This window comes from Spinacia oleracea, chromosome 6 (assembly GCF_020520425.1).
Source record: "Spinacia oleracea cultivar Varoflay chromosome 6, BTI_SOV_V1, whole genome shotgun sequence".
Lineage (NCBI taxonomy): Eukaryota > Viridiplantae > Streptophyta > Magnoliopsida > Caryophyllales > Amaranthaceae > Spinacia > Spinacia oleracea.
Genome location: NC_079492.1, coordinates 42580209 through 42652297, shown reverse-complemented (window position 1 = coordinate 42652297; position 72089 = coordinate 42580209). Strand labels below are relative to the sequence as shown.

Genomic DNA, 72089 nt, shown 5'->3' with positions numbered 1-72089 from the left:
AATTTGAAATTTTCAGTTTACGTAATTTTAATTAATTTTAAAATTAATAATTTAAATTATTTTCTTGGATTTTAATTTTGAATATTATAATTATAATAAATTTTATTTATTCTAATTATTTTACTAAAATTTAAATCATGAATTAATTTAAATACGACTGAAATTAAATTAAATTTTGGATTCAATTATAAATTTATATGAGCTTTAAATTTTAATTAAATTTGTATGTTTCCGGTTAGACTAGAAATACATTTTTATGTTTAAAATTATTAAAGCATATGAATTTATTGGTTTAAGTGGGAGCGCTTTTAGTCATAAACTCTTGATTAGGTCTACAAAACCTTAAGGTTAAAACAACTTGATTATAATTAATAAGGACTGAATAATTGGTAGATTATTGGTGCCCTTGATTAATTGCTGCAAATGTTTACGTGATGCATAATGTGTTTTACTAACCAGCTATGTGGGCCATTCATGATAATGAATGGGTGAATGGTATATATTGTGTATGTACTGTTTTGCAGGTTATGAAGTGACTAATATGGCCCAAATAGGATAGAAAATATGGTCTGCGTACCATTAATTTGAATGTAATTGGTCTAAAGTACCAAAGTCATTTTTCAATTCAAATATGGTCTGCGTACCATCAAATAGTTGTAATTAGTTTTAATTATAGCTTATCCTATTTGAAGAAAATGGTGCCTCCCACGGAGATTTTCGAGACGGACTTTGAAGTTAAAGCTTCAAGATGAAGTCGGGCCATACTAGATCACATTTATCTTATGCATGCTTTAAGTTATTTATTGCTTTAAATATGTCTTAATTATGCATGAGATTGTGGCTTGATTATGTTGCATGATTAAGGATTTTAGTTCACTTAAAATCTAACCAACATAGTAAGAGCCTTAAGTTCCAAACTTAAAAATTGAGTTAAAAGGTGCCATGCCAAAATATACACTTGCTTGGATATCCTTTACATCAATCTAGTAATAGTTTTCGCTCAGCGAGGTGTTACTTATTGGTCCTAAAGGGGCAAGGTACACAAATAATTGTGAGTACATGTTAGTTTTGGTGAAACTCAACGATATAAGTAAGGAGTCCTTTTATGTCGTGGCAAAATCGATAGGTTTACCTAATAAGTTCTTAGACGTACCTATCAACCAAGAATAGTTTCTAGACTATTAGAAAAAGGCTTTTTCTTACCTAAGATGTTTTAGGATTAAGTCGACAAACTGTGCTTAGTTCTTCAATGATTTTAGGATCTTGGAATCATTTTATTCGCACCTGCCGGAACAATAAATTCGAATAAAATGCTAATAACTTGTTTAAATTGCATGATTGCTTTCATTTTCAAGTTATTATTCATGATAAATGTTTAGACTTTGCATGCTTCAATGAATGTTTTAATTATTGTTTATAATTAAATATCTTGCACTGCGGTAAATCCTTTTAGAAAGGTAACAGTAAATTTCCTCGATTGGTAATGAATCCAAGAACGATTCACGGAAATGAGAGAAAGTGAGCAATTTAAAATGTACGTTTCTTATATCGACTTTTATGGTTGTTTTCGAGTATCAAAGTCGAATGGAAAACCAATTGGTGCTTGTGAATTCAAAATACAATGTAGTTTTGAGATCATAAAGCATTGAGTTTAAACACTCAGCTTTACCAATGGTTAACAACCTAATATCTTTGTCCATTTAATTCTCGAATGAGTCTAGTCCCTAGACATCCGAATAGATCGATGCTTAGAGAACTTTAGAAGCTTCTGGTAAGATCATCTAGTTGAAACAGAATATTCAACATAAATTAAATGGTAAGAACTTTGTTGGAGTGACATTGGACATGTCTAACAAAGTATAAAAGTCAACACTAAAGAAATCAATTCTTAAGACTATAAGAAATGGTACAAGAAATAGGAAAACGAGGAACAAATGAAAGGAATTTACGATTCCGTTTCTACCTATAAGTTTATGTTTAAAGAGAAGTGACCTAGCAATCAAACTTCCTTGGTATCATATACCGTTTGAGGTTCTTACTTCGGTAATAACTCAAACAATGGAAGCTAGGATACACTAATGACCTACAAGTGGGAAATGAAGCATGGCAATGCTACATTAGTTGTAGGGTCATATAGTTTGTTTTAAGTCCTTTCAAGGCTGGAACTAAATGGCTATTTTGTTTCATAATCAGCATACCTAAATTTCTGCTTCAAACACAGAAAGACTCACATTCAGAAGAACAAAAACAATGCTTGTTTGTTTGTTTATTTGAATGAAATGGTCATTTACGGGTTAAGTCAATATGCTTGATTAAAAACAAACAACTCTTTAAATAAAAACTTTACTAGGTTCAAATCAACCCCTTGATTTGAGTTCCACTAATCTTTGGCATTGTTGCTTAGACCATATCAACAAGTTAACATTCAAAAGCTCTATTTTGATTGACTTTTGAAAGTTGATTGATTTCTAGATCATTTTAAGACAACTAGTCTTACTTGTTGAAAGTAACAAAAGATATGAACTATTGTTAGAACGCCTAGACAATAGAGTTCAAAGCTAAAGAAAGATTTTATGACTTTATTATTTCACATGGATTTGAGTGAATATAGGTTTATTTACTCAAATGTGATATAAGTTGAATCTGTTTGGCTAGTTCAAAGATTCAGAAGTATAAAATCCACTTGGCAAGAAGTCATAAAGATCTAGGTTAGATCATGTTGATGATTACTTGAGACCAAATATGATCATCAATGATTGTGTGTTGTAATTTCACAATCTAGGTCCATAAGATATGGCATATCTTAGTTGGAATAATCGAAGTCAATTGGTACTTGATTCGATTAATGATGAATCATAAAAACTTTTCCTATAATTTCTAAAACAAAATGCTCAACTACCACTAAACTAAACCAAATTCGTCAAAGCTATTGAAAAGTAATTTCAGAATAACTTTTTATAAAATATATCTAGAGAGTTGCAAAAACTCAGTGGGAGCTTAGTGTTTGTCATTCGACAAACTAAGGCCCAAGTATGGATATATGTTTCATTGTGTTTTATTCAAATGAGACACAAGGGTATTGTTTCTACCACGAATTTTTGAGAACATAATGTTTGTTTGCTCGAAATGATGTCCTTTTGGAGATTCGTTTCCAAAATGACAAGTGGGAGAAAATAGACCTCGAAAGTCTTCGAGGCGAACAACAAACATAAACGGACATTCCGGAGGCTTTTCAAAGTGCTTCAGAAAAACCGAACTTATTCTTTAAGGACTTTAGAAGTGGCTTTAAAGAATAGACATCTCTTAGAAGACTTTACAAGTGCTTCAAGGAGAACAAGATATTCAAAGGACTTTCAAGTGGCTATTGATATTCTATTGTTTGATGTTCTATACCCTAGTAGGCATAGAGTTCAAGTCACTGGAACTATGAGATTCTTCTATTAGATAGTGAAGAAACATGGAGTTCAGGTCACTGAAACTATGCAATTCTTCTATTAGATAGTAAAGAAACCTACAACTTGCAGTCAAACTAAAAGAAGTGACTTGTAAGAAAGCTATGACGAAACCCAGATTCCCTAAAATGGTTAGAGGCCATATATAGACTATATGTTTAATTGGTTAAAGGCCATAAAACATACTCAATGTTTTAATGACAAAATTGAAATTTTGTTGATTTGCAAGAATAGTTTCACACCTATTGGTTGCAAGTTTGTTTTAAGGATAAAAACCATCAAACATGGAATTGTGTTCACACACAAAGCTAGATTAGTTGCTAAAGGTTACAAGCAAATTCATGGCATGGATTGTGTTGAAACCTCATGCAAAATCGTAATGCTTAAATCTATAATTGAAGCAATGATTGCATATTGGTACATATGGCAATTGGATGACAAAACGTATTCCTCAATCAAATGTTGGAATATAATATGTACATGGTATGTCATAGAATTTGTGGATCCAAATAAATGCTTGAAAAGGAAAGCTAGCTTATAAAATCTAAGTACAGATTTAAGCAAGCAATTGGGAATTGGAACTGTATTTTAAGTGAAGCTAATAAGCATTTTAGTTTCATAAAATATACATGATTCTTATAGATATATAAGAAGTTTAGTGGGAGTACTTAAAACTTAATTGGTCCTATGTGTATTACACACATATCTCTCTATTGTGAAATAACATTCAAATGCTAATGACTTAGATTTGAAATTATTCATCAATGATGGACCATGGCGAAACTTAGTACATACTGGGTATTAAGATCTATTTACAAAGATCTTATGATATTGTTTTGGATTAAGTAATGGCATTTACTAAATCAAACACGAAAGTCTCCATTGGAGATATTCGACCCATGTGAATAAATCTAAGTAAAGGATGTTTGAACTATGTATAAGCATTTACTAAGTTAAACATCAAAGAGTCTAAATGAGATTCTTAACCTATATTATATGTCAAAGAATTTAGCTGAATTTAGTATCTACTGAAACTAGATAAGCTAAAGTTACATGAATAGAATTCAATTGGGAATTATTCTGCAAAAGAATTTATCATGTATGATATAATATGAGGATCGCCAAAAACGTATCGTATGACTTTGGGCATGACGAACATATACCAATCTCTATTGATCTAAGTGAAGATCAACTAGATTGAGATCAAGAAAAACTTATGGTACTTGAAAACGTACATAAGATTGGTTCTTGACTCAAGGAAATAAAGATATGCTAAATATTGATGCTTCACGCATAAACACTGGCAAGGGATCAAGCAAGACCCTTTGGAGTTAACCATTGACGAGGACGAGCTAAAAAGCATCGTGTTTCGAAATGGCAACATGGATTGGAGACCATGAGTTGTTGCGTGGGAAATTAAATATTAATTTCTATGTTCTAAGATACAACTGGAAAGTCTTCCACATATCTGTGAACTGCTTGGATAAGTAAATCCAAACAAAGCATCACTAACAACCTAAACAGTTGAAGTAAAAGTACTTATTGCCTAAGAAGCAATAAAACAGGGTTGTTTGTTTATGTTAAAGAGTTTCTTCATTGAACTTGGGTAGATCATATGTCTTCTGACTTGATGGTTCTTCATTGCAAGATGCGTAGAACTACTCTTGTAGCTAGAAGGAATAGATCACAAAATAAACACATTCAAAAGATCTTATCATCATATCTCGAAGAACATTCGATGAAAGGATATTAAGATTGGCAAAGCATGATAACTAAACCTATGCAACAAGTGAGAAACAACACTCACATTGTGGCACTGGAAATCAAGCATAGCTTTAAATTCCATGAACTGTTTTAAAGATGGGTTTGAGGCCCATGGTTGTAAAACATTGGGGTTGAACATTTATCATATATGAAATGTATTTTCATATTCCATTTAATCTTGGTTTAGTATTAAATGATGAGTCCCTTCAAATTTGACGAAATATTCAAGATAGACTGTCAGGACCAGTCCTGTGACTAAGAAATGTCTATCAAGTGAACTTGAATGTCAAAGGTTGAAAATGGTCCCTAGTCGGAGTTTTCTATAAAATTGGACGAATAGAAAACGTTAGACGACTAGAATGCAAGATGACTAGTAGTTCTGTTTCTTGAACTATGTGGACATGGCAATGTCATAATCATTTGCATAGATACTTACTTTGGGAAGACTAGTATCGGACAAGACCTATGAAACTTTACTGTAAGAGATGAAAATCTGTCATAAGTAAATTTCATTAAAATTATTAGACACTAAATCCTCAGTACCTGAGTGATTTGAGATTACTTGTTTGAGAACTGGTTGCTTTGACGTTGACCAACCGTCGCACCGTAAAAGGAGGCTATAAAGGCAACGCTCAGGTAATCACCTATCAAACGAAGTCTAATCTCAAGATCGCAAGATTGGGATTGTCCTCCCATAAATCGGGATGAGATGCTTAAAAGTTGTACAAGGCCACTCGGAGAGCTAGAAACTGTGAAATGCATGGCCGTGCTCGGATGAATCATAGGCTATGATTATCTGTTTATTTGATCAGTTGAACTCTGAAACCGAGGAACACCTCTGGACATAATAAGGATGACAACTCTTACCTTATGTTCAAGAGCAAGCATCGAGCGACAAAGCAATTAGGAAATGCACACTTGTCCCTAAGGACAAGTGGGAGACTGAAGGAAATAATGCCCTTGGTCCAAGTATGCATTCAATGTTAAGTCTAATAAATGCGGTTCAGTATTAATTAACAAGTTAATAATTCAGTGAGATCAAGTGAGCTGAATGCCTAGCTAGAGGCCGCTTCAGTTCAAGTGGAATTAATGATATTAATCCACAGCTTACTCTTGACTGAACCCGTAGGGTCACACAAATAGTACGTAAACGGATCAAGTATTTAATGGCATTAAATACTCCATCTATGGATATTCGGAATCGACGGATCTTGGTTCCAGTGGGAGCTGAGATCGTCAAAGGCAAGCAAATGAATACTCCGGAAACGATGATATTGCCGGAAACGGAAATATGGATCGTATCGGAAATATAAATATTATCCAAGTCGTAGATGTTGCCGGAAACGGAAACATACGTATCGGAAAATATTATCGGAAATAGAAATATTGCCGGAATCGGAAATATTGCCGGAAACGGAAATATTGTCTGAATCGGAAATATTATCGGAATCGGAAAATAATTCCGGAAACGGAAATATTAAATATTTGTTCGAAACGGAAATTAATTCCGGAATCGGAAATGTTAAATATTGTTCGTATCGGAAATGAATTCCGGAATCGGAAAATTAATCGGAAGCGCGTCGTACGAATTAGCATCGGACGAGATTGCTAGACGAAGGCCCAGCACGAAGCCAGGCCCACGTCCAGCAAGGGAAACGCGCGCCACAACACGCCAGCCCAAGGCTGCGCCAGGCCCACCGCAAGGCAGGCCCAGCGCGCGCCCAAGGCTGCGGCAGTCGTGGGCTGCGTTGCTCGGGCTGTGCGCGCGCGCATGGCGCCCCTCGTGGGCTGCTGTGCGTGCGTGTGTGTTTGTGTTCACATACGAAACCTAAAACGTACAGGATTCGTTTAATGATTAAATTCCTAATCCTAAAAGATAAATTAATTAAATAAGAGTTTCACTAGGATTCTAATTTAATTAATTCGTATCCTAGTAGGATTCCAATTCTCTTTCCATACCCCTATAAATATGTGGCCTGGGTTCACAATTTATAACGAGTTTTCAAGTATTCAAAGTGAGTTTTTGAGAGAAATATTCAGTCACATACCTTGCCTAAAAGTGCCGAAATTATTAGTACCTTAAGGGCGATTCTAGTTGGTCAATCTTAAGGCGGATCCGGACGTGCTGTGGACTATCTACGGAGGGACGACACTTGGAGTCCTAAAGACTTGTTCTTGTTCGGTTCGGGCGCAGCTAGGGAAGGCACGCAACAAAGAGTATGCATCTAAACTATGCTATATGATTATGTGTAAATAATATGTATTCCTGGCTAAATGGTTTTTCCGCATGATTTATGAATTGTCATATGTATCATAACCTAACATATCCTGTTGGTATACCCTTCCAGACCGAGTGAGATTGTCAACTTCGGGCTCTTGAGGGATGGTGTCAATGGGAGCATGCCTGGGCCAAGTTTCAGTAAAAATGTCCTGGCCCGATACTTGGGACAGGTAGATATCTTCAGCATCATCATCCCACACACCGCACACTTCTCTCTCGATTCGATCCATGGGGACCATGGCGAGTGGTGCACCTTGGGGCGTAATATACGCCGTAGGGTCAAAGTTCATATTTTTGGTTGATCGAGAGAGATGTGACAAGAGCCGAATGGGCTCTTGTTGTTGTTGGGTTTGCCAACGTTAGGGAGAGGTATTATTTCATCCTCTATCATATCCTGGATCGTATTTTTTAGATTCCAGCAGTTTTCAGTATCATGCCCATTTCCTTGATGGAACTCGCAGCGGGCGCCCTCGACCCAGTATTTATTTTTGAATGGAGGGTCGGGTGTGGGGCCTATGGGCCTTAGTTTTCCTTGTTTGGTTAGTCTTTGGAAGGCTTGTACTAGAGTCGACCCGAGTGCGGCAAACTTTCGGTCTCGGGTCCACCTTCCGGGGCTCCTTCGGGTTGGGGTTTCTTCTACTGCGTGGACCTCTTGGGCTTGAGGCGTGTGACCCCTGTTGTAGGTATTACTTTTGTATGCGCTTGCTTTGTAATGTTTTTGTGAGGTCATCCTCAATCTTTATTCCTACATCATAAACCCTCTTGAAGGTATCAAGGCCCAAGTATCTAAGATGTTGTTTATAAGCTGGGTCTAGGTTGTCAATGAATTTTTGGACCAATTCAGTTTCAGGAGGCCTATTGATTAGTTGGGCCGCTTTGTCCCTCCATCTAGCGAAGTAGGTTGTGAAACCTTCATTTTTCTTTTGGAAGAGGACTTCCAGCTCGCGCATGGTGACTTGAAAATCCATGTTCGACAAGTATTGCTTGATGAAGACATTGACAAAGTCCTCCCAAGTGGGGAAGAGCTTAGGGTTCTGGTGGTAGTACCATTTGAGTGGCACAGGTTCCAAGGACAAAGGAAAGGCAGGCAGATACATGGACTTGTCCACACCTTTCAAGTTCATGGCATTCACAAAGCTCAAGAGATGATCACGGGGATTGTCCGTGGCTTTGAACTTCGGTAAGTCGGATGAACTAAACTTTTCCAGTAGTTTGCCGGGAAAAGGTTCAGGATCGAGGGAGAAATACTTGCTCCCCATAGTTTGCTGCAAAACCATTTTTTCGATCTTCTTCTCGTTATCGAGGTCATGTTTGGCTTGCGCAGCCGCTAAGGATTCGTTTTCCATTTTCAGTTGATTCATAAGTAGGGTCATTTGGGCCATTTGGTCCCACAGCTCTTCCATGGACATGTTTGAGGGTGCGAATCGAGGTTGGGGAATCGGAGATCCTTGAAAGGGGGAGTCACGGATGGAGCTTGGAGTTGCTAAACCTTATGTTGGTGATGTATCTTCGAGACGTACTAACCTTTGATTTTCATATCGACACCAAGTGGCAGAACCAGCCCTATGCATAAGACAAGCTAAAGTTTAGGCCCAAAGTTAAGCATTAGTTAGTCTAGACTTTTGACTCTTCCTATCGGTTTTCTATTCTCACTCTTGTTGGTATATTTTGGCTTTTCTTTTGGTCATTCTTTAGATTTTCGAAACACTTGCCCGCGTGACATTCAGAGTTATATTAATTGGCATGCTTGGTTTTGGTGCCGAATATTGTCGTCATAGGAGGCCCAATGACGACGCAAGGAGTTATTTATTATTTTTTTATTGCAACGTATATTTTGTGCGCGGGCACCGAGGCTGCGGTGCCTGGCCCAAAGGCCAAGCAGCAACTTCAGCGCCCAGCAGGGGCGACGAAATAATTGGCCCCAGCCAAGGGCGCTGAAAATGCGTCCCTAACTGGTACTCGTATTCTGTTCGTCTATTTTTTTCGTACATACGACTTAATTTTGCGTGCTTGCCCAATAACGTCCTTTGCGCGTTATGCAGCGTCGTGGGCTCCATTACATGCAGTCCTGGGCGTCGCTTATTTTTGTGGCGATCGCCCGGGACTGCGGGACACGTATTTAGGTTTAACTCTTTGGCCAATTGGTGATTATGAATGTTTGGGCAATTTTTAGGGTCGTTGGTTTTCTAGCGTTATTTGTTACAAACAATCACAATACAATCACGCAATTCGCTACACATAACTAACATTACAACATGAAGCAAAAAAAAAAAGTCACGTAGTTTATGATAGGCTTCTATGGGTAATATTTGCGCCTGGCTTGGTACCGCTTCTATCGTAGATCCAACACATGCCCCGGTCGAGGTAGTGCATTCCACAGACGAATTTCCTCCCAAGAGGCCAATCACGATGTAAGCCAAGGGGGCATGCACCAATGAGAGGGACCTTAGTGGCGAGAGATTGGGTTTGGGACGGGTGTACTACTAGCGAAAAGTGCCGAGTGGCAACATTCGAAGCGTATGCACCCCCCGGTTGGCGATGGGTATCCTTAGTCCCAACTCCCGAGATGAAACATGCCAAGGGAGCCGAGATTCGTTATGCGGTTCTGTCCGTTCACATTAATATGCTGATTTTCAGGTCATCCCAACTTGATAAGGAAATAAACGCGGAGTAGGATCGTTTCACCCTTCGGCTATTTTGATTACCTACGAGCACGAGTATTTCATTAACGTTCCCCAGCAGAGTCGCCACTGTGAGGGGGTCGAAAAAGCACGAGGCTAATGCGTGACCTCGTCCCTCGTGGGCGTGACGTTGTCAGATCAAGTGTAGTTAGATTTCCTGTGAGTTTACACCCAATCGACTAGTAATATAGGAGTTGCCATTCAGTTTTTAACGACAATGAGAAAAACTGACAAAACCCGGTTATCGTGACATAAAGGGAGTGCAATTATGTTCGACCACAACGGCCATAGGTTCCCTTGTGATCCCTGGTGTGGGGATCGCTCAACGTACACCCACAGGGCAGAGATTGAGAGTTCGGGGGACTATAACTACCGAGAGGAGTGCTCATCGATAACTCCAGAGGCAGGTTATCCTTACTAGCTCAGCATAAATAATTGAAGGGACATGCGTTAAACTATTAAACTATTCTGAATTGATTTTAGCAATATGCAACACATAATACTAAATCGATCGTGATTATCTTATTTAGATTGATTTAAGGTACCTAGCATGATAATTCAATTGTCCAAGGTATTATCTTATTAGGCGTGATAGATCAATCAAGTTAATAGTTTGACAATTTTATAAAAGGGTGATGAAAGAGATTAAATCATATGAGGGACACATTACAACGCACCCTTGAGAGGTGCGTCACGGTTCTTAGAAAACTAACCACTTGGCTTTGCTATTTCTCCTTTTATTTAATGAATCTCGGGTTTCTAAGCAGTGTTCCAGTATTTAGGCTTAAATCATCAGCTACAAGGGGCAGGACGCGTTCTGTTCGACTTTTGGATCGATTGCGACAGAACGCCGGATCAATTTCGCAGCGTGAGGCTAGGCTTAAGGCTAGAGTCAATACTCAGGTTATGGAATTGTGTGTTCTGTTCACGTCGGTTTTTAAGCTATATTTATAGGGAAAGAGTTTGTGGAAAGATAGATCTTTAGAATTCGAATCCAAAAAGAATTCGGAGACGACACGGCCCCAGGTATTTTCATCGCCCAAGGCTGGGCACCGAAGATTTCGGCGCCCAGACCCAGGCGTTGAAAATAGGATATGGGCCGAGCCTTTTGTCAGATCTGGACTCTTAAACACGGAGCTTTTGAGACTTATCCGAATTTCTTAGTGTGTATTAAATTATGACGGAATACGTCTGGGCCCGTTACGAACTCTAGGTTCGTTAGGAATTTAATTAATACGTAACTCTTATTTTCGAATTATATCAGGAATATAATTCCTTTTGCCAATTCTATCTCTTTTACGACTTATATTGGAGTGCAACACCTAATTCTGATAGATTTCTATCTTTTATGACTTTGCCACTTTTAACAACTACTTCTTACGGCAGTTACTATTCTTAGCAGGTTTCTATAAATAGCAGTTTTGGCTGAAATGAAAAGGGTGATTGAGATTCGTTATTTTATAGGAGATGCGTTGTCAAGTGGAGATTTATGTTCTCATCATCGAACCTTCCCTTTCGGGAATGGGGACAAAAGTAGGTGTCTACAGGTAGGTGTAGTAGAATGGTTATAAATAAGGGCACATTAGGTTATGGGAGGCATGTTGAGAATTTGGTAAATCTTAGGCTTTGGAGTGTGGTGACCTCAAGTAACTAAACCTAGAGATTGGTGGCCTCAAGTCACTACCTTTTGTATCCCATTTTGTGTTCATCATCTTTTTAGCAAATTAATATAATTTCTACCATTAAATTTCTGCTCAAAATAGTCAGTACATCACACTTGGTATCAGAGTAGTACAATCCTAGGGGATCAAGTTGCTGATTTTCTGTTTAAACAAAAAAAAAGAAAAAAAAAAGAATGAAACTGTAATGGAGTTTTCCAGTGAGCGTGCAACACATCGCATGCAAGTATGGATTGAGGAGGATTATTCCTACGTCACACGCAAAAGAGGTCAAGGAATTCTAGATCTAGAAGAAGAGCGAAAAATCCGAAGAGAGCTTCAACTTCCAGAATTTGATGGAAGGAATTTTGATGGGTGGATTATGGAATTGGAGGATATCTTCACTTTTTTCCGGTTGAATGAGAGGCGAAGTTAAAGGCTGCCATCATAACACTTGATGGAGACGCGTTGTAACGCCCCGACCTCTAATTCATGGAATTAAGCATACTCAGTAGCGGAAACATCCTAATTCGGTCGGGGACATACTGTCGTAACTCCCTTTTGGGAATTACAAGGCAATCATCATATTAATTACCATTAAATCTCCAGATTAATATAATAATCCTTTTAATTCCTCAATAAAAGTACATAACTTATAAAGAGTCATACTTAAACTTGTTACAACTTAACACTAACTTGGGTGAACACTGTTATAGTGAAATCCTCACCACTACTCGTTTCCGTGGCCCCAGCAGTACCTAAAACAGAAAACAAAACGGTGAGCCGAAGACTCAGTAACGAGTTACCCTAGCATCGTAACATCATTTTAATTCATTTTATTTAATAAACAGGGAGAATAGAATACAGTAAAACATTTAACAAAACATCAACATCATTTCAGGAACATCATTTCAGAAACATCATTTCTTTAACCTTTTTCCTTTTAACAGTATTGTTCTGGTCGTCAGGACTTTACAGGAAAATATGGTAGGACGTCTCCTACGAACAGGGGAAGCCAGTGCTTTATAACAGGGGGATCCAGTGCTCCATAACAGGGGAAGCCAATGCTTCTTATCAGGGGGAACCTTGGTTCCATGTCAGGGGAATCCAGTGCTTCTTATCAGGGGGAACCTTGGTTCCATATTAGGGGAAGCCAATGCTTCTTATCAGGGGGAGCCTGTGCTCCATATCAGGGGAAATTGACCAGTTCTTACACTTTCATTTGTCATGTTTACATTTCTATTAATGGAACGTTAATCAGGAAAATCTCATTCATTCAGGATAGTTCAATAAAATCATTAAATCTCGTTATTTCATAAAATCATTTCTTTCAGGAATAATTCATTAAATCAATGCTTTGCATAAAGCTGCATTATCATAAAATAATTCAATCAAATCATGCTTGTAATCCCGCAATTCATAAAATAACATTATAAAACATCAATCGTTCATAACATCTTTCATACATAAATACATTTCGAAGGGATTGCGGGTACTAGCAATAACTGTTACCTCAATTCCACGATTTGCTAAGCCTTTCGTTGGTTCGTTCTTCTGAGTTTCGAGTCCGAATTCTTTCAGAATATTAAATTATTGAATTAGTATTAAAATGATAAATAATTTTAAATCAATAATTTTAAAATAATAAATTTATAATTTATAATTTCATAAGTAAACCTAAATGAAATATTATTAAATAAATTTAAGTCAAAATAATATATATATATATATATATATATATATATATATATATATATATATATATATATATATATATATATATATATATATATATATTACCTAGTACTTAAATTCTACAATTGGTTTCAAAATATAATAGCATTAGTATAAGTACATAGATCAAATAAGGAAATAATAGTGAAACTTACTCAAACTAGATGTTGGGCCAACAATGTGATAGAATGGGCTGACTTGGAGGTTATAAACCAAGACTCCAAGTTGGGTTGGGTTTGGTTTACTGCCTTCTTGGAAGGAAGTAACGTATAGCAAGGCAAGCAAAGTAGGGGAGCACGCAAGAAAGAAGGAAGGAAGGGGGAAGACAGGCGGTGGTTGGGCGGCGGTTTGCGACTGGAGGAGGGAGGTGCGCTGCAGCAACACGCCGGAATGGCGGCGCTGATGGTGGTGGGTGCGGCGCTACCGCGGAAAGAGAGGCAAGGGAGGAGGTAGGAAGACGAGAGGAAGAGGGGCGAGCAAGGAAACGGGAGTGGTGTTCGGTGGTCTGCAATTGAGGGTTTATGGTGATTTCCGACAGGGGAAGAAAAACAGTGGTGGTTCAATGGTGGTGGATTGTTGAGGGCGGCGAAAGTGGTGGTGTTTGAGATGCGATTATGCCGTGGACCGTGGTGGTGTTGCGATGTAAATGGTGGTTGTGGTGGCTTGGAACCGAAAAGGAGTTGATAAAAATGGTAAAAAGCTTCATGGTTTTCAATGGTGAAAACTTGAAATTTGATTTTGCAGATTCTGAACAACTAAGGAGTTATTTATAGTAATGGGATCGAACAATTTACGTAACTGATGATCTAATTTGTAAGAATTTTAGATGACAAATGTTAGAAAATAGGAAAAAGGAGGTGATGAGTAATGGAAGCTAGAAATTTTAGGGGAGTGAATCAGCAAGGCTAGAGGTTTTAGATGGAATAGATGGCAATCACCATGGCTGCTAGGTGCTGAAGTTTACACGCAGAGAAGAAGAGAAAGAAAGGTTGAATTGGTTTACAAGGGAGTCAAAGGGTGTTTTGGTAAATAAGAATAATTGACAGAATTTTTATTGCTATTTTTGGACATTAGATGAAAATATAATGACTTTAAGTAAAATTAATTTCCAAAATAATTCTTAAGTACTAAGAAAATAAATTTTGTTTTAAAATTTATTGTTAATATAAACGTTTTAAAATCTTTTATAAATTACTAAATAATCTATACTAATATATTAAAAGGCGTTCTTAAGAACGTATACGTGTCACGTATACCTCTCCTTATTACACCACGTTACCAGTAATCAGCATCATGACATGTCATTGACAACCAAAAAACATGTAAACAAGGATCGAACACCATACCTCTTTGTTAAAAGTTCAACATCCAACCATCTTAACCAACTACAACTTGTGTTATATATTCTATATAAACATTTATGATCTTTTTACAATAAATAACAATTGAATAGAAGTGAATGCAAAAAAAGAGAATGATTATTCTTTTCTTTTTTTTGTGGTGATTATGATTATTCAATTTATAAATGTACAGTTATTACTTTTCTAGATTAAGCCTTAAAAAAAACCTCAGGGTAATAGAACGTAATAACGAGTAAGTGGTTGAATAATTATAGAACATATTACATGCACTCGGGGTAATAGAGCGTGGAGTTTCAGCTTGGGAAGGTTGTTAATTGGTAGCTAATCTTGTGTGTAACCCCATACTTCTATGACGACCCATCATCTACATGGACACATATTTACAAAAAATAAATCCGAATAAAAGTCAAAACCCGGGGCAACGCCCGGGCCACACACTAGTTAAGATTTAAAAGGTAGTTAAGCTCGTAAATTTGAAATTAAATTAAAAAATCTGAAAAATAAATCGTGTAACGATATTAAAAATTCACACGAAATAAAACTTCGTTAATTAAAATAAATTTGAAATTAGGATTTGAAATGATTTTAAGCTAAATAAAAATAATTAAGCATAATTATCAAGTTTTAAAAATTCGGGGTATTACACGCGCTACAGTGGTTCGAATGGGAACACCAACGATGGTCGTTCAATGACTGGCATGAATTAAGGAGCCAGGTGAAGCGACGCTTTGGGTCTTCACCACAAACTCCGACGAAGCTCAACGGCAAGGTAGAGCACCAGAATTTCTCCTTCAAGTCTATGTGACTGCCTGTTTTTGTAGGAGGAGCTATCGTCGGAAGTCAATGAAACCTTCAGTCACTATTTGAGAACCATAAAAAATAGGCCGAGCCAGTAGATCTGGTGGAGGAAGAAAGAGAGGTGGTGAAAACGAGCGAGGTTCATTCAACAATCACCTTTCAAACTTCATGTGAGAAAGAGTACGGTAACCTTCTTATGACGGAGTCTTCGTCGTTGCCGGAGAAGGAGACACTAGCAACATCAGATCCGGAGGAAATAAGGTATGGAGGAACACATGGAGGGATTTTTTTTGGTGCGTTTACTGGTGGAGGTCGAGTTGTGTGCGAAGTTGTTGATAGTCTGGCAGATGAAGTGGTGGGAGGACATATTAATGGACGGAAAAATATTCTCATCGGCAACGACCATAGTGGTGGAGGAATGTTCGAGAAGGAGGAGCCGGCGGAAGTGGTTTCGGCGGTGGTCCAGGCCTTTGGCCGGAAATTGTAAGATTAGTGGTCGAATTGCAACCTACGGTGGACTGAATAGGGACAATTATGGATTTTTCAAAGGTGGATATGAAGCTAGTGGCTACGGTGGAGGTCCGAGCTTCGCTGGAAGAGTTGCGGGTGGTAGTTCTGGGGTTGTAACCGGCGGAGAAGAGGAGTTTGTTAATGGTCACTCCAATTCGAGCGCAACTGGCGATGGCCCGAGAAACAACGTAGAGCAACTGGTAGGTGGTGCTGTGCACCGGCACCTGTAATAAAATTTTCAGAAAATTCCAGAAATAGAGATTAAAAAAGAAGAGTATGGGAGAAGATTTGTTGAGTCATTAATAAGCTTGAAGAGGAAACTAAATGTAGTTGATGCAATCAGTAAGGGAAATATTGTAATTACCCAAGAAAGTCACTGCCACGCAGCAAGAAATCACATGCTGGCAACTACTATTATTTCACATGATGAATTCTCGTTAATTAATGAGACGGAGCCCATTTCTAAGGCCCAATTTTCTGAACTCACTTTCTCTCCTCTACATCCACCTTCTAACTTCATGTTTAGACCAACTAGTGTAGGACACGTTTCTGGGCCACCACACTTAAATCTTAGCCCAATCATCTTTACACCCATTCTCTTTCCCAACTTCTCCAGCCCACAAACTCCCAATTTTCTGATCTTTTCTTCTACATCTAAATTCACCTCTCTAGTACAAATTTCTACATCCATACCATTCAACACTTCTCGTTTTAATTTTCTCAACCCACAACCTTTCCATCCTACATCAGAAAATCCTAATTCAACCAATGTTTACTTCCACCCTATGACAACTCCAAGGCTAACTCTTTCTTAGCTATACCACCAAAGGAATTACAAGGATTCACTAATGAGGAGCTTAAGCGCCAGTGGAAGCTGAGCATCAATTCTCACACGGACAATGATAATTGTTGCCAAGGCCGGGAATTTCATGCTGATTACTATCCACCTTGAGGACAAGGTGGAAGTTTAGGGGGTCGGTATTATAATGAACCAAGTGTAAGGGAAGGGCACAATAGGTAGTGAGTAATATTAGGTAGGTGTAGTAGAATGGTAATAAATAAGGGCACATTAGGTTATGGGAGGCATATCGAGAATTTGGTAAAGCTTAGGCTTTGGAGAGTGGTGACCTCAAGTCACTAAACCTAGAGATTGGTGGCCTCAAGTCACTACCTTTTATATCCCATTTTGTGTTCATCATTTTTCTAGCAAATTAATATAATTTCTACCATTAAATTTTTGCTCAAAATAGTCAGTTCATCACAATGTCATACTTTATAAATCGGCACATCATCCCTTTTCCCTCTGTTGAAGAGGAGGACGAGGCTTCATGCATTGCAATTCACTGAGCACAACAAGACAAACAAGTCAATACATAAGAGAACAATCTTTATTATTAACTAGGGAAAATACTAATAAAGTAAAATTTGTTATAAATATAATGTATTGTGGATGCCCATTATACCCTCGGCATCCTTATCCTATATAATGTACGTATGTGTACATATGATGTGAATGAGAATAAGATAATAACCGTCTGTTTCTCTCTTCCTCTCTTTCCCTTTCTCCCTAATTTCATAACACGTTATCAGCGGAGATAGATAATATTGTGAGCGACAAACAAGGGAATTATCACCAGTATTGTAAGTTTACTCTAAATTGTTTGATGATTTAAATTTAATCGATATGTTCATGATAATATGGCTAACATCATGTAGCGTTAATATTATTTTCCGCATACAATATTTGCCACAGTTGCACGCATTTAATTACTCTATATCAGATTTATAACAGGTTATTAATTGTTCTTAATTTTACAATTAGTTGATCTCCAATGCCGTATGTTGATCTTTGCATAATGCATTATTTGCATGAATTTTGTGTAAAATTTGACGGTTACAACTTACAATTGATCTTTGCATTTGCATGAAATTTGTCATATTTTGTCATTTTGCGATTCTTATGATTTGTAATTTATCCCCGTTGATAATGCATACGTCAATGATGATGCATGCATGTATATATTTTTTTAATTTGTTTTTAATCCATTGATTGTTGATGATGAAGCCTGTATATGCATGCATACGTTGATGATAATGATGACGGTTATTGTCATCATTTATGTATTTGTTCATATATTTATCATTATTTCATTTTATTTTATTTTATTTATCTTCCGTTGTTTTTATCGTCATCATAGTCAAATGTTTTAATTGTGATAACACGCATTATTATGGTGGTATAAAAGTCTTTAATTGCGATCAAGTTTACTGGATCATGATTTATCAACCGCATAATTTGGTTTCTCTGACATTTTATTAATGAAATTTTAGTTTGTCTAATTCTCTTTATTTTACGAGTATATATATATGTTAGGATGGTGTCTGCTATGTGGTTTCTTGGTGATTTATGGTAGAGCCGCAGAGTGATAGTGTAATGTTGATTTACTAACTTATCACGATGTCAATGGCATGGTTGATATCGTAAAGGTTGTGGAGGTTATTTCAAGAATTTACATTTTAGAAGTGGGACTTTGAAAATGACGATAGTGATTTTTAATATGGTGATATAATTCAATTAGACGTTGTTGTTTTTTGAAATTCCTCCGAAGGGACTAATTAAGTCTAAGGTTGTCCTTCATACATCAATGAGAATATATTATAAAGAGATGTATTTAGTGGGTAGAAAAATTTCTCTTACAATAATTAAGAATAAAATATACGGTTTTTTCATGAAATGCCCCTGAGGTTTGCAATAATGCACCAAATACCCCTGCGCGTTTCAAAATTCATAATATACCCCTATATTTTCCATACTGTTCACCAAATACCCCTATTATGACTTTCCGTTAGTCCTCCGTTAAGTCATGTTTATAATTCACCAAATACACCTATTTGTAAACTTATTGCACAATATACCCCTATTTTAAACTTATTGTACCAAATACCCAAATTGTGGAGTTTGTGTAATTGTGTGTTTGTGGTGTGGAATTTCGTCTGTACTTGCATTTGAACTTATAAGTTTTTAGCGTTGTATTGGACTGATCTAGAATCTAGTAGCCAAAATCTGAACATAATGACATGGTAGTTATTTTTTGAAGGAGTAAACTATAAAGAACAAGGCCTACCTTTTTTTTTTGGTAGAAATTGGCAGAAGCTTAGATTAACTTAAAACAGGAAGTACCACATTGTATGTGTATCCTCCTGGTTTATGATCCCTACAACTTGTTTACAATCAGACACAATGTAAACTATCCTCCATGCCTATTCCTTAGCCACCATCAATCCCATTCTTATTGCCAAAATTTCAGCTACTAGAGGTGAAGGTAAGTAACGTTTTTGATAAGCCCCTAACATCCATTGTCCCTTGAAGTTTCTGACTACTATTGAAGTTCCTGTCATCCAAGACTCCTTCTCCCACGAGGCATCTACATTGATTTTAAGAATACCTTAGGGTGGGGGATGCCACTGGCCAACCACAGAACAAGGGCTACTTGAACAAAGAAAAACAAGGCCTACATCTAATATGCGTAGAATAGTTAGAAACATTTCCAAGGGGACTGCTTTCTTCTTTGTAAATACAACCGCAAGATATGCTGCGTTGTTTAACCTTGAAATCATCGAGCTCTATGTTCTTTGCAGGCATTCTCTCGGAGATTCGATATACTTCATCCACACTCCCACATTTGGAATACATGAGTTACATGACCCTGCATTTTCTCTCTGAGGCATATCATCAAACACCTTACATGCATCTATCATATAGCCCACACAGCGAATACAACTCCATCAAAGAAGTCATTAAAACACAATCTCTCACATATCCATCAACCAAAACCCTCCAATGAATATACATCCCCTCGATCAAGCCAAAATTCCCAGTACAACAATCAAGACAAAACGACAGAGTAAGACAATTTGACACTACTCCCTCCCGTCTCATCCTCCAATAAAATTCAACCCCATCAGCGGGAAAATTACTACGAGAAACTTCCCTAATCATGGTATTATAATGCGAAATTTATACATTGAAATCTGAGTGAAAAATCGATAAAGATAGATTATTATGAGGGTGAATTTAGGGTTGGCTGCCATGGATGACGTTCTTCAGAGCTAGGTTTTGCAGAAAAAAGTTGGAAGGAGTTTCAGATTCAAGGAGAGAGAAAGAAGATGATGCGGAGAAGAGACGATGATAGCAGAGGAAGGAGAAGAAATTTGGGGTGGAAGAAGAACGATGACGAAGGAGGGAAGTTGAATTCATAGGTGTCGCAGCAAAAGGTGGGATGGAGGACGGTAAGGGGTAAAAAGGTAAAATGATGCTAACGGTGGACTAACGGACGTTAAATCCAAGGGCAGTATATGAACACTAATGGAAAATAGGGGTATATTATGAATTTTGAAACGCGCAGGAGTATTTGGTGCATTATTGCAAACCTCATGGGCATTTCATGAAAAAACCGTAAAATATATGCAAAAATCAGGGGGAGATAGCTTTTAACTTTATAAAATAGTGGTATATGGATTAAAATGATTTATGGATGTTAAATGTGGTACAGGTTTTTGTTCATATAATTGGTTCTTTTTATGAACGAGTATGAGTTTATGATATTGACATCATCCTGAAGATGAAGAATGATACATATGTTTATTGAAATTGATATGTACCACAATTAAAACGAATACTCCAGAAGAGTATAAGCTACCTTTCCATAAGTTTTGTTAAATTGTCTTGCCATTACAAATGAGACATCAGCTTGTGTCGTTATATCACATCACAATATGTTCAAATTATAGTATTTTATAATTACAGTGATCACCTTGGAAAGATAACCAGCAGTTATCGAATGAAATATTTTATATGATATTGTATACGTACGATGTGATAATTCAGGCCATCCGGGTTTAAGAACACCCGTCATTAGAATTTGAAAATTCTTGTCAAATAAAAATTTATGTGCTGACATTCCCTCATATGTTGTATATATTCAAAGGCAAGACATAATGATGAGTTTGAGTTGTATTTCAATCAAATATTTATAATGAAGGTTGAGAAAATAAATACAAGAGATATTAATAACTTTGAAAACTTGTATAATGATATGATAGGTGACTTGAAGTTCACCATGATAGTAAGTGACCTGAAGTTCACCAAAAATGATACTAAGTGACTTGTAGATCACCAAGAAGTACAAGTGTTTTGTGATTGATTTAAATATCGTAAATCTCTTGATTGGGGGCAATCATATGTCAGCACGAAATGAGAAAATATGAAAAAAATACAACTGCACAGTGTATCTACTCCCCATGATCAATGTTAATCTCCAGAAGAGAACGAAAGTATGTAACATTTATTAAAATACACGCTGAAAAGTGTATTATTAGTTGGTGAAAAATTTTATGCCCCATAATATATTGAAAATATTTTCCCAACTTAGGGGGAGACGAGCAAGAATAAGTTGGCAAAATTAAAAGATAATAAATTGATCCCCATATGAGTAAGTGTACATGCCAACTTTATGTCCTCGAAGTATGTTTGGACATAAATATCTATGATATAATTATGTTAAGTTTTACATGTCTAGAGACATAAAGATATATGTTAGTTATAGTGCTCGATTTTACACATAGTAAGTGTTGAGAAATATATCTTGCCAATATTTATTTAAACCTCTACACCTGAAGTGTAGATTATATATACGGTTCCAACACAATGATAAGATATAGATTTATTTATATGAAAAGGGCAAGATAATGCAGTTGATAATATTATTGAAAAGAAAGAAAACACTATTATATAGTGTATGAAATACCCTTGAAGTGGTATAGATATCTGAACTATAATAGATGGCCCATGCGAAGAGATGAATGGTACCTATTGAGTAAGAATTCAGATATCATTGATGAATAGCATGCAAAGTATATGTTGAAGAATTTTGATGATATCGGTAGATGATGGAACCGAAATATAATGCATATGCGAGAAATAATGGATTGAATATGGGATCGTAAATCTATGTCTATTTAGATGTAGACATCATTATGATGAACAAATGAGCTCATGGACCTGAAGTCTAACAAGTTATGGATATGAAATATCCACATTGTACAATGTTTTGCATTTTGAGTCTTACATTCATATACATGTGTAGTTAATATGTAAATGCATCATTCATCATACATTTAGTATGTGTTATGTTTATCATGATATGATTTTCATTTATACAGTTATATATATGTTTCAAAACAATTATGATATCATATATGAATATGCATCCAAAGAATGGTAAGACGAATTTACAACTTTATGAAAATTTATAAGAGGAGATTCTTACTCTATTGGGCTAATTGTTGCGAAAGAAGTATATACTTCCTCCATTTTTTTTATTATTGCACCATTTTCCTTTTTCGGAAGTTGCATATTAATTGCACCATTTCCTTTTTTTAGTAAGTTTACCTTCATGAAATGACATTTTTATCCTTGTATGGGTGGTGGGGACCAAACCCCACTTGTTCTTTACCTACAACTTGTACTTAATCACATGGGTATTTTTGTCAATCTCTCACTTTTTACCACCTTTCTTAATTCTTGTGCCCAATGTAGATGGTGCAATAATAAAAAAATGGAGGAAGTATGTAATATTGATTTGATAGCATGTTATGAATCATGCAAATAAGAAAAGTTCCTGAAGAACTTATACATGATGTTCTTAAACATCTAGCCCTTTAAGTTTTACATATGAATGTCATAACATTGATCAAATATTATCTAAACTCTTGAAGAGTGTTTTTGAAATGTCGTCTCAACCAGTAGTTTGAGTACTTCAGAATTATGAAATATACATATTAGTTTATTCACGGAAGAATTCTTGTACAATATGAGTTGATTCAAAATTATAAGATAAGAGTATGTAATGTCCTTACATTGAGTTTTATTTTATGGTCCAGAAGAACCATAAATCACATTATACCCTAAGTTGGACATTGATATTATTATGTATCATGTATTGTCATGAAAGTATGACTAGAGAAATTTTGATCAAGATTATTAATTGCTAATACTTATGACCTCCAGAAGAAGGTTTACATATGTCCAATATGAAAGAATACATTTTGTAATATTATATGCAAGAATATATATTTATTTCAGGTATTATTTTCAAAAGTTTGGTGATATAAATACTCACCTAGTGCATAAAAGTGAATATTTGAAAATTCAAGTCAAATGGTGGAGAATCAAATTTCAAGGAGCTACATGTTGATACATTTGAAAAGTTATCAACAATATTATATTCATTGAACTTGAAGATCACAAGTGATGTATTCATCATGGGGAGAAAATACGCGTTGCACTCTTTTTCCCTTAACCATGGTTTTGTCCCATTGGGTTTTCCTGCTAAGGTTTTTAATGAGGCAACATCCCAAGCGTATTATGATGAGTGTTGTACTCTTTTTTCCTTCACTAAGTTTTTATCCCACAGGGTTTTCCTAGAAAGGTTTTTAATGAGGCATCATCTCATGTACATTATAGTTCCATTGTATTGTTTTAGATAATGGACATCCAAGGGGGAGTGTTATAAATATAATGTATTGTGGATGCCCATTATACCCTCGGCATCCTTATCCTATATAATGTACGTATGTGTACATATGATGTGAATGAGAATAAGATAATAACCGCCTGTTTATCTCTTCCTCTCTTTCCCTTTCTCCCTAATTTCATAACAAAATTTCCATTTTCCTTATATATAGATTAGTTACACATCATAGAAACATCCAAGGCTATATCATTTAATCACCAACAGAAGTATATGGAGAAAATCTCCCAAGAGAAGAACCATACTCCAAAAAGCTCAAGATATATACTCTGTAACAAGTACATAACCAAGACCATATATTGGCTCAATGGTCCCACCAAACATAGTGAACCCTATAAGGCGTGCTTGGAGAATAAGATAATTCACTGTGTTGAAATCCTTAACAAAAAAAGAAATACATAAAGCTTTTGGTTGGGTTAACAACACTACAACAATCCATTAGAAATGATATCCATCTCATGTTCTAACAAATGTAATACTAACTCAGGAAAAATATTGAGAATGAACAGTGGAATACATACTTCCTCTGTTCTTTTTTAAATGACACAATTATTTAGGCACGTTTGCCAATGCACGATTTCAAACATTAATATCTCTAATTGTGTATCAGAAAAAATTATAAAAAGTAGATAGTTAAATAATATTTACTGATACGAATCTAATAAGACCCCACACGACTAAGTTTTTTCTTATGTATAAACCACAAAAGGAAGTCAAAGGTGTTTGTGTAAATAGTGTCTAAAACACCATTGTGTCATGTAAATAAGAACAGAGGAAGTATCTGTTAATAGAGTATCAATGATCAAACTGCTCCTATTAAAAAATTACGGCTTTAAGAAATCTTAATGTTGGAAGCCTAACATGCATGTCATTATAATGGAAAAAAAAAACTAGTGCCTTGATGTTCTGCCCTTTTAAGTTCTAATTTTTAGTACCTAGCTTAAAGTCTACCGGATCAAGTGAGACATCCTTATTTTGATAAAACAAGAAATAAATTTAAACCTGCATAAGCTAAAAGTATGATAATTATGCCTTCTACAGATTGATACACTAAATTCAACATTGTAAAAAATGTTTTACCTGTAATCTCTTCTTTATGACATCCAACGGGTGGCAGGCAGCCTTAGCACATGTACCAGCTGCTAATCCACAAATAAAAAGCCGGAAGCTTGAAAGGCTATCGTCGTTGCTGGCATGCCCTTCAGCATATCTTGATTGGTTCCAAGCCTAGAAGAAATTAATTCATCCAACAAAAAATGAGAATTGATAAATCATGGCAAAGGTTTTTGTAACATATTTGAAGTCATGGTACAAGATCTCTTTCATAGCTTCATGATCAAAGAAAAACCTGGCCCTTTTAGCCTGCAATAAAAAGAAATATAACATAATAAATTTCTTAAGTCAATGTAATGAATTTTCATCAATGTCTTTGAGGAGGGATCTGTTTTCTGAAATACTACGCCTCTGAACTTAACCGACAGACACTAGCAAGAGTAGATGTGAAAATCTTAATGATACATGAACTAGAAGAAGCAATCCAAGAAGACCTGCTACTGCTGCTAGTAGATTGTCAGTACAAACTAAAGCCCCTATTGCACCTGTTACCATCATGTAAATGAACGAAAAGCAACAAACTCATAATATAGTTGACAGGAAGAGTTCACTTGTTAGGCATCATATAGTTGACAGGAAAAGTGCACTTGTTAGGCATCATCAAGAAGAGGGGAAGTCCATGACCGTCAGAGGTTCAGCTGGGCAATGTTCCTACTGGTATGCCTCTCACACCCACTGGCACACCCAGTGTACGACCTGAAAAATAACTAATATTTAGCTTAAATTAAAGTATATAAGTGGTCGTAGGTGTCTTGATGATCTGAAAAATAACAATAGCCTTTGTCTTATACTCCCTCCGTTTCTTTTTGTTTGTTATGTTTGGACTTTTGCACGTTTATTAACGTATAATAAAGATTATTTTTCTTTTTTATTTTAAATGCTTTAAATTCCATCATTAATATTGATTCCATTTTTCCAAAATCTGGCATTTATTGTCTCTCTGACAATAGTGCAAATCTGCTTTCATTTTTTATTAAAAAAAAAATTCAAGAAAAACCTCAATCCACCAATCATTACAACAACCAATAAGATTGTTTTATTTATCAAAATGAACAAAAAATAGAAAACACACAGATTGCTAACTTAACATACTTGAGAAATTGTAAAGAAATTTAATGAGTTGAAAAAATTGGACCAATTAAAATTAAAAGCTGGCACAAAAAAAGACAGTCTAATAAGTTTATAAAAGGAAAGATTCTCCCACGTAACAAAAATTGTGAAACACGTACCCTAAAAGAAATACGTAACAAATAAAAAGAAACGGAGGGAGTAATATTTTATTTTTCTTACGAACCTTTGATAATAGTATGATGAGTTTAAAAAAAAATATGAGTTTTAGCGTATTACTAATTTTTTTTTTCAAAGAATTTTGTGTGCTTTGAACGTAGTTTACTGATTGGTGACACCCTGACTGAAAAATCATGGGTCCGCCACTGTTTATAGCACATTCAAATTCTCCAAATAAGACATGCTTCAAAATGATTGAGGAAAAGGTTTGATTGGGGATAGCAAAATCATACGAGAAACAATTTTATTAATCCAAACACTATATCAGAAGTGAAGAATATTACCATGTAGAGAATAAAGTCATTCATGAAAAATTACAAGAAATTAAAAGCAAAAAATTAAAATCCAACTCAAACAAGTGAAGACCGATCGGTCTTCTAGAAATTAACAACAATTAGTCGAATAATTACAGGAGTAGTCGAATTGGCTGTCCATAAACTATAAACAACTAAATTTCAAAGGGAAATTTGGTATTTTACCAACGATCATCATCAGATCATCACAATTATGCCAAATTTCAACCAAGAATCAAAATATAAAAGAGAAAAATTAGGTGAAATTACATTGTATGTCGAATTGTGAATGAAAACCCAGAGAGAATTCAACGGTAGTGTAGATTTGGCTAACTTCCAACAACTTTATGGATGAGGAAGAATTAAGTTCAGTTGAGTAAATTAAATTGAGTTTGAGAAGAGAAAGGAACAACGGGGAAGGAGCTCTTTGAACATAGGTGATGGAATGTGAAATTGATACATATTAATCGCCATGGAGAAAGAACGGAGGAAGAATAGAGTGAAGAACATGATGCTCGTTGTAACTGTATCCGACGTATACGCGAACCAAACTAGACCCGAACCAAATTAAACCGATACAAAACCATTTTAAATCCGAACCGGTTCAAATCGAACCCGAGATTTAGCCGAACCGAAATTACCCAAACCGAAACAAGATATTACCCAACTTCATCCTAACCCGAAGGTATTCGAATCGATCCGAGTTGACCCGAATAGAAACATTAACCCGACATTATCCGATTTTGACAAAAGTCGATCGTTTATAACCGATCCGATAAACTAATTTAACACCCCTTGTCATGTTGTGTCAGATTTACAATGAGCACTACAAAAAATACCTCGTATAGCGACGGATTTATACCCGTCTCTAATTTAGAGACGGAATACTCATCATCCGTCTCTAAGTTTATTTTAGAGATGGATATTGTAAATCCGTCGCTACTTTTATCGAGAGATTTATACATCTGTCTCTAAGTTAGGTACCGATTTCAAAATCCGTCTCTAAGTGAGGGACGGATTTTGAAATCCGTCTCTAAATTAGGGACAAATTTCAAAATCCGTCCCTAATGTGTTTTAGAAATTCCGAAACGTAAAGTCCACGAGCAAATTTCCCTAAACTCTTCACATAAGGTAGGTCTAAATTAGAGATGGAATTTTAAATTCGTCCCTAATTTAGAGAGGAATGTTGAATCCGTCCCTAATTTAGAGACGGATTTTCTAGATCCGTTTCTAATATTTCTTTTAATTATTATTAATTTCATAGAAGTATACAAGTTGTACTTGGTGTAGTTGGTTGGAGTTTCTCCTTGTGACTTTGAGGCCACCTAGGAAGCCCAGGTACGGCTCCTGGGTACCGTTTCCCGTAACGAGTAAGGATGCGGTAAGGGTACGATATGGGTAAGCCCATGATATGTACCCATGGCGAATCCAAACCGGCGGGTACGCGGGTAGCTTATGGGTACGGTTTAGGTAAACTCGTGTACGACATGGGTACGTATTTGAATAGGAATGGACGTACCCAACAAGTATTATGATATTTTTGAGGCCAAATTCACATTTTAGGGTTTTCAAGATCTCTCACCACCTCATCGCCGGTCGTACCAACCAGCAGTCAAGATCTCTCCGGCAGTTGCAACCCCTCAGCACCGGTTGATTAAGGAAGAAGACGACTTTTTATTTTAACAATGGCGGTGGAAGAGAGGATTGGCGTGAAAGAGACGAAGAAGACTGGCGGAAGTAGACAAAGAAGACTGGCGTGGTCGCGTGGGTAAGGACTTCAAGGCCCATTCCCTTTTATTAACTTTACTATTTTTATTTTTCTTTTATTTACTGTAGTGTGTACAGCTACTCAGGTAGGTTGTTTTGTCCTTTTTATGGACAACTGTTACTAAGTCTTTTTTGGGGTTGCATTACATTTCTTTATTTATTTTTCTTTATTTATATTTTTTTGGTTATTCATGTATTTATTTTCTTTATTTTATACATTTTTTTTTGATAAGGAAAGAAAACTAGGCGGACTACCTAGCTCACCCTCTCGGGTGACCCACCCTTTCGGATGAAATACAATGACTTCGGGATAAAGAAATGAGATCGAAAAGAACAACGAAACTACACTCTAACCTCAAACTATCCAGCCCCAGTTCCGAGATAACTCGGTGAATAGACTACAATGGTGAATGATTAGCCGAGCGATAAAGGATACACCTTTCGACTTCACAGACAACCCGAAGACCAAAGAACACTGCCTAAACTGAACTACCCTGAAAAAAATAAAAAACAATAAAAAAAAATCCCTATAAAAACATATATCTCCCTAGAAATGCAAGAAAGATCCCTAGTAAACTATACTGCAACAATGCATATACACAAATATACAAAGGAATTGAAATGGACTTTGGACTATCTTTGCCGAAACTCATGAAATTGATGAAGACGTTGCAACTGAAATTGGAGGCAACTCTCACTGAAATTTTGATGAAGAGATGCTCCTCCATCACCCCACAATCGATGGCGGGGTTAATGAATTATAGAACATCCAGATCTAGCCGACTGAGGCATTTAAACGGCTGGGCATTCTCAACATGAACACAACGCGGAGTTAAATTGATTGTGATGGTAGTCTAGATCTTAGACCAAACCTACCGAAATTCGAAACGACAAAATTTCGGGCAAGGGATGGATCTAAAGAACCAGAAAAAATTATAAAAAGAGGGCTAGTTCCATCATTAATATTCTTAAAGAAAGGTAATTTCTTTACTAGTTGGCTGAATTGAGTAAAGAAGTACCTTAATTCAAGAAGAGGGTGGCTGAATTTTTCACTTTCTGGATCTAATTTTTCATGGGTGGCTGAATGAAAAACGGCTTTGAGTTTTTTCCTATTACTAGTTGTTGGAACGTGCGCTAGCGCGCACGTTCCCCCAAAATATAAGAAACTATCTCCCGAAACGTTATGCAAATCATAAGCCTAATTACACTATTGAAATAGGTAAAAGCATGAATACAGTACTCCGTAGATGATAAGAAATGTATCTTATTAATTGATATAGGTTACATATATAGAAACCCCTACACAAGTCATAAGTGATCCCAAAGGTCAATGGCGCGCTATATATGTCCTCGGAACATAAAATTTGGTTCCATGTTCCTCTAATAAAAACCCAACACATAAATACTAAAGCCATGCAGCATAAACAATGGTTGCTTGTAAAAGGCGTACGTGGTTCCGGTACTACTTAACTTTCACAAATACATAATATTGATTTTAACATGGATTTTAATAGAGCTTGCACGCATATAAAAGGGAGGCATTTCTGAAAGTGTTTACTCTTCTGCCGCAACCTCCAAAGTCTCCTTGGCATTACCCTCTAACTCCACCTCTTCTAATGCCACTTGTTTAAGATGCCACTTGAGCACGTTGCTTTTGGAGAGGGCTGTTGTTGGTCTCCGCCTAGAAATGCTTAGTACGAAACATCTTCACGGCAACGATTGTTTTGCAAATTTACAGAACTGAAATTAACATAATAAAATGAATTTGTTTGCAAATAGCAACGTTACAATACCTACTAAGGTGGGTTGAACCCAGCTCAAAACAAAACCAAAGTCCCTGCTTCCCTTCTTTTATTTTCATTTTCACCATTGGTTCTTCCTTGGATGGTTTTAGACAAACCCTAGAGTTAGGAATTTCTAATTAGCTCTAATCTAGAGTAGCTTACATGCATTCTGGACACTCTATCGCGACTCCAAAACACAATAATTCTAAAGTATGCAAATTTTCCATTAATTCAAAATTTATAGCCAACATGCATGTAAACAGAGTAAATATAACCAAAAACCCAACCCAAAAGATGGAGGCAATACCTTTAGTACAAATAGATAAGAATCTGAAAGTCCACTGTACTTTCCACCATGGCTATCCTCACCTAATGGGTTGAGAACAAAAAAACAAAAAAAAAAATAGTGGATAATGATGCTTTAGCTAATACAAGAATATCATATAGATAAGGAAAATTGTCAATACGAACTTACAGGCTCGTACAACAAGCTGCAGAGTTGAGCTCTCCTAGTCCATTAATCTAGTACTGGATTCTTCGCAAAGTTGCATGGAGCCAAGCAGAAGTAAGGTGGGATTCGGGTATACTGACAATAAAATGAGAAAATAGGAGATGAAGGTAAAGGACTAACCTGTAGAGGTTGAGCATTTTAATACAGATTCATGAGCCTTTTGACCATGAGGGAAATAAAAGGATATTCAAAAGTTCAACATTCGCAATGATTTGATAGAGGTTAAACCAGATTTTCCAATTCAATAACAGAGCAAAACCACCTACTCTAAGAAGTGGAGGAATGTGCCAAATGTTGGGAAAACTGTGAGAGCTTTGCCTTCACATTTTCATCAAGAGGCTGCACAAAAATAATGGATGTTTAAGCTAAAAATCACCAGTGAGAAAAGTGTATATGTGCATGAAAAGAAAAGTGTCACAGGGAGTCAGGGTCACTCAAGTTATTAAAGATACAAGATTAAGTCTCGCTTTATAGGGGAACATTCGGCTAAAAACTCACTGTATAGTTGGATAATTGCTTGTTCATGCCTGCCTTCCATACAACTTTTGGATTTCCATTTACCAAACCAACTATTGAGTCCTGAAATAAGAATTTGGAGGTAGAAATATGATCAATAAAGAGATCGCTTGTTAGTTATATACACCGCTAAAGGTAGCAAGAACTCTACCTAGAGAAGTTTGGAGTTCAACCTTAGCTTAGATGCTGAATCTGCCACTAAAAGCTACAATGAAATATGAAAAAGTTACATTTTTTTAAAATATCTAATATGAAAAAGTTACAAATTGATAATCATTTGCTTTCCATGGATATTGCACGAGTGGATAAAAAAGTAGCACATGTAACGTTAAAGTTAACACTGAAATATGTAATTTGATCATCATTAATACATTTTTCTGGAAACTAAACCTTGATATAGTGGCCAACCAGTAGCATATGTAGAAGCTGGGTCTGAGCTGTATACTTTGGACGCTCAAGCTTGGGGGCTGAATAAATGGTAATTTTGAAAACTCGTAGACTCAATTTTACGGAGAGGTTTCCTTCCATATAAGGAAAACTTGCAAGTGGCTAGCCTTGAAAATTGGATTAGAATAAGAAGCATAAGAAAGGGTCATATATATGAATCCAGTTGAACTTACCCTCCCAACCCCTCCACAAGTTGGACAAATTCTAGCCTTTGCATAAATAGGATGGCCACGCCCATCTAAATCACAAGCCAAAAATGAAAATATATCAACTTTAGTAAGATGGGAAAAGAAGATTCTCAAATATTAGTGCACAGAATAGTTAAATTGATAAAACAATTCTAGTATGTAGCAGTGACAGTGGAAGTATTATCAGTCAAATTGGGTTATAGGAAGTTCCAAACTCTTCATTGAGAAAAAGGCACAAGCTCTAACACAACTCTCAAATTCCATTCGAATTCCTATGAAAATCTTGACTCAGCTTTCCTCATAACAGATACTCTGTAATAAGTAAAAGAATATAAAACCCAAAAGATATAACATCAACAACTTCTTCCAGGCTTCCACTCAAGTAAACAGAATCGATGCTAAATGTTCAGTAAACAGAATCCCCCTACTAAAAAAACTTCCTTTCTCCGAATGTTCTGGCATATCATATAAATAGCTAAGGAAAAATGTGAATAACTAAAACTGAGTGCCAAAATAAAGCCAACAACAAAATATGCATTCAAAAGAGTGACAGCCATCTTAAATCAATTTGAAGCTACTATAAGGTCTATAACCAGAGAATTCTGTACAAGGAACAATGAAGGTACAAAAAAATTTCATTTCTACAAATAAAATTGAGAAATTGTTCACCTTTTCACACACAATCAACTACTCACTCTGAATTCAGTCCGTCTGAATTGCTTCCCGCAACTCCAAAACCCTACAGATCATGAAATGATGATGAAAATTAATCAACAAATGATCACACCTAGAATAGTGACAAATGACATTATTCTTAAGGAAAATGACAAAAAAAATTGGGGGCATATTTACCAATACAAAACACAACCCACCAAATTGTGATTTTGTTTGTCTGTTAGTCTCTTATATCTATTTATTAAAAGGCGATGATCAAAAAGTAATTGTAATAATCTATACTCATTCACTAAGTTGATGACCTCAATAGTTTTTTTAGGGTGGTCGATCCAGACCGTAGAGACAAAAGGCAAGAAGCAGTAAGCCAGTAACAAAAAAACGATATCCGGCAAAGGAACAAGGAGTTACAACTTCAAGGAGTACAAGTCAGGGGAGAATAACAAGTAACCTCACTATTTTACTTTTGGGGTACATTTGGTTGAAATGTATCTTTGCAAATATGTTTTCTGAAGTACAATTCCCATTAGATACAATTAGAGATAAAGGATGTAACATCTATAAGAAAAGTTTTAATTCTGTTTACACTAATAGGAAAAAGCTAGTAAAGAACTGAAAACTTGCAAGTTGCAACAGGTAGTAGTTTATTTAGCATTAATAACATGATATTTAAGCAATAAGTCGGGCGACATACGATAGTGCTATTATCATTTTCAGATCTTGGGGGAGTTAGAAGAGGAAAGGAGTTACGGCTAAGCCTCGGGACATTGTACAATTCCATAACCTTCTCATAGTTACCCGTCCATCATTATTGGGCATGCCATTTGTTGAACATATATCTGCTAATAAAAGCATACAAACCATCAGAACCCAGATTTCATACTCCGTACTATATAGCCTTAAAAAACGTATACATAAACAAAGACATTGTAAGAATATTCACATATAACTTAGTATGACTTTCTGAAACTGCATCAATATATACCATAGATCTACACCATAAATTTCATGGTACATGTGTAATAGCTTCCAAAAGTAGGACTTAAATTCATACTGCAATACTATTTTTTTGGGAACAGTAATAACACGAGCTTGACACAAAGTTACAAAGCCTATCAATATCTATGATACCCAGACTCTTTATTTCACATTAAGAAAACGTGTCTGGTCCACTACAGTCTACAGTCTTACATGTATCCACACTTGAACACAAGGAAAAGGATTTTGCAGTGAACAGTCATATATATGGGTTTTTCCCATCCCCTGTATAAACTTTATGTGCTTTCTCGGAGGAACTTATGAAATTGATGAGGCGAAGCAAGATAAAAGAAACGGAATATTGATTGATAATTCCACAGTTACAATAGTTACAAACTATATACAACTTACCATAGCCTTCTATCCACTATATATGATGCTTCTCGATGTCATATGCTTCCTTTACCATCCTTGTTTTCATACTTGCATCTCGCAAAGTTTTAAGAGAAGCATTATCCTCGTCGCTTTTCTCACTGCAAAGAATAAGAGATAGGATATATGTGAGAGCCTCTACCTCATAATCTACTTTAAAAAAAAAATAAAGCTTGGTCTACACGAAGAAAGTCACATTCTCATCATTATTAATAGAATAAATTCTAGATTATATAAGCGTTCTAATGAGCTTATAATCTTGTACTGGACAAAACACCTTACATCTATTTGATCAACATGTTCAGCACTATTTTTTGAACTCGCCCGTATATAATATGCAAAGAAAAAGTTCCTCCCAATGATCAAATCTCAGTCTTCCGTCCTTAAAGTCGAATTGACAATCGACATTAACATAATGGATCAAATTATTTAAACACTTGAAAGATATGACAATTCCTACGTGCTACCAGTTCTACTAAACAATTTAACAACTGGATAATCAAATATTACTAACGAAAATCATAAGCTAATCCAAATATCCAAAACTCAAAGATTGAAGAGGAGAAAATATGCGTTCATTGTGTATAATATATATTCATTTACATAATTCAACTACACAAAATCCAGCTACACGTTATCTTATAAACCCCTATAGTTAAGAAAAAATGAGGCAAAAATTCAACCATAAATCCCAAAAGAAAAGTAATAAACTCTAACCTGACATTGCCAATTAGATTCCCCAATACCTGCACCCAAACAAAAATAAATGAAGTAGGAAAATGTTACAAGCTTAAAATCTCAGAAACCTTAAAATCACAACGCTATAAAACAAAACATTAATGAAATTGAATTAGAAAAGAGATAAAAATAAGAACCCTAAATTCAAAATCACTGGAAATAGACCAAATAAATTATCTTAATTGATGAATTAAAATGTCAAATACGTATACACTAATTAAAAATAAAAACTCAGACCTGAGATTCGAGGGTTCAAACGGTTTTCGCAGCGGAGAATTTGTTTGAGAGAGTATAATCATGAAGAACCTGGGTGCTGATTGTTGAAGAGGCGAATTAAGAATCAACCGATTCGTCACATGAGAGCGGATAGCTAGGGTTGAAAATGAAGGAGGTAGTGAGTTAAACTGACCAAAAATAGCAAAATTAATAACAAAACCATAGAAAACAATCGATTATCACATTCGAATGCATCAATGTCGGACTCCTTCTCAAAATCCTCGAACGTGGCCTTTGATCACCATAAAACAACATCCTCTTGAAGAAAAACGGGGATTGACGATCTGAAAATCCAGGATGATGGAAGGAGATAGGTGAAGGGGGCGATGGAGATTGTGGAGATTGCGGAGATAGAGCTAGGGTTTCTAGAAAATGGAAGGGGAAGAAGATCTCAGTCGAGGAAAGAGAAAGGGAAAACAAAGAGGAGCAAACCAGGCAGATGGCTGATAGAACACGTGGCACCATCCAACGTCATGGAAAAATCCAGTAATTAAGGTTGAAAGGTGGGGGCAAAATCGGCAGCACACTATTGCTGCAATAGTAACTTGAAGTTTGTATGTTTTAAAGTGTTAGGATTTGGGGCTAGGGTTTCTAGAGAGAAGGAGGAGCCCTTCTCCCTTCTCTCTAGAAACTTCCTTTATTTTATACATTGAACAAGGTAGGTGAATATTTTTTTTATTCGGAGTTAATTTTTTGTTAAATTTTTTTCCGAATCCATGCCGTAACCGTTTTTTGCAATTTTGAGTTTGCCGTTTTTCGTCCTCGTACCCGTTCTCATACCCGTTTTCGTGCAACCTAGGAGGCCACAAGTTCAATTCCCCTTATCCCTTCCCCTTGCAAAGTGGATTGGGTTGACCTAAGCGAAATTTCGAACCGGTAATGAGACCGAGTTGAACCGAACATCTAATAATAGGTAGTATTTATTTTTACTTGCTAAATATTAGATACGGATTTTATGAAATCAAGTTTCTAAATTGAATGAATTTGGTCTGTCGCTATATGAGCTTTTTTTTTTTTTTTTTTTTTTTTTTTTTTTTTTTTTTTTGGTAGTGGAGGTCGTGTGCTGTTGCCTGTTGGGCCAATGTTATAGCAGCCCAGCCAGGCTCAGCTCTAGCCACACCACCACCTCATAAGTCATAATCTCACATGAATGAAAGCGAGAGATGAACGTGATAACCTGTACCGCAGTATCACTTTACCAAAAATAAATCGTCCACTAAAAGAAACTTGACGACATTTTCCCTCGTCTTTTATCCAAAAACTTAAACACAAAAAAAAGGGGATATGGGGGCAGGAAGAGGGGAGGAGAGAGACGATAAAGAAGGAACAATGGCGGCAGATTTCTTCTGGTCATACACAGATGAACCTCATGCTTCCAGAAGGCGGCAGATCCTCTCTCAATACCCTCAAATTAAAGAGCTTTTTGGCCCTGATCCTTGGGCTTTTGCTAAGGTTAATCATAACTTCAATTCTTTCGTAACTTTTTTTCAATTTTTTTGGGGGTTTTTTAATCGGTTTATTTCATTCATATTTCGATCTGTGTTAATGGGTATTGGTTATTTTTGTGATTTCGTATGAGATTAATGATGGATATTGATAAATTTTGTTAATTTTTGTGAACTTTTTAATGGGAATTGCTTAATTTGGTTGTGTTTGATTTATATTGAATTGGTAATGTTCTGGGTAGTTTATGTGCAATTAATCTAATCATGACGTAATTTTCTCCGTTTATTGGGTATTATGAAGATTATCATTCATCTCTGATTTAGATCTTTATTGATAGTATTGAGAATTGGTGATTCAAATATGCCATCTTTGTATTTAATTGTGATTGATAAATTAGATTTAGTTTTGTTTGTTTGAGCTGCACATAGATTCAGCATTCAATTAAAGATTAGGAAATCTGCCCTCTGTAATGTTTTATGGTGGTGGTGTTTGCCCATGTTCTAAAACACACTTTTGTGCATCCGGAAATCTGATTTCGTATTCGTATCCACGCTCAAACAATGACCAACTTGTTGCCTCCAAGTCACAAGGTCGAATCCCACCAACTGCAAATTGAATAGAACTTTCTTCTTCCCTATAAAAAAAGAAAAAGAAAGTTTCAAACTAGTGTGTACAATTATTTACTGCCGTAGTCTGAAATTAATAGTCACGTACTCATGTTGATAGTGCTAGTTCAACAATTAATGTAACAATTTAATCCAGATGGAGGGAGTTGTACAATTGATGTACGGTGGTCAGAAAGTGATTGAATTGGTCCAAATTAACATACAACAATGAATGTCAATTTTTTTTAGTTTTATCTATCATCCAATTGTTTTCGAATAGGTCCATTCAAGGGTGTCAAATATCCCAAAGAATTAATTAAAAAAGATCCCCTAACTCCAATTAGGAATTCATTTGGTCCTTTAAGAACGACCCTTCAAATTGCTATTTTTTTTTAATTCATTTTACCATTTAATAACTCATAATCAGATCTTGGTAACTAATTATTTGCAACGTGACAATTTAAAACAAACCTTTCAACCATTTAAATTTCAATGCTATTTAATGGATGAAAATGGAAGATTTTATAATCCCGATCCATGCAGTAACATCATTTTTAATACATTCAAGTTGAATTGGTATTTTCTGACTGTCATTGTTCCAGGATGTTCTTTGAATGCTTGAATCCAGTAACAGGTCTGTTTCGTATTAATGGCTGAAAGCTGCACTATTGGAAGTTTGTTTTTCTTAAGGAAATGCCAATAATTCTTAGTTATTGCTAAAACAATGCAACTTTTGTCCGAGTATCATGTACTCCCCCTGTCTCATTTTACTTGCTCTGCTTTGACCAAAAAACTCTCAAAAAAATTGGTCAAAGGAGACTGACGGGTAAATATTCTACTTGATCAATCTGGTTCAACTTTGGATTCTTGGAAATTACTTTCTCTGTTCCTTAATACCTGCCCCGGATTGATCGGCACAAAGTTTTAGGCAATCTTTATTGAAATGTGGAATCACCTGTTTTTTTTAATATCTGAGAAAAATTATGTTCGGTAAAGCATGGTTTTAACCTTGCAATGTTTTTCTTTTGGTTTTTGCAGATTACAATGGTTGTGTCCATTCAGCTTGCAACCGCTACTCTACTTCATGATGCAAGCTTCCTTAAAATACTAATAGTAGCTTACTTTTTTGGATCATTCCTTAACCACAACCTTTTCTTGGCCGTCCATGAGCTTAGCCATAACCTCGCTTTCTCTACTCCATCTTACAATCGCTGGCTTGGAATTCTCGCAAACCTACCTATTGGTGTGCCGATGTCTATCACATTCCAAAAATATCATCTCGAGCATCATAGGTTTCAAGGTGTTGATGGAATGGACATGGACATTCCAAGCAAAGCCGAGGCTTATATGGTCCGAAATGCCTTTACTAAATCAATATGGGTTGTGTTACAACTCTTCTTCTATGCTCTTCGTCCATTATTTCTCAAACCAAAGCCACCTTGTTTATGGGAACTCACCAATTTGACCATCCAAGTAGCACTTGATGCCTCCATGGTTTACTTTTATGGATGGAGATGTTTTGCTTATTTGATCGCGTCTACTTTTGTTGGGGGTGGGTTACATCCAATGGCAGGTCACTTCATCTCCGAGCATTATGTCTTCAACCCTGATCAAGAAACATACTCTTATTACGGTCCTTTGAACCTTCTAACATGGCATGTTGGTTACCACAACGAGCACCATGACTTTCCGAGGATTCCAGGAACAAAGCTTCACAAGGTGAGAGAAATTGCACCTGAGTACTATGAAGGTTTAGAGTCATACAAATCATGGAGTCAGGTTATTTATATGTATATAATGGATAGAACAGTCGGACCTTTTAGCCGGATGAAGAGAAAACCCAAGAAATCAGAGTAGAGATTGATTGATTATTTTTTAGTTCTATTTCCTTGATCTATTATCTCTTTCTCTAGCCATTAGTTGATGAAATTTTCCCTCAATTTTTGAGATTTGTACCATTTTTGAGGGATTGGCATATGCTTTAGCTATAGGCCACAGAGAGAGAAGGATATGCTGATGTATTCATTCATAACTTATCTACTTATTCTTTCAGCATGACTCCTCTGCTTTTTGGATGGAACTTTCTGTACATTACTCTTTTTTTCCCGACCCCCCCCCCCCACCCCACAAAAAAAAGCTCGTACTTTTATAGTCACGTTGATAGTGTAATTGAAATAATTTCTTAAATATACTGTATACTATTCAGAGCTATTGCATTGTAGACCGTTAGAGTCTGATCATACAATTTTTCCAGGATGTAACTAATTGTCATCCGTTTTCCATATAACTTCTAACATCGAACTTATTGATTACTAACATAATGAGTACATACATAGTAAGATGTTACAACACCTTTAGAAACTAGAGATTTTATATAAAGGCGCCTTATATTTTTCTCTTCTGAAAAGAAGTAAGCACGAAGTTGATAATGGGTTGTTAAAAATCAGGTGCAATCCTAATACATTAGTGCTTGTTTCATCGACATAGAATTTATTTGTGCCGTAGTCCCTATGATTTAGAGGTTGTCTACATCGCTGGTCACCAGCGAAATAAGGACCCCATACCCACCCTAAAAAAAAATATATGGAAACATGGCACACCCTTAAATAAATGTGTAAAAGTGTTGCTAACTTGTTATATACTGTCAATGGTAAAATAAGTATTGTCATTGTTGTATATATACTGTCATTGTTGTATTAAAATACTGTCACAATCACCCAAAAAAAGAAAATATGTATACAACTGTAATGAAATATAAAAATTAAAGAGACCACTTAAATGAATAGATAAAAGTGTTGCATATTAAATGAATGGGTAAAAGTATGTATACAAGTGTTATATAAGTATTGTTATCGTTTGCATAAATATTGTCATTGTTGTATTAAAATACTGTCATTGTTGTACTAATTACTGTCATTGTTGCCGATACTTAGTACTTTATTTGACTTTTCAATTCATGAGAGGAAATTACCAATTTACCCCGGATATGGAATAATTGTACCGCTGTCTAGTGTCTACCAGCGATGTAGCCTCCCTCCTATGATTTAGGTCTGAAATGTCCGTCCTCAAAATATGCAACAAAATGTGACTACATAACATAATACTCCGTACCTCGTAATGCACATAGTACGAGTCAAAGGTGAATGGACGGACATAATATGAAACTTTTTGGCGAGGACGGACGGAAATTTTAGTAGGAAATTAGAGAACCAACATTTAGTTGGAGGCTTGGAGCTAGAACTGTCAAACAAATGATCCGACCCGAAAATCCGACATGAATTGATCGAATTCGTAGTCGATCATGACCCGAAATATTTGTGAAATAGGTATCCAAAAATTCGACTTGTACCCGACTGTAGGGTTTTTTTTTGCGTATGTATTGCAATTCCCTACAAGGGGGCGGTTTTTAGAAACCATTGTATTTTTGTACCTCGAAGGAGTCGCCACCAAACATTGTTTAAGATCTTGTTTGGAAAGACCGCAAATGACTCTATTAGGATAAGACTTGAATCTTCGAAACGGATGGGTGAGATCCGGGCACGGGAACGAGATGCTTATTCAGCGAGCTTTAGAAATTATTCCAGTACGTGACATAGCATTTTCGAAAATACCCTAGTTTGGACTATGTGGGTTTGAATTTAGAGCAAATAGAATCTCTATTTGTATGGTGGTCACTTTGCTTTAAAGGTAATTTAAGGGAACCTAAGATCGGTTTGTCCACGAAATTATATTTGTTAAGCGTGATGTGACCTTGTATTTTGTTGTATTTAGCATGTGCGGTGATGAAAGCAATAAAGCAAATAAAGCATTATCACAATAGTAAATAAGTGCGGAATTAGTAAATACAAGACCCCCTGGAGACGGATTAGGGAGTAGGTCCACATTGCCTAGAAGGACTAGGCAAGTAACGATGCGAAATTGAAACGCGGAATTGAAAGTGCGATATTAAAATTGCGGAATTGAAAATGCGATATTGAAATTGCGGAATTGAAAGGTGCATAATTGAAATTGCAATATTGAAAGGTGAATAATTGAAATTGCGATATTGAAATTTGTACTTGGGCACATGAGATTCGAACGCCAAGCGGCTCCTTAAAAATAAGTGTGCCCAACACGAATTCAAAGCCAAAAATCTCAACTTAGGAGAAGTTGCTCATCCCAAAGTATCCTAGATTTTGCATATAGAACTTGAACTTGAAAGTTTGAATCTTGAAATATTGAACTTGAAACATTTGAACTTGAAATATTGAACTTGTACTTGAAATATTGAAACTTAAGAGACTTGAATCTCAAAGATCGGGCCTTTTAATGTTGAAAAGGTTAGATCTTTGATGTGCTCTTACTTTGAAAGGATCCTTCTTTAGGGAATTAGTCATGAGCAACCCTAAACATTGTGGGATCTTGAAATTTGAAAACTTGAATTTGTATATTGAAAAATGGAGTCTTGAATCTCAAAAGACTAAACCTTTAAAAGCTAGAAAGGTGTCATCTTTGATTACTCCATACTTGAAAGTGATTCTAGTTCAAAGAAGTGATTGCAAACAACTTTGAACATCCTTGAATCTTGAAAGTTTGCATTTTTGTATTTTGAAAAGTTTGGATTTTGAAAAGATGTATGATTGTTGCAAGTGACATTTTTAGTAATAAAAATGCCAACTTGATAATCATTTTTGGAAATAGGAAAATCAAAGAAACATGATTGAATATGGTGGGATTCGGAATTACCTATTTAGGTTTAGGCAAGAATTCCTTTTAGAGCTCCCAATTGCTTAGAACTTGAAGTTTGTATGTGTTTTTGAAGGATTTTTGGACTTGAATTTGAGGCGTAATTTTTGTATTACGACGTTGTACATTAAATCTGCCTCCCCAAATGCTTGGAATTAGGGGGTATTTATAGGAAAAATGGCTGGAAAACGCCAGCCATTGTAAGCGCAGCACGCCAAACCAGCGCCCAGCGCTGGTGACGTGGCATGAGTGCTGCCAAAACAAGGACGCGGGCTCCGTCCTTGATTTGTCTTGTATTGATGTACCTTCGTACGAATAGTACGATGCTTGGCACGTAGTGTTTTCTTGGAGGTTAAGACTTGATTTTGCGTCTAAAAATAAGCCGTTTCTGAAGGAAATAGTGCCCTTAGTCCAAGTATGCATTCAATGTTAAGTCTAATAAATGCGGTTCAGTATTAATTAACAAGTTAATAATTCAGTGAGATCAAGTGAGCTGAATGCCTAGCTAGAGGCCGCTTCAGTTCAATTGGAATTAATGATATTAATCCACAACTTACTCTTGACTGAACCCGTAGGGTCACACAAATAGTACGTAAACGGATCAAGTATTTAATGGCATTAAATACTCCATCTATGGATATTCGGAATCGACAGATCTTGGTTTCAGTGGGAGCTGAAATCGTCACAAGCAAGAAATGAATACTCCGGAAACGATGATATTGCCGGAAACGGAAATATGGATCGTATTGGAAATATAAATATTATCCAAGTCGTAGATGTTTCCGGAAACGGAAACATGGTACGTATCGGAAAATATTAATGGAAATGGAAATATTGCCGGAATCGGAAATATTGCCGGAAACGGAAATATTGTTAGAATCGGAAATATTATCGGAGTCGGAAAATAATTCCGGAAACGGAAATATTAAATATTTGTTCAAAACAGAAATTAATTCTGGAATCGGAAATATTAAATATTGTTCGTATCGGAAATGAATTCCGGAACCGGGAATTTAATCGGAAGCGCATCGTACGAATAAGCATCGGACGAGGCCTGCCGGACGAAGGCCCAACACGAAGCCGGGCCATCGCCCAGCAAGCAAGCGCGCCACAAACGCCCCAAGCCAAGGCAGCGCCCAGGCCCACCGCAAGGCAGGCCCAGCGCGCGCCAAGGCCACGACAGCGTGTGGGCCTCGTGGCGTGGGCTGCGAGCTCACAGGCCGCGCGCGCATAGGCGCCCCTCGTGGGCTGCCGTGCGTGTGTGTGTTTGTGTTCGTACACGAATCCTAAAGCTATTAGGATTTGATATATGATTAAATTCCTAATCCTAAAAGGATAACTTAATTAAGTCAGAGTCCTACTAGGATTCTAGTTTAATTATTAGTATCCTAATAGGATTCCAGTTCCTTTTCCATACCTCTATAAATAAGTGCCTAGGGTCATTATTTACAGATACAATTGAAGTATTCAAAAGGTAAGTTTTGGAAGAAAAATTCAGCCATACACTTGCACTAACCTAGCCGAAAATCCTAGTACCTTAAGGGCGATTCTAGTTGGTCAATCTTGAGGCGGATCCGGACGTACTGTGGACTATCTACGGAGGGACGACACTTGGAGTCCTAAAGACTTGTTCTTGTTCGGTTCGGGCGCAGCTAGGGAGGGCACGCAACAAAGTGTATGCATCTAAACTATCCTAAATGATTATGTGTAAATAATATGCTTTCCTGGCTTTATGGTTTTTCCGCATGATTTATGTTTTGTCATATGAATCATAACCTAACAGTGGTATCACAAGCCTCTTATTATTTTCATAATCTAAATTGCATGAACATGGTTAAATTTTACAAATTTGCAAAGAATTAAAGGGGTGATTAATTTTCGTAATTAATTGCAAATTGCGTTTAATTAATTATATGTACGCAGTTTTTCGGCAGTTTCTTCGTTACTCATCCAAATCGAGTGATTTTTGTGTCAATTCCGCATGTAAAAGGCATTCTAAAATTTTGAAAAAAAAGTATTTTTTCGGTCGAACCCAGAATTCCCAAATTCGAAGCCTAACTATGACTTTGCGGAGGTTTTAGTTTTTCGAACGCAAAAGTTTGTAAATTTAAGATGTTAAATTAAGTATTTGCGATTCTTGTTGATAAATCTTGAGTTTTTGATTGACCTAAAGTATATGTTTAACAAGTTTGAATGCCTAGCCTTGTTAATTATACAACCTAATTTGTAATTATGATTAATTTGTTGAAATTCGAATAATTTAGAATTAATTTGATTTTCATAATTAATTAATAATTTAATTAGGTACCAATGATTAAAAACCACCATAAAAATTGTTAATTTGTGTTAAATTTTAAATTTTTATGACCTAGATTTGAATCCATGTTAATCGGAAATTAATTGATTAATAAATTTTTGATTTTTCGCCCTAAAATTATGAAATTAATATGATTTATTAATTTGTCATTAATTTTGGAAATAAAAGTTTTAATTTTTATGCAATTCGCTCATAAAACTTGCACGCACAAAGCAATGGACGCTACGTGTTACCCTTAAGGGGTGTTGTATAGTGCGGGCATGCGACGACGAGCAAGGGAGCTCGTCGCCCATGCGGTGCGAATGCAGCGAGCAAGGCGAGTAGCACGCGAGCACAAGGCAGCAACCTTGCCTTGCGTCGAGTGCTGCGATGATGCATGGGCGGATGGGTGAAGAAGCAAGGAGAGCGAGAATGGCAGGCGCGCGCGCGCGGGCAGCGAGGGGTGCCTCGCAGCGACGAGCGCTGCCTCACCCAGCCTCGCCAAGCAACTGCTGCGCTACGAAGCAGCGAGCGATGCTGCGCGCAAGCGTGGCTCGGCTTGCTGCGTTTGCACTGTTAGGTTATGATACATATGACAATTCATAAATCATGCGGAAACAACCATTAAGCCAGGAATACATATTATTTACACATAATCATATAGCATATTTTAGAAGCATACTCTTTGTTGCGTGCCTTCCCTAGCTGCGCCCGAACCGAACAAGAACAAGTCTTTAGGACTCCAAGTGTCGTCCCTCCGTAGATAGTCCACAGCACGTCCGGATCCGCCTTAAGATTGACCAACTAGAATCGCCCTTAAGGTACTAATAATTTCGGCACTTTTAGGCAAGGTATGTGACTGAATTTTTCTCTCAAAAACTCACTTTGAATACTTGAAAAAACTCGTTATAAATTGTGAACCCAGGCCACATATTTATAGGGGTATGGAAAGAGAATTGGAATCCTACTAGGATACGAATTAATTAAATTAGAATCATAGTGGAACTCTTATTTAATTAATTTATCTTTTAGGATTAGGAATTTAATCATTAAACGAATTCTATACGCTTTAGGATTCGAGTAACACACTCCGAGTAATACGCTAGCACCGCACGCAGGCCTTGCGGCCCACGCACAGCGCCAGCCCACTCGTCGCAGCCCCGCGCGCGCGCCCAAGCTGCGGCAGGGCCTGGCTTTTGCGCTGGGCCTGGTCGCATGCTTGGCGTGTGGTTGTTGCGCTTGGCTTGCTGGGCGATGGCCCCGGCTTTGTGTTGGGCCTTCGTCTGGCAGGCCTTGTCCGATGCTAATTCGTACGATACGCTTCCGATTAAATTCTCGATTCCGGAATTCATTTCCGATACGAACAATATTTAATATTTCCGATTCCGGAATTAATTTCCGTTTCGAACAAATATTTAACATTTCCGTTTCCGGAATTATTTTCCGATTCCGATAATATTTCCGATTCAGACAATATTTCCGTTTCCGGCAATATTTCCGATTCCGGCAATATTTCTATTTCCGATAATATTTTCCGATACGTACCATGTTTCCGTTTCCGGCAACATCTACGACTTGGATAATATTTATATTTCCGATACGATCCATATTTCCGTTTCCGGCAATATCATCGTTTCCGGAGTATTCATTTGCTTGCCTTTGACGATCTCAGCTCCCACTGGAACCAAGATCCGTCGATTCCGAATATCCATAGATGGAGTATTTAATGCCATTAAATACTTGATCCGTTTACGTACTATTTGTGTGACCCTACGGGTTCAATCAAGAGTAAGCTGTGGATTAATATCATTAATTCCACTTGAACTGAAGCGGCCTCTAGCCAGACATTCAGCTCACTTGATCTCACTGAATTATTAACTTGTTAATTAATACTGAACCGCATTTATTAGACTTAACATTGAATGCATACTTGGACCAAGGGCATTATTTCCTTCAGTCTCCCACTTGTCCTTAGGGACAAGTGTGCATTTCCTAATTCCTTTGTCGCTCGATGCTTGCTCTTGAACATAAGGTAAGAGTTGTCATCCTTATTATGTCCAGAGGTGTTCCTCGGTTTCAGAGTTCAACTGATCAAATAAACAGATAATCATAGCCTATGATTCATCCGAGCACGGCCATGCATTTCACAGTTTCTAGCTCTCCGAGTGGCCTTGTACAACTTTTAAGCATCTCATCCCGATTTATGGGAGGACAATCCCAATCTTGCGATCTTGAGATTAGACTTCGTTTGATAGGTGATTACCTGAGCGTTGCCTTTATAGCCTCCTTTTACGGTGCGACGGTTGGTCAACGTCAAAGCAACCAGTTCTCAAACAAGTAATCTCAAATCACTCAGGTATTGAGGATTTAGTGTCTAATAATTTTAATGAAATTTACTTATGACAGATTTTCATCTCTTACAGTAAAGTTTCATATAGGTCTTGTCCGATACTAGTCTTCCCAAAGTAAGTATCTATGCAAATGATTATGACATTGCCATGTCCACATAGTTCAAGAAACAGAACTACTAGTCATCTTGCATTCTAGTCGTCTAACATTTTCTATGCGTCCAATTTTATAGAAAACTCCGACTAGGGACCATTTTCAATCTTTGACATTCAAGTTCACTTGATAGACATTTCTTAGTCACAGGACTGGTCCTGACAGTCTATCTTGAATATATCGTCAAATTGAAGGGACTCATCATTTAATAAACCATAAATTAAATGGAAAAATGAATTCTTTTCATTTATTGTGAATGATTAACCAATAATGTTTTACAAAGATTTAAACTCTAAAACTTTAAAACATTAAACAGAGACATCAAAGCCATTCTCCAATATGCTTGATTCCCATTGCTGCAGTGTGCGAGTTGTGCTTCGCCTGCGGCAGAGGTTTAGTCAACGGATCTGATATGTTGTCATCAGTTCCAATTTTGCTTATCTCGACTTCTTTTCTTTCAACGAACTCTCGTAGAAGGTGAAATCTACGAAGTACATGCTTGACTCTCTGGTGGTGTCTAGGCTCCTTTGCCTGTGCAATAGCTCCGTTATTATCACAATACAGGGCTATTGGTCCTTTAATGGAGGGGACTACACCAAGTTCACCTATGAACTTCCTTAGCCATATAGCTTCCTTTGCTGCTTCATGTGCAGCAATGTACTCCGCTTCAGTTGTAGAATCCGCAATGGTGCTTTGCTTAGCACTTTTCCAGCTTACTGCTCCTCTGTTGAGGCAGAAGACAAACCCAGACTGTGATCTGAAATCATCTTTGTCGGTTTGGAAACTTGCGTCCGTATAGCCTTTAACAATTAATTCATCATCTCCACCATAGACCAGGAAGTCATCTTTGTGCCTTTTCAGGTACTTCAGAATATTCTTGGCAGCAGTCCAATGCGCCTCTCCTGGGTCTGACTGGTATCTGCTCGTAGCACTGAGTGCGTACGCAACATCCGGGCGTGTACATATCATAGCATACATTATTGAACCAATCAATGATGCATATGGAATCCCATTCATTCGTCTACGCTCATCAAGTGTTTTTGGGCACTGAGTCTTGCTTAGAGTCATTCCATGAGACATGGGTAGGTAGCCTCGCTTGGAGTCCGCCATCTTGAACCTATCAAGCACCTTATTGATATAAGTGCTTTGACTAAGTCCAATCATCCTTTTAGATCTATCTCTGTAAATCTTGATGCCCAATATGTACTGTGCTTCTCCTAGATCTTTCATCGAAAAACATTTCCCAAGCCAAATCTTGACAGAGTTCAACATAGGAATGTCATTTCCGATAAGTAATATGTCATCGACATACAATACTAGGAAAGAAATTTTTCTCCCACTGACCTTCTTGTATACACAAGATTCGTCTGCGTTCTTGATGAAACCAAAGTCACTGACTGCTTCATCAAAACGTATATTCCAGCTCCTGGATGCCTGCTTCAATCCGTAGATTGACTTCTTTAGCTTGCATACCTTTTTAGCATTCTTTGGATCCTCAAAACCTTCAGGCTGTGTCATAAACACAGTTTTTGTTAAAATGCCGTTTAAGAAAGCAGTTTTGACATCCATCTGCCATATTTCGTAATCGTAATATGCAGCGATTGCTAACATTATCCGAATAGACTTTAGCATTGCAACTGGTGAAAAGGTTTCATCGTAATCCACACCGTGGACTTGCCTGTAACCTTTTGCAACCAATCTAGCTTTGAAAACTTCAAGTTTCCCATCCTTGTCCTTTTTCAGTTTGAAAACCCATTTGCTTCCAATGGCTTGGTAGACATCTGGCAAATCGACCAAATCCCATATTTGGTTTTCAGACATGGAGTCTAATTCAGATTGCATGGCTTCTTGCCATTGCTTGGAGCTAGGGCTCGTCATAGCTTGTTTGTAAGTCGCAGGTTCATCACTTTCAAGTAATAGAACGTCATAGCTCTCGTTCGTCAAAATACCTAAGTACCTTTCCGGTTGAGATCTATGATTCTCACCAGATTCTTCTAAAGATCTCTGAGTTTCATCCTGAATGTCATCTTGAGCATTCTCTAGAGTTTGTTGTTCGACTCGAATTTCTTCGAGGTCTACTTTTCTCCCACTTGTCATTTTGGAAATGTGATCTTTCTCCAAAAAGACACCATCTCGAGCAACAAACACTTTGTTCTCAGATGTATTGTAGAAGTAATACCCCTTTGTTTCCTTTGGATAGCCCACAAGGATACATTTGTCTGATTTTGGATGAAGTTTGTCTGAAATTAATCGTTTGACGTATACTTCACATCCCCAAATCTTAAGAAAAGACACATTTGGAGGCTTTCCAAACCATAATTCGTATGGAGTCTTTTCGACAGCTTCAGACGGAGCTCTATTTATAGTGAGTGCAGCTGTATTTAGCGCATGTCCCCAAAATTCTAATGGAAGTTTGGCCTGACCCATCATTGACCTGACCATGTCTAGCAAGGTTCTGTTCCTCCGTTCCGACACACCGTTCCATTGTGGTGTTCCAGGAGGAGTCAATTCTGATAGAATTCTACATTCTTTCAGATGGTCATCAAATTCATAGCTCAGATATTCACCGCCTCTATCAGACCGCAGTGCCTTAATCTTCTTGCCTAATTGATTCTCTACTCCACTCTGAAATTCCTTGAATTTGTCAAAGGATTCAGACTTATGCTTCATTAGGTAGACATAACCATACCTACTGAAGTCATCAGTGAAAGTGATAAAGTAGCTGAAACCACCTCTAGCATTTGTACTCATTGGTCCTCATACATCTGTATGGATTAAACCCAATAGTTCATTTGCTCTTTCTCCAACTTTAGAGAAAGGTTGCTTTGTCATTTTGCCAAGTAAACATGATTCGCATTTACCATAATCCTCTAAGTCAAATGGTTCTAGAATTCCTTCCTTTTGAAGTCTTTCTAAGCGTTTCAAGTTTATATGGCCTAATCGACAATGCCACTGATAGGTGAGATCTGAATCATCCTTTTTGGCCTTTTTGGTATTTATGTTATATACTTGTTTGTCGTGATCTAATAAATAAAGTCCATTGACTAATCTAGCAGATCCATAAAACATCTCTTTAAAATAAAACGAACAACTATTGTCTTTTATTAAAAAGGAAAATCCCTTAGCATCTAAGCAAGAAACTGAAATGATGTTTTTAGTAAGACTTGGAACATGGAAACATTCTTCCAGTCCCAAAACTAGCCCGGAGGGCAACGACAAATAGTAAGTTCCTACAGCTAATGCAGCAATCCGTGCTCCATTTCCCACTCGTAGGTCGACTTCACCCTTGCTTAACTTTCTACTTCTTCTTAGTCCCTGTGAATTGGAACATAAGTGTGAGCCACAACCTGTATCTAATACCCAAGAAGTTGAATTAGCAAGTATACAGTCTATAACAAAAAATACCTGAAGATGGAACGGCTGTTCCGTTCTTCTGATCTTCCTTTAGCTTCAAGCAATCTCTCTTCCAATGCCCCTTCTTCTTGCAGTAGAAGCATTCGGATTCAGAAGTGGGTTGACTGACCTTCCTCTTTACAGATTTGGCGCCAGTTTGCTTAGTTGGGCTGGCCCTGTTGCCACCTTTCTTAGCATTCCTCTTCTTTCCATATTTCTTGAACTTGCCCCCACGCACCATAAGCACATCCTGCTTATCACATTTGAGCGTCTTTTCAGCGGTCTTCAGCATACCGTGAAGCTCAGTTAGCGTTTTGTCCAGACTATTCATACTGTAGTTCAGTTTGAACTGATCATACCCGCTATGAAGAGAATGGAGGATGGTGTCTATAGCCATTTCCTGAGAAAATTGCTGATCCAGCCGACTCATATTCTCAATGAGTCCAATCATTTTGAGAACATGTGGACTTACGGGCTCGCCTTTCTTAAGCTTGGTCTCAAGAATTTGCCTATGAGTCTCGAATCTTTCGACTCGAGCCAGATCTTGGAACATGTTCTTCAACTCACTGATGATTGTGAAAGCATCTGAGTTGATGAACGTTTTCTGCAGATCCGCACTCATGGTGGCGAGCATTAGACATTTCACATCCTTGTTGGCATCAATCCAACGATTGAGGGCTGCCTGAGTGACCCCGTCGCCTGCGGCTTCGGGCATCGCCTCTTCTAGGACATACTCCTTTTCTTCCTGCATAAGAACTATTTGCAAGTTCCTTTGCCAGTCAAGGAAGTTTTTCCCGTTCAACTTCTCCTTTTCGAGAATTGATCGAATGTTGATTGAATTGTTGTTTGCCATATTAAAAACTACAATTGAAAAGAATAAACAAATAAATAACCATTCACAGTTTCTCTTAATAAACTTAAATTCTAGCATACATGCATAATTCAATGTTTATTAAGCATTTTATCCAAGTTATGTGTTCCGGCAGGTGTGAATAAAATGATTCCAAGATCCTAAAATCATTGAAGAACTAAGCACAGTTTGTCGACTTAATCCTAAAACATCTTAGGTAAGCAAAAGCCTTTTGCTAATAGTCTAGAAACTATTCTTGGTTGATAGGTACGTCTAAGAACTTATTAGGTAAACCTATCGATTTTGCCACGACATAAAAGGACTCCTTACTTATATAGTTGAGTTTCACCAAAACTAACATGTACTCACAATTATTTGTGTACCTTGCCCCTTTAGGACCAATAAGTAACACCTCGCTGAGCGAAAACTATTACTAGATTGATGTAAAGGATATCCAAGCAAGTGTATATTTTGGCATGGCACCTTTTAACTCAATTTTTAAGTTTGGAACTTAAGGCTCTTACTGAAGGAAATAATGCCCTTGGTCCAAGTATGCATTCTATGTTAAGTCTAATAAATGCAGTTCAGTATTAATTAACAAGTTAATAATTCAGTGAGATCAAGTGAGCTGAATGCCTAGCTAGAGGCCGCTTCAGTTCAAGTGGAATTAATGATATTAATCCACAACTTACTCTTGACTGAACCCGTAGGGTCACACAAATAGTACGTAAATGGATCAAGTATTTAATGGCATTAGATACTCCATCTATGGATATTCGGAATCGACGGATCTTGGTTTCAGTGGGAGCTGAGATCGTCACAGGCAAGAAATGAATACTCCGGAAACGATGATATTGCCGGAAACGGAAATATGGATCGTATCGGAAATATAAATATTATCCAAGTCGTAGATGTTGCCGGAACCGGAAACATGGTACGTATCGGAAAATATTATCGGAAATGGAAATATTGCCAGAATCGGAAATATTGCCGGAAACGGAAATATTGTCAGAATCGGAAATATTATCGGAATCGGAAAATAATTCCGGAAACGGAAATATTAAATATTTGTTCGAAACGAATTGATTCCGGAATCGGAAATATTAAATATTGTTCGTATAGGAAATGAATTCCGGAATCGGGAATTTAATCGGAAGCGTATCGTACGAATTAGCATCGGACGAGGCCCGCTAGACGAAGGCCCAGCACGAAGCCAGGCCGTCGCCCAGCGAGCCAACGCACACCAGCGCACGCCAAGCCTCGACCAGGCCCAGGGCAAGGCCAGGCCCAGCCAAGGCCTTGGGCACGCGCGCGCGGAGCGCAGCAATGGGCCGAGCGCTGTGCGCCTAGCGTGGGCCGCAAGGCTTGCGCGGGTGTACGGTGCTCGTGCATTTCTTGTGCGGGAATCCTGAAGCAATCAGAATTCGAAGTGTGATTAAATCCTAAAACTATTAGATAATGATTATTTAATTAGAGTCCTAGTAGGGTTATAATTAAATAAATTAGTATCCTAATAGGATTCCAAAACCCTTTCCATAACTCTATAAATACGTGCCTAGGGTCACATATTTTAGAAGATTATTCAAGTATTCAAAGTGAGTTTTTGAGAGAAAATTCAGACACATTTCTTACCTAAGAGTGCCGAAAATCTTTAGTACCTTAAGGGCGATTCTAGTTGGTCAATCTTAAGGCGGATCCGGACGTGCTGTGGACTATCTACGGAGGGACGACACTTGGAGTCCTAAAGACTTGTTCTTGTTCAGTTCGGGCGCAGCTAGGGAAGGCACGCAACAAAGAGTATGCATCTAAACTATGCTATATGATTATGTGTAAATAATATGTATTTCTGGCTAAATGGTTTTTCCGCATGATTTATGAATTGTCATATGTATCATAACCTAACAGTGGTATCACGAGCCCCTTATTATTTTCATAATCTAAATTGCATGAACATGGTTAAATATTACAAATTTGCATGAATTAAAAGGGGTGATTAATTTTCGTAATTGTTAATTAATTGCAAATTGCGTTTATTTAATTATACGTACGCAGTTTTTCGGCAGTTTCTTCGTTACTCATCCAAATCGAGTGATTTTTGTGTCAATTCCGCATGTAAAAGGCATTCTAAAATTTTGACAAAAACAGTATTTTTCTGCCGAACCCAGAATTCTCAAATTCGAAGCCTAACTATGACTTTTCGAAGGTTTTAGTTTTTCGAATGCAAAATTTCGTAAATTTAATATGTTAAATTAAATATTTGCGATTCTTGGTGATAAATCTTGAATTTTTGATTGACCTACTGTATATGTTTAACAAGTTTGAATTCCTAGCCTTGTTAATTATGCAATCTAATTTGTAATTATGATTAATTTGTTGAAAATTAGAATAATTTAGAATTAATTTGATTTTCATAATTAATTATAATTTAATTAGAAACCTATGATTAAAAACCACCATAAAAATTGTAAATTTATGATAAATTTTAAATTTTTATGACCTAGGCTTGAGTCCATAATAATCGGAAATCAATTGAATAATAAATTTTCGATTTTTCGCCCTAAAATTATGAAATTAATATTATTTATTAATTTGTCATTAATTTTAAATGTAAATTTTAAATTTTTATGCGATTCGTTCATATAACTTGCACGCACAAAGCAATGGACGCTTCGTGTTACCCTTAAGGGGTGTTGTATAGTGCGGGCATGCGACGACGAGCAAGGGAGCTCGTCGCCCGTGCGGCACGAATGCAATGAGCAGGGGCATGGTGCACGAGCACAAGGCAGTAGCCCTGCCTTGTGTCGTGGGCCACGAGCTATGGACGAATGGGAATGGGCGAAGGCAAGGCACGGCAGTCGCGTGTGGGCAGCAAGCGAGCTGCGCCACCACGCGCACTGCCTCGCGCAAGCGCGCGCAGCCTCGCGCGCAGCGAGCGCAAGCTCGCGTGCCACGAGCGCTGCGCCCAGCGTCGATCGCGCGCAGCGAGCAATTGCTCGCGCACAGCGAGCGATGGCTCGCGCACAGCGAGCGATGGCTCGCGTGCATCGAGCGCTGGAGCGTGCGCAGCGAGCGCTGGCGAGCGCGCACAGCGAGCGATGGCTTGCGTGCATCGAGCGCTGGCGCGCGCGCAGCGAGCACTACTTGTGCGATGGCTTGCGATGGAAGATGCAGCAGCTATGCGACGAGCGCATGGGCTGCGCGCACATGGCCAGCGATGGCTGTGTGCGTGTGGCCCATGGGCGTGCGATGCGTAGGGTGTTTGCGTTGTGATTAGATCGTTTTGAATGTTTAAATTGAAATTTTTCAGTTTACGTAATTTTAATTAATTTTAAAATTAATAATTTAAATTATTTTCTTGGATTTTAATTTTGAATATTGTAATTATAATAAATTTTATTTATTCTAATTATTTTACTAAAATTAAAATCATGAATTAATTTAAATACGACTGAAATTAAATTAAAATTTTTGGATTCAATTATAAATTCATATGAGCTTTAAATTTTAATTAAATTTGTATGTTTCCGGTTAGACTAGAAATACATTTTTATGTTTAAAATTAGTAAAGCATATAAATTTATTGGTTTAAGTGGGAGCGCTTTTTAGTCATTAACTCTTGATTAGGTCTACGAATCCTTAAGGTTAAAACAACTTGATTGGAATTAATAAGGACTGAATAATTGGTAGATTATTGGTGCCCTTGATTAATTGCTGCAAATGTTTACGTGATGCATAATGTGTTTTACTAACCAGCTATGTGGGCCATTCATGATAATGAATGGGTGAATGGTATATATTGTATATGTACTGTTTTGCAGGTTATGAAGTGACTAGTATGGCCCAAATAGGATAGAAAATATGGTATGCGTATCAATAATTTGAATGTAATTGGTCTAAAGTACCAAAGTTGTTTTTCAATTCAAATATGGTCTGCGTACCATCAAATAGTTGTAATTAGTTTTAATTATAGCTTATCCTATTTGAAGAAAATGGTGCCTCCCACGGAGATTTTCAAGACGGACTTTGAAGTCAAAGCTTCAAGATGAAGTCGGGCCATACTAGATCACCTTTATCTTATGCATGCTTTAAGTTATTTATTGCTTTAAATATGTCTTAATTATGCATAAGATTATGGCTTGATTATGTTGCATGATTAAGGATTTTAGTTCACTTAAAATCTAACCAACATAGTAAGAGCCTTAAGTTCCAAACTTAAAAATTGAGTTAAAAGGTGCCATGCCAAAATATACACTTGCTTGGATATCCTTTACATCAATCTAGTAATAGTTTTCGCTCAGCGAGGTGTTACTTATTGGTCCTAAAGGGGCAAGGTACACAAATAATTGTGAGTACATGTTAGTTTTGGTGAAACTCAACGATATAAGTAAGGAGTCCTTTTATGTCGTGGCAAAATCGATAGGTTTACCTAATAAGTTCTTAGACGTACCTATCAACCAAGAATAGTTTCTAGACTATTAGCAAAAGGTTTTTGCTTACCTAAGATGTTTTAGGATTAAGTCGACAAACTGTGCTTAGTTCTTCAATGATTTTAGGATCTTGGAATCATTTTATTCACACCTGCCGGAACAAATAACTTGAATAAAATGCTTAATAAACATTGAATTATGCATGTATGCTAGGATTTAAGTTTATTAAGAGAAACTGTGAATGGTTATTTATTTGTTTATTCTTTTCAATTGTAGTTTTTAATATGGCAAACAACAATTCATTCAACATTCGATCAATTCTCGAAAAGGAGAAGTTGAACGGGAAAAACTTCCTTGACTGGCAAAGGAACTTGCAAATAGTTCTTATGCAGGAAGAAAAGGAGTATGTCCTAGATGAGGCGATGCCCGAAGCCGCAGGCGACGGGGTCACTCAGGCAGCCCTCAATCGTTGGATTGATGCCAACAAGGATGTGAAATGTCTAATGCTCGCCACCATGAGTGCGGATCTGCAGAAAACGTTCATCAACTCAGATGCTTTCACAATCATCAGTGAGTTGAAGAATATGTTCCAAGATCTGGCTCGAGTCGAAAGATTCGAGACTCATAGGCAAATTCTTGAGACCAAGCTTAAGAAAGGCGAGCCCGTAAGTCCACATGTTCTCAAAATGATTGGACTCATTGAGAATATGAGTCGGCTGGATCAGCAATTTTCTCAGGAAATGGCTATAGACACCATCCTCCATTCTCTTCATAGCGGGTATGATCAGTTCAAACTGAACTACAGTATGAATAGTCTGGACAAAACGCTCACTGAGCTTCACGGTATGCTGAAAACCGCTGAAAAGACGCTCAAAAGTGATAAGCAGGATGTGCTTATGGTGCGTGGGGGCAAGTTCAAGAAATCTGGAAAGAAGAGGAATGCTAAGAAAGGTGGCGACAAGGCCAGCCCAACTAAGCAAACTGGCGCCAAATCTGTAAAGAGGAAGGTCAGTCAACCCACTTCTGAATCCGAATGCTTCTACTGCAAGAAGAAGGGGCATTGGAAGAGAGATTGCTTGAAGCTAAAGGAAGATCAGAAGAACGGAACAGTCGTTCCATCTTCAGGTATTTTCGTTATAGACTGTATACTTGCTAATTCAACTTCTTGGGTATTAGATACAGGTTGTGGCTCACACTTATGTTCCAATCCACAGGGACTAAGAAGAAGTAGAAAGTTAAGCAAGGGTGAAGTCGACCTACGAGTGGGAAATGGAGCACGGATTGCTGCATTAGCTGTAGGAACTTACTATTTGTCGTTGCCCTCCGGGCTAGTTTTGGAACTGGAAGAATGTTTCCATGTTCCAAGTCTTACTAAAAACATCATTTCAGTTTCTTGCTTAGATGCTAAGGGATTTTCCTTTTTAATAAAAGACAATAGTTGTTCGTTTTATTTTAAAGAGATGTTTTATGGATCTGCTAGATTAGTCAATGGACTTTATTTATTAGATCACGACAAACAAGTATATAACATAAATACCAAAAAGGCCAAAAAGGATGATTCAGATCTCACCTATCTGTGGCATTGTCGATTAGGCCATATAAACTTGAAACGCTTAGAAAGACTTCAAAAGGAAGGAATTCTAGAACCATTTGACTTAGAGGATTATGGTAAATGCGAATCATGTTTACTTGGCAAAATGACAAAGCAACCTTTCTCTAAAGTTGGAGAAAGAGCAAATGAACTATTGGGTTTAATCCATACAGATGTATGTGGACCAATGAGTACAAATGCTAGAGGTGGTTTCAGCTACTTTATCACTTTCACTGATGACTTCAGTAGGTATGGTTATGTCTACCTAATGAAGCATAAGTCTGAATCCTTTGACAAATTCAAGGAATTTCATAGTGGAGTAGAGAATCAATTAGGCAAGAAGATTAAGGCACTGCGGTCTGATATAGGCGGTGAATATCTGAGCTATGAATTTGATGACCATCTGAAAGAATGTAGAATTCTATCAGAATTGACTCCTCCTGGAACACCACAATGGAACGGTGTGTCGGAACGGAGGAACAGAACCTTGCTAGACATGGTCAGGTCAATGATGGGTCAGGCCAAACTTCCATTAGAATTTTGGGGACATGCGCTAAATACAGCTGCACTCACTATAAATAGAGCTCCGTCTAAAGCTGTCGAAAAGACTCCATACGAATTATGGTTTGGAAAGCCTCCAAATGTGTCTTTTCTTAAGATTTGGGGATGTGAAGTATACGTCAAACGATTAATATCAGACAAACTTCATCCAAAATCTGACAAATGTATCCTTGTGGGCTATCCAAAGGAAACAAAGGGGTATTACTTCTACAATACATCTGAGAACAAAGTGTTTGTTGCTCGAGATGGTGTCTTTTTGGAGAAAGATCACATTTCCAAAATGACAAGTGGGAGAAAAGTAGACCTCGAAGAAATTCGAGTCGAACAACAAACTCTAGAGAATGCTCAAGATGACATTCAGGATGAAACTCAGAGATCTTTAGAAGAATCTGGTGAGAATCATAGATCTCAACCGGAAAGGTACTTAGGTATTTTGACAAACGAGAGCTATGACGTTCTATTACTTGAAAGTGATGAACCTGCGACTTACAAACAAGCTATGACGAGCCCTAGCTCCAAGCAATGGCAAGAAGCCATGCAATCTGAATTAGACTCCATGTCTGAAAACCAAGTATGGGATTTGGTCGATTTGCCAGATGGCTACCAAGCCATTGGAAGCAAATGGGTTTTCAAACTGAAAAAGGACAAGGATGGGAAACTTGAAGTTTTCAAAGCTAGATTGGTTGCAAAAGGTTACAGGCAAGTCCACGGTGTGGATTACGATGAAACCTTTTCACCAGTTGCAATGCTAAAGTCTATTCGGATAATGTTAGCAATCGCTGCATATTACGATTATGAAATATGGCAGATGGATGTCAAAACTGCTTTCTTAAACGGCGTTTTAACAGAAACTGTGTTTATGACACAGCCTGAAGGTTTTGAGGATCCAAAGAATGCTAAAAAGGTATGCAAGCTAAAGAAGTCAATCTACGGATTGAAGCAGGCATCCAGGAGCTGGAATATACGTTTTGATGAAGCAGTCAGTGACTTTGGTTTCATCAAGAACGCAGACGAATCTTGTGTATACAAGAAAGTCAGTGGGAGCAAAATTGCTTTCCTAGTATTATATGTCGACGACATATTACTTATCGGAAATGACATTCCTATGTTGAACTCTGTCAAGATTTGGCTTGGGAAATGTTTTTCGATGAAAGATCTAGGAGAAGCATAGTACATATTGGGCATCAAGATTTACAGAGATAGATCTAAAAGGATGATTGGAGTTAGTCAAAGCACTTATATCAATAAGGTGCTTGATAGGTTCAAGATGGCGGACTCCAAGAGAGGCTACCTACCCATGTCTCATGGAATGACTCTAAGCAAGACTCAGTGCCCAAAAACAATTGATGAGCGTAGACGAATGAATGGGATTCCATATGCATCATTGATTGGTTCAATAATGTATGCTATGATATGTACACGCCCGGATGTTGCGTACGCACTCAGTGCTACGAGCAGATACCAGTCAGACCCAGGAGAGGCGCATTGGACTGCTGCCAAGAATATTCTGAAGTACCTGAAAAGGCACAAAGATGACTTCCTGGTCTATGGTGGAGATGATGAATTAATTGTTAAAGGCTATATGGACGCAAGTTTCCAAACCGACAAAGATGATTTCAGATCACAGTCTGGGTTTGTCTTCTGCCTCAACGGAGGAGCAGTAAGCTGGAAAAGTGCTAAGCAAAGCACCATTGCGGATTCTACAACTGAAGCGGAGTACATTGCTGCACATGAAGCAGCAAAGGAAGCTATATGGCTAAGGAAGTTCATAGGTGAACTTGGTGTAGTCCCCTCCATTAAAGGACCAATAGCCCTGTATTGTGACAATAACGGAGCTATTGCACAGGCAAAGGAGCCTAGACACCACCAGAGAGTCAAGCATGTACTTCGTAGATTTCACCTTCTACGAGAGTTCGTTGAAAGAAAAGAAGTCGAGATAAGCAAAATTGGAACTGATGACAACATATCAGATCCATTGACTAAACCTCTGCCGCAGGCGAAGCACAACTCGCACACTGCAGCTATGGGAATCAAGCATATTGGAGAATGGCTTTGATGTCTCTGTTTAATGTTTTAAAGTTTTAGAGTTTAAATCTTTGTAAAACATTATTGGTTAATCATTCACAATAAATGAAAAGAATTCATTTTTCCATTTAATTTGTGGTTTATTAAATGATGAGTCCCTTCATTTTGACGATATATTCAAGATAGACTGTCAGGACCAGTCCTGTGACTAAGAAATGTCTATCAAGTGAACTTGAATGTCAAAGGTTGAAAATGGTCCCTAGTCGGAGTTTTCTATAAAATTGGACGCATAGAAAACGTTAGACGATTAGAATGCAAGATGACTAGTAGTTCTGTTTCTTGAACTATGTGGACATGGCAATGTCATAATCATTTGCATAGATACTTACTTTGGGAAGACTAGTATCGGACAAGACCTATGAAACTTTACTGTAAGAGATGAAAATCTGTCATAAGTAAATTTCATTAAAATTATTAGACACTAAATCCTCAATACCTGAGTGATTTGAGATTACTTGTTTGAGAACTGGTTGCTTTGACGTTGACCAACCGTCGCACCGTAAAAGAAGGCTATAAAGGCAACGCTCAGGTAATCACCTATCAAACGAAGTCTAATCTCAAGATCGCAAGATTGGGATTGTCCTCCCATAAATCGGGATGAGATGCTTAAAAGTTGTACAAGGCCACTCGGAGAGCTAGAAACTGTGAAATGCATGGCCGTGCTCGGATGAATCATAGGCTATGATTATCTGTTTATTTGATCAGTTTAAACTCTGAAACCGAGAAACACCTCTGGACATAATAAGGATGACAACTCTTACCTTATGTTCAAGAGCAAGCATCGAGCGACAAAGGAATTAGGAAATGCACACTTGTCCCTAAGGACAAGTGGGAGACTGAAGGAAATAATGCCCTTGGTCCAAGTATGCATTCTATGTTAAGTCTAATAAATGCGGTTCAGTATTAATTAACAAGTTAATAATTCAGTGAGATCAAGTGAGCTGAATGCCTAGCTAGAGGCCGCTTCAGTTCAAGTGGAATTAATGATATTAATCCACAGCTTACTCTTGACTGAACCCGTAGGGTCACACAAATAGTACGTAAACGGATCAAGTATTTAATGGCATTAGATACTCCATCTATGGATATTCGGAATCGACGGATCTTGGTTTCAGTGGGAGCTGAGATCGTCACAGGCAAGAAATGAATACTCCGGAAACGATGATATTGCCGGAAACGGAAATATGGATCGTATCGGAAATATAAATATTATCCAAGTCGTAGATGTTGCCGGAAACGGAAACATGGTACGTATCGGAAAATATTATCGGAAATGGAAATATTGCCAGAATCGGAAATATTGCCGGAAACGGAAATATTGTCAGAATCGGAAATATTATCGGAATCGGAAAATAATTCCGGAAACGGAAATATTAAATATTTGTTCGAAGCGGAAATTGATTCCGGAATCGGAAATATTAAATATTGTTCGTATCGGAAATGAATTCCGGAATCGGGAATTTAATCGGAAGCGTATCGTACGAATTAGCATCGGACGAGGCCCGCTAGACGAAGGCCCAGCACGAAGCCAGGCCGTCGCCCAGCGAGCCAACGCACACCAGCGCACGCCAAGCCTCGACCAGGCCCAGCGCAAGGCCAGGCCCAGCCAAGGCCTTGGGCGCGCGCGCGCGGAGCGCAGCAATGGGCCGAGCGCTGTGCGCCTAGCGTGGGCCGCAAGGCTTGCGCGGGTGTACGGTGCTCGTGCATTGCTTGTGCGGGAATCCTGAAGCAATCAGAATTCGAAGTGTGATTAAATCCTAAAACTATTAGATAATGATTATTTAATTAGAGTCCTAGTAGGGTTATAATTAAATAAATTAGTATCCTAATAGGATTCCAAAACCCTTTCCATAACTCTATAAATACGTGCCTAGGGTCACATATTTTAGAAGATTATTCAAGTATTCAAAGTGAGTTTTTGAGAGAAAATTCAGACACATTTCTTACCTAAGAGTGCCGAAAATCTTTAGTACCTTAAGGGCGATTCTAGTTGGTCAATCTTAAGGCGGATCCGGACGTGCTGTGGACTATCTACGGAGGGACGAACTTGGAGTCCTAAAGACTTGTTCTTGTTTGGTTCGGGCGCAGCTAGGGAAGGCACGCAACAAAGAGTATGCATCTAAACTATGCTATATGATTATGTGTAAATAATATGTATTCCTGGCTAAATGGTTTTTCCGCATGATTTATGAATTGTCATATGTATCATAACCTAACACTTACTATGTTGGTTAGATTTTAAGTGAACTAAAATCCTTAATCATGCAACATAATCAAGCCACAATCTCATGCATAATTAAGACATATTTAAAGCAATAAATAACTTAAAGCATGCATAAGATAAATGTGATCTAGTATGGCCCGACTTCATCTTGAAGCTTTAACTTCAAAGTCCGTCTTGAAAATCTCCGTGTGAGGCACCATTTTCTTCAAATAGTGATAAGCTATAATTAAAACTAATTACAACTATTTGATGGTACGCAGACCATATTTGAATTGAAAAACGACTTTGGTACTTTAGACCAATTACATTCAAATTAATGGTACGCAGACCATATTTTCTATCCTATTTGGGCCATACTAGTCACTTCATAACCTGCAAAACAGTACATATACAATATATACCATTCACCCATTCATTATCATGAATGGCCCACATAGTTGGTTAGTAAAACACATTATGCATCACGTAAACATTTGCAGCAATTAATCAAGGGCACCAATAATCTACCAATTATTCAGTCCTTATTAATTCTAATCAAGTTGTTTTAACCTTAAGGATTTGTAGACCTAATCAAGAGTTTATGACTAAAAGCGCTCCCACTTAAACCAATAAATTCATATGCTTTACTAATTTTAAACATAAAAATGTATTTCTAGTCTAACCGGAAACATACAAATTTAATTAAAATTTAAAGCTTTTATAAATTTATAATTGAATCCAAAAAAACAAAATTTAATTTAATTTCAGTCGTATTTAAATTAATTCATGATTTTAATTTTAGTAAAATAATTAGAATAAATAAAATTTATTATAATTATAATATTCAAAATTAAAATCCAAGAAAATAATTTAAATTATTAATTTTAAAATTAATTAAAATTACGTAAACTGAAAATTTCAAATTAAAATTTCAAAACGATCTAATCGCAACGCAAACACCTCATGCATCACACGCCCATGGGCCACACGCACACAGCCATCGCTGGCCATGTGCGCGCAGCCCATGCGCTGCGTCGCATAGCTGCTGCTTCTACCCTTCGCAAGCCATCGCGCGAGCTGGTGCTCGCTGCGTGCGCGCCAGCGCTCGATGCACGCGAGCATGTACTCGCTGCGCGCGCGCCAGCGCTCGATGCACGCGAGCCATCGCTCGCTGCGCGCGCGCCAGCGCTCGATGCACGCGAGCCATCGCTCGCTGCGTTCGCTCGCTATCGCTCGCTGCACGCGGGCCAGCGCTCGCTTCTTGCACTCGCCAGCGCATGCTGTGCGCGCTCGCTAGCGCTCGCTTGGTGCGAGCCAGCGCTCGCTGCGCGCGGCATCGACGCTGGGCGCAGCACTCGTGGCACGCGAGCTTGCGCTCGCTGCGCGCGAGGCTGCGCTCGCTTGCGCGAGGCAGTGCGCATTGTGGCGCAGCTCGCTTGCTGCCGACACGCGACTGCCGTGCCTTGCCTTCGCCCATGCCCATTCGTCCATTGCTCATAGCCCACGACACAAGGCAGGGCTGCTGCCTTGTGCTCGTGCACCATGCCCTTGCTCATTGCATTCGTGCCGCATGGGCGACGAGCTCCCTTGCGCTTCGTCACATGCCCGCACTATACAACACCCCTTAAGGGTAACACGTAGCGTCCATTGCTTTGTGCGTGCAAGTTATATGAACGAATCACATAAAATTTAAAAAATTTATACTTAAAATTAATGACAAATTAATAAATAATATTAATTTCATAATTTTAGGGTGAAAAATCGAAAATTTATTATTCAATTGATTTCCGATTAACATGGATTCAAGTCTAGGTCATAAAAATTTAAAATTTATCATAAATTTACAATTTTTATGGTGGTTTTTAATCATAGGTATTTAATTAAATTATAATTAATTATGAAAATTAAATTAATTCTAAATTATTCTAATTTTCAACAAATTATTCATAATTACAAATTAGATTGCATAATTAACAAGGCTAGGCATTCAAACTTGTTAAACATATACAGTAGGTCAATCAAAAATTCAAGATTTACCAACAAGAATTGCAAATATTTAATTTAACATCTTAAATTTACGAAATTTTGCATTCGAAAAACTAAAACTTTCGAAAAGTCATAGTTAGGCTTCGAATTTGAGAATTCTGGGTTTGGCAAAAAAATATTATTTTTGTCAAAATTTTAGAATGCCTTTTACATGCGGAATTGACACAAAAATCACTCATTTTGGATGAGTAACGAAGAAACTGCCGAAAAACTGCGTACGTATAATTAAATAAACGCAATTTGCAATTAATTAACAATTACGAAAATTAATCACCCCTTTTAATTCTTGCAAATTCGTAATATTTAATCATGTTTATGCAATTTAGATTATGAAAATAATAAGAGGCTCGTGATACCACTGTTAGGTTATGATACATATGACAATTCATAAATCATGCGGAAACAACCATTAAGCCAGGAATACATATTATTTACACATAATCATATAGCATATTTTAGAAGCATACTCTTTGTTGCGTGCCTTCCCTAGCTGCGCCCGAACCGAACAAGAACAATTCTTTAGGACTCTAAGTGTCGTCCCTCCGTAGATAGTCCACAGCACGTCCGGATCCGCCTTAAGATTGACCAACTAGAATCGCCCTTAAGGTACTAATAATTTCGGCACTTTTAGGCAAGGTATGTGACTGAATTTTTCTCTCAAAAACTCACTTTGAATACTTGAAAAAACTCGTTATAAATTGTGAACCCAGGCCACATATTTATAGGGGTATGGAAAGAGAATTGGAATCCTACTAGGATACGAATTAATTAAATTAGAATCCTAGTGGAACTCTTATTTAATTAATTTATCTTTTAGGATTAGGAATTTAATCATTAAACGAATTCTATACGCTTTAGGACTCGAGTAACACACTCCGAGTAATACGCTAGCACCGCACGCAGGCCTTGCGGCCCACGCACAGCGCCAGCCCACTCGTCGCAGCCCCGCGCGCGCGCCCAAGCTGCGGCTGGGCCTGGCTTTTGCGCTGGGCCTAGTCGCATGCTTGGCGTGTGGTTGTTGCGCTTGGCTTGCTGGGCGATGGCCCCGGCTTTGTCCTGGGCCTTCGTCTGGCAGGCCTCGTCCGATGCTAATTCGTACGATACGCTTCCGATTAAATTCTCGATTCCGGAATTCATCTCCGATACGAACAATATTTAATATTTCCGATTCCGGAATTAATTTCTGTTTCGAACAAATATTTAATATTTCCGTTTCCGGAATTATTTTCCGATTCCGATAATATTTCCGATTCAGACAATATTTCCGTTTCCGGCAATATTTCCGATTCCGGCAATATTTCTATTTCCGATAATATTTTCCGATACGTACCATGTTTCCGTTTCCGGCAACATCTACGACTTGGATAATATTTATATTTCCGATACGATCCATATTTCCGTTTCCGGCAATATCATCGTTTCCGGAGTATTCATTTGCTTGCCTTTGACGATCTCAGCTCCCACTGGAACCAAGATCCGTCGATTCCGAATATCCATAGATGGAGTATTTAATGCCATTAAATACTTGATCCGTTTACGTACTATTTGTGTGACCCTACGGGTTCAGTCAAGAGTAAGCTGTGGATTAATATCATTAATTCCACTTGAACTGAAGCGGCCTCTAGCCAGACATTCAGCTCACTTGATCTCACTGAATTATTAACTTGTTAATTAATACTGAACCGCATTTATTAGACTTAACATTGAATGCATACTTGGACCAAGGGCATTATTTCCTTCATGCACGTGGCAGCTGCTCGAGCCTTGCTGTGCGATCACTCGTGAGGGGCGATGCTGCCTCGAGGACTCGACGGGGCATGGGCGCAAGCCCATGGTCTCGTCTTGACCCGATTGATGCGCTTTAAATTTAATTTTTAATTTTCAGTTCGGAAACGATTTTAATTAATTTTAAAATTCGAAATTTAAATTGTTTTCTTGGATTTTAATTTTGAATTATTATAATTATTATAAATTTTATTTATACTAATTATTTTACTAAAATTAAATCTTGAATTAATTTAAATTCGTTTAATTCAACTGAAATAAATAAAATTAATGGATTTGATTATAAATTTATATGAGCTTTAAATTTTAATTAAATTTGTATGTTTCCGGTTAGACTAGAAATGCATTTTTATGTTTAAAATTAGTAAAGCATATGAATTTATTGGTTTAAGTGGGAGCATTTTAGTCATAAACTCTTGATTAGGTCTACAAATCCCTTAAGGTTAAACAACTTGATTAGAATTAATAAGGACTGAATAATTGGTAGATTATTGGTGCCCTTGATTAATTGCTGCAAATATTTATGTGATGCATAACGTGTTTTACAAACCAGCTATGTGGGCCATTCATGATAATGAGTGGGGGAATGGTATATATTGTATATGTACTGTTTTGCAGATTATGAAGTGACTAGTATGGCCCAAATAGGTAAGAAAATATGGTATGCGTACCATTAATTTGAATGTAATTGGTCTAAAGTACCAAAATTGATTTTCAATTCAAATATGGTCTGCGTACCATCAAATAGTTGTAATTAGTTTCATTATAGCTTATCCTATTTGAAGAAAATGGTGCCTCCCACGGTGAAATTCAAGACGAAGTTACCATTTTCGAGACGGACTTTGAAGTTGAAGCTTCAAGATGAAGTCGGGCCATACTAGATCACATTTATCTTATGCATGCTTTAAGTTATTTATTGCTTTAAATATGTCTTAATTATGCATGAGATTGTGGCTTGATTATGTTGGATGATTAAGGATTTTAGTTCACTTAAAATCTAACCAACATAGTAAGAGCCTTAAGTTCCAAACTTAAAAATTGAGTTAAAAGGTGCCATGCCAAAATAAACACTTGCTTGGATATCCTTTACATCAATCTAGTAATAGTTTTCGCTCACCGAGGTGTTACTTATTGGTCCTAAAGGGGTAAGGTACACAAATAATTGTAAGTACATGTTAGTTTTGGTGAAACTCAACGATATAAGTAAGGAGTCCTTTTATGTCGTGACAAAATCGATAGGTTTACCTAATAAGTTCTTAGACGTACCTATCAACCAAGAGTAGTTTCTAGACTATTAGCAAAAGGCTTTTCACCTAAAATGTTTTAGAATTGAGTCAAAATACATAATGTGCTTAATTCTTCAATGGTTTAAGGGTCTTGGAATCATTTTATTCACACCTGCCGGAACGTTAAATTAGAATAAAATGCTAATAACTTGTTTAAATTGCATGAATGCTTTAATTTTCAAGTTATTACTCATGATAAATGTTTAGACTTTGCATGCTTCAATGTATGTTTTAATTATTGTTTATAATTAAATATCTTGCACTACAGTAAATCCTTTTAGAAAGGTAACAGTAAATTTCCTCAATTGGTAGTGAATCCAAGAACGATTCACGGAAATGAGAGAAAATGAGCAATTTAAAATGTACATTTCTTTTAGCGACTTTAATGGTTGTTTTCGAGTATCAAAGTCGAATGGCGAACCTATTGGTGCTTGTGAATTCAAAATACAATGTAGTTTTGAGATCATAAAGCATTGAGTTTAAACGCTCAGCTTTACCAATGGTTAACAACCTAAAATCTTTTTCCATTTAATTCTCGAATAAGTCTAGTCCCTAGACATTCGAATAGATAGATGCTTAGAGAACTTTAGAAGCTTCTGGTAAGATCATCTAGTTGAAAAGAATAATCAACATAAATAAAATGGTAAGAACTTTGTTGGAGTGACATTGGATATGTCTAACAAAGTATAAAAGTCAACACTAAAGAATTCAATTCTTAAGACTATAAGAAAGGGTACAAGAAAGACAATGCCCTTGGTCCAAGTATGCATTCTATGTTAAGTCTAATAAGTGCGGTTCAGTATTAATTAACAAGTTAATAATTCAGTGAGATCAAGTGAGCTGAATGCCTAGCTAGAGGCCGCTTCAGTTCAAGTGGAATTAATGATATTAATCCACAGCTTACTCTTGACTGAACCCGTAGGGTCACACAAATAGTACGTAAACGGATCAAGTATTTAATGGCATTAAATACTCTATCTATGGATATTCGGAATCGACGGATCTTGGTTTCAGTGGGAGCTGAGATCGTCACAAGCAAGAAATGAATACTCCGGAAACGATGATATTGCCGGAAACGGAAATATGGATCGTATCGGAAATATAAATATTATCCAAATCGTAGATGTTGCCGGAAACGGAAACATGATACGTATCGGAAAATATTATCGGAAATGGAAATATTGCCGGAATCGGAAATATTGCCGGAAACGGAAATATTGTCAGAATCGGAAATATTATCGGAATCGGAAAATAATTTCGGAAACGGAAATATTAAATATTTGTTCGAAACGGAAATTAATTCCGGAATCGGAAATATTAAATATTGTTCGTATCGGAAATGAATTCCGGAACTGGGAATTTAATCGGAAGCGTATCGTACGAATAAGCATCGGACGAGGCCTGCCGGACGAGGGCCCAGCACGAAGCCAGGCCATCGCCCAGCAAGCCAAGCGCGCCACACGAACAGCCAAGGCCACGCCAGGCCCAGCGCAAGGCCAGGCCCAGCAGGCCATGGCAGCGCGCGCAGCGTGCGCAGCAATGGGCTGCGAGCTGTGCTGCTGCTCGCGTGGGCTTGCGGCTCACGTGGGCTGAGCGGCCGTGTGGGCTGTGCGCGGGCATGGCCTGCACGCTCGTGGGTCATGCTCGTGTAGAGTTTGTGTTCACATATGAAACCTAAATTGAATAGGATTTGTTTGATGATTAAATTCCTAATCCTAAAAGGATAAAATTAATTAGTTAGAGTCCTACTAGGATTCTAGTTTAACTAATTAGTATCCTAATAGGATTCCAGTTCCTTTTCCATACCTCTATAAATAAGGGCCTAGGGTCATTATTTGCAGGCACGATTGAAGTATTCAAAGGGTAAGTTTTTGAAATAAAATTAACCATACACTTGCAAACACTAGCCGAAATTCCTAGTAACCTTAAGGGCGATTCTAGTTGGTCTAACTTGAGGCGGATCCGGACGTACTGTGGACTATCTACGGAGGGACGACATTTCGAGTCCTAAAGACTTGTTCTTGTTCGGTTCGGGCGCAGCTAGGGAAGGCACGCTACAACATGTATGCATCAATTCTATGTTAAATGATTATGTGAATATAATATGCTTTCCTGGCTTTATGGTTTTTCCGCATGATTTATGAATTGTCATATGTATCATAACCTAACAGTGGTATCACGAGCCTCTTATTATTTTCATAATCTAAATTGCATAAACATGGTTAAATATTACAAATTTGCAAGAATTAAAAAGGGGTGATTAATTTTCGTAATTGTTAATTAATTGCAAATTGCGTTTATTTAATTATACGTACGCAGTTTTTCGGCAGTTTCTTCGTTACTCATCCAAATCGAGTGATTTTTGTGTCAATTCCGCATGTAAAAGGCATTCTAAAATTTTGACAAAAAATAGTAGTTTTTGGCCGAACCCAAAATTCTAAAATTCGAAGCCTAACTATGAGTTTTTGGAGGTTTTAGTTTTTCGAATGCAAAATTTCGTAAATTTAAGATGTTAAATTAAATATTTGCGATTCTTGTTGATAAATCTTGAATTTTTGATTGACCTACTGTATATGTTTAACAAGTTTGAATGCCTAGCCTTGTTAATTATGCAATCTAATTTGTAATTATGATTAATTTGTTGAAAATTGGAATAATTTGGAATTAATTTGATTTTCATAATTAGTTATAATTTAATTAGATACCTATGATTAAAAACCACCATAAAAATTGTAAATTTATGTTAAATTTTAATTTTTATGACCTAGACTTGAATCCATGTTAATCGGAAATCAATTAAATAATAAATTTTCGATTTTTCACCCTAAAATTATGAAATTAATTTTATTTATTAATTTGTCATTAATTTTGAATATAAAATTTTAATTTTTATGCGACTCGCTCATATAACTTGCACGCACAAAGCAATGGACGCTACGTGTTACCCTTAAGGGGTGTTGTATAGTGAGGGCATGCGACGACGAGCAAGGGAGCTCGTCGCCCATTCGGTACGAATGCAGCGAGCAAGGGCATGGTGCACGAGCACAAGGCAGTAGCTCTGCCTTGTGTCGTGGGCTGTGAGCAATGGGCGTGTGGGCAGGGGCGAGAGCAAGGCACGAGCAGTCGCGTGTGGGCAGCAAGCGTGCTGCGCCACAGCGCGCACTGCCTCGCGCAAGCATGCGGAGCCTCGCGCGAAGCGAGCGCAAGCTCGCGTGCCACGAGCGCTACGCACAGCGTCGATGGCTCGCGCGCAGCGAGCGCCAGCTCGCATACTGCTGCCTCGTGCGATGAGCGCAAGCTCGCGTGCGGGAAAGGCAGGCGCGCAGCGAGAGATGGCTCGCGTACATCGAGCGCTGGCGCGCGCAGCGAGCACCAGCTCGCGTGTTCGATTGATGCCTTGCGAAGGTGAGCAGCAGCGATGCGACGCAGCGCATGGGCTGCGCGCACATGGCCAGCGATGGTTGTGTGCGTGTGGCCCATGGGCGTGCGTTGCGTGGGATTGTTGCGTTTCGATTAGATCGTTTTGAAATTTTAATTTGAAATTTTCAGTTTACGTAATTTTAATTAATTTTAAAATTAATAATTTAAATTATTTTCTTGGATTTTAATTTTGAATATTGTAATTATAATAAATATTATTTATTCTAATTATTTTACTAAAATTAAAATCATGAATTAATTTAAATACGACTGAAATTAAATTAAACTTTTGTGATTCAATTATAAATTTATATGAGCTTTAAATTTTAATTAAATTTGTATGTTTTCGGTTAGACTAGAAATACATTTTTATGTTTTAAATTAGTAAAGCATATGAATTTATTGGTTTAAGTGGGAGCCCTTTTATTCATATACTCTTGATTAGGTCTACAAATCCTTAAGGTTAAAACAACTTGATTAGAATTAATAAGGACTGAATAATTTGTAGATTATTGGTTCCCTTGATTAATTGCTGCAAATGTTTATGTGATGCATAATGTGTTTTACTAACCAGCTATGTGGGCCATTCATGATAATGAATGGGTGAATGGTATATATTGTATATGTATTGTTTTGCAGGTTATGAAGTGACTAGTATGGCCCAAATAGGATAGAAAATATGGTCTGCGTACCATTAATTTGAATGTAATTGGTCTAAAGTACCAAAATTGTTTTTCAATTCAAATATGGTATGCGTTCCATCAAATAGTTGTAATTAGTTTTAATTATAGCTTATCCTATTTGAAGAAAATGGTGCCTCCCACGGAGATTTTCAAGACGGACTTTGAAGTCAAAGCTTCAAGATGAAGTCGGGCCATACTAGATCACCTTTATCTTATGCATGCTTTAAGTTATTTATTGCTTTAAATATGTCTTAATTATGCATAAGATTATGGCTTGATTATGTTGCATGATTAAGGATTTTAGTTCACTTAAAATCTAACCAACATAGTAAGAGCCTTAAGTTCCAAACTTAAAAATTGAGTTATAAGGTGCCATGCCAAAATATACACTTGCTTGGATATCCTTTACATCAATCTAGTAATAGTTTTCGCTCAGCGAGGTGTTACTTATTGGTCCTAAAGGGGCAAGGTACACAAATAATTGTGAGTACATGTTAGTTTTGGTGAAACTCAACGATATAAGTAAGGAGTCCTTTTATGTCGTGGCAAAATCGATAGGTTTACCTAATAAGTTCTTAGACGTACCTATCAACCAAGAATAGTTTCTAGACTATTAGCAAAAGGCTTTTGCTTACCTAAAATGTTTTAGAATTGAGGCGACAAACTGTGCTTAATTCTTCAATGGTTTTAGGGTCTTGGAATCATTTTATTCACCCCTGCCGGAACACATAATTCGAATAAAATGCTAATGACTTGTTTAAATTGCATGATTGCTTTCATTTTCAAGTTATTATTCATGATAAATGTTTAGACTTTGCATGCTTCAATGTATGTTTTAATTATTGTTTATAATTAAATATCTTGCACTGCAATAAATCCTTTTAGAAAGGTAACACTAAATTTCCTCGATTGGTAGTGAATTCAAGAACGATTCACGGAAATGAGAGAAAATGAGCGATTTAAAATGTACGTTTCTTTTAGCGACTTTTATGGTTGTTTTCGAGTATCAAAGTCGAATGGCAAACCGATTGGTGCTTGTGAATTCAAAATACAATGTAGTACATTTTGAGATCATAAAGCATTGAGTTTAAACACTCAGCTTTACCAATGGTTAACAACCTAATATCTTTGTCCATTTAATTCTCGAATGAGTCTAGTCCCTAGACAGTCGAATAAGATTGATGCTTAGAGAACTTTAGAAGCTTCTGGTAAGATCATCTAGTTGAAACAGAATATTCAACATAAATAAAATGGTAAGAACTCTGTTGGAATGACATCGGACATGTCTAACAAAGTATCATATACCGCTTGAGGTTCTTACTTCGGTAATAACTCAAACAATGGAAGCTAGG

At 37.3% G+C, this 72089-nt stretch overlaps 1 protein-coding gene and 1 long non-coding RNA gene across 12 annotated transcripts; one reads left to right on the top strand and one right to left on the bottom strand.

Annotated features, from left to right (window-relative positions):
• Positions 1 to 29539: 29539 nt before the first annotated feature.
• On the bottom strand, positions 29540 to 35403 carry LOC110782204 (uncharacterized). Of its 11 annotated transcripts, none has more exons than XR_008924573.1 (13): positions 34795 to 35403; positions 34537 to 34565; positions 33799 to 33920; positions 33104 to 33251; positions 32407 to 32476; positions 31493 to 31787; positions 31254 to 31307; positions 31085 to 31165; positions 30853 to 30925; positions 30707 to 30743; positions 30551 to 30610; positions 30383 to 30444; positions 29540 to 30031 (listed from the first exon to the last, which is right to left on the bottom strand). It is a non-coding gene; the product is annotated as an uncharacterized lncRNA (long non-coding RNA). The 11 variants fall into 11 exon arrangements; XR_008924571.1 differs by having other exon boundaries at positions 31723 to 31787; XR_008924577.1 differs by having other exon boundaries at positions 32433 to 32476.
• A 601-nt stretch (positions 35404 to 36004) lies between these two features.
• On the top strand, positions 36005 to 38942 carry LOC110802441 (sphingolipid delta(4)-desaturase DES1-like). Its single transcript, XM_022007880.2, has 2 exons — positions 36005 to 36285; positions 37923 to 38942. Exons 1-2 carry the CDS (start codon positions 36118 to 36120, stop codon positions 38739 to 38741), a joined length of 987 nt encoding a protein of 328 aa, XP_021863572.1. The 5' UTR covers positions 36005 to 36117; the 3' UTR covers positions 38742 to 38942.
• The last annotated feature ends 33147 nt before the right edge of the window (positions 38943 to 72089 follow it).

Excerpts from the sequence above, each read along its gene's own strand:
- LOC110802441 (XM_022007880.2), top strand. The coding sequence starts at position 36,118 with ATGGGGGCAGGAAGAGGGGAGGAGAGAGACGATAAAGAAGGAACAATG. Across the intron at positions 36,286-37,922 it reads ATCCTTGGGCTTTTGCTAAG|ATTACAATGGTTGTGTCCAT; the intron begins GTTAATCATAAC and ends TGGTTTTTGCAG.